We start from the raw sequence: 72,089 nt of genomic DNA on the forward strand, positions 1-72,089 counted from the left end.
GGGATGTGCCCCAGTCCGGGAGGATCCCGGGTGCCGCGGAGCGGCTGGGCCTGTGAGCCATGGCCGCAGGGCCTGCAAGTCCGGAGCCTGTGCTCTGCAACGGGAGGGGCCGCAAAAGTGAGAGGTCCGCGTACCGCAAAAAAAAAAAAAAAAAAAAAAAAGCTTTTGAGGGGCTTCCCTGGTGGCGCAGTGGTTGAGAGTCCCCCTGCCGATGCAGGGGAGACGGGTTCGTGCCCCCGTCCGGGAGGATCCCACATGCCGTGGAGCAGCTGGGCCTGTGAGCCATGGCCGCTGAGCCTGCGCGTCCGGAGCCTGTGCTCCACAACGGGAGAGGCCACAGCAGCGAGAGGCCCGCGTACCGCAAAAAAAAAAAAAAAAATATATATATATATATATATATATATATATGCACTTTTGAGTATATTACTCAGCCATAAAAATGAATGAAATATTGCCATTTGCAGCAACATGGATGGACCCAGAGGATATCATGCTAAGTGAAGTAAGTCAAAGACAAATATCATATGATATTGCTTATATGTGAAATCTAAAAAAATGATACAACTGAGTCTATTTGCAAAACAGAAAGACTCAGGCATAGTAAACAAACACGGTTACCAAAGGTGAGAGGGAGTGGAGGGGATAAATTAGGAGTTTAGGATTAACAGATACACACTATATATAAAATAGATAAGCAACAAGGATTTACTGTATAACACAGGGAACAATATTCCATATCTTGTAATAACTTATAATGGAAAATAATCTGAAAAATATATACATATTATAACTGAATCACTTTGCTGTGCACCTGAAATACAATACTGTAAATCAACTATACTTCAATTTTTAAAAAAAGGAGTGGTTTTGAAAAGTAAGTATCCACATGGAAATGTTAATTGCATAATGTTACAGAAAAAAATAACATTCATAATTGCAACTACTCAAACATATAAAGTAAACACATTAGTGGTTTTAGAGAAAAATGTTGTGTTGGTATATTACAATCTTATACATATTACATGTCACTAACATCACCTAATACTGTAACATATTATATGATTCTAAAATATGGGACTGAAAAAGAAAAGGAAACAGGAAAAAAAATTAGGAAGACTAAGAGTAACTAAGAAGTCATTTCTTCAACATATATATTAAATGCCTACTAAACACCAGGGAATGTACTAGATACTAGTAATACGAAAATCAAGTAAAAATCTACTGTGAAATAACTTACCTTCCAGTGAAAGGGGCAAACAAGTAAGCCAAGGTTCCTTTTCCTTGTGATAAGAGCTAGCTTGCAGGAAACCTTTTTGTTTGCTCTGGAAGCCCAGAGGAGTGGTCAAAAAGCTACGTTAGGAGTTAAGCAGTACGTCACAACTGTTAATGTGCATCAGAATCACCTGCGTATCTTGTTAAAGGCTCTTAATCATCCTGATTCAGTACACGTGGGTGTGTGCTCTGAGTCTGCAGTTCCGTCAAACTCACAGGTGATACCATTCTGTCATCTATGAGGAGCATTAGGGTAAAGGTAAGCAGTTCTAGAGAATATACCACTTCTGATGAGATTTGAAGAACTAAATAGAATGAGCCAAATAAAAAAGGGGGCTCAAATAATCTTTCACCATCCTCATTTCTGAATTTAAAGTTTTTTTAATAAATAAACTGGTAAAATCTGGGCATAATGAAATGACCTCTGTCTTCACAGTAGAAACATCTAGAAGATGTCAATAAATATGTGAAGAGTTTAGAAAACCCCCAATCTACAATCAAGATAACCTAGAAATAGCCCAGGAGGCAGAAATGGCAGGCAATTCTAATTTGGTAGATGAGAATCTGATTGATTTTATTTCACATGTTTGGAGAAGCATTGTGTGAAAGGAAAAAGTTTTACACTCTGGTAAAGGACTTCTCAGTCTTACCAATTACTATAATCTGGGGCAATTTTTAACAAGAACAATACCCCAGCCTCACCTCGGATCAATTGAGTTTAACTCTATGGTTGGGCCCAGTCATCATTATGCTTAAATACTTCTCAGAAGATTCAAATGTATAACGAGGGCTGAGCAGCACTGATGAGAGGTGAAAATAATAAAGAGTCAGAGGCTGGCAGTATTGAATAAAAATACTAACCAAGGGAAGGAGGGCCTCAACATGTGAAGTTGCATAAATCAAACTCTCAGCTCTGTAAAAGAAAAATTGCACTTGGATGAGTTAAATAAGCAAGGAAGACTTTATTCAAAACTACTGCAATACAGAAGAGATTCTTTTTTGTTTCAACTCTGCTGAAACAAAATGTGAGAGTGGTTTTAAGTGCTGGGATGAGTTAGTGGAAAAGTACTGAAAGACATTAGTGGGGAGATTGGTCAATGTGATTAGGTCACCTGTGTTTGCTAAAGGGCACTTGTTAGGCTCCTACCCTTCCACGGTGGCTAAGAGATAAGGGCCCCATCTCTATTGATGATTATATTTCATAGAAGTGGCTCCCAGGTTTTTGAAAAAGATATTCCTAGGTTGCAGGAGATTTACATCTCAACTGAGCAGAGAAGGATTTTACTCTTGCAAGTTTTCAAAAATAAATGTTCCAAGAAAAGGGAGGTCAGGGGCCTATTGCCAGGAAGAAATCTGTCAAAAGTTCAGACAAGCTGATGTGTTGCAGCCATCCAGGTCAGCCCTCGTGCATTGGAATCAGGCAATGCCTACCCTTCCATGGTCACTACATTTTGGCTTGAAATTTGGCTGCTTGTGGACCCCTGCTTAGAAGGAAAGCACTATCAGTTCAACTGGTCCATTCTAGAATTCCATGCCATAGGACAGTGTTATTTTCTCAATGAAAATTGTAAATTCCTGAAAAAAATTGTCTGATCTGATTGTCTAAAATCAGGAAGTTTATACGTTTATCACTGTCCAGCACTCTACTTATCAATGTTTCAGCCTTTCCATTTGAGCATTTCACATTAATAACCTTTCTAAGATGCAAGAACAACAACATACTATTATAGTGCAACTTACCAATCAACGTGTTGTAAACTAGTACAAGTTAAATAACCTACAACCTAGCAACACTCACACATACATCATGGTAAGGGGATAGACTTCCAGTAGTCAACACTGGCTAGTCTTTTCCTACATGCATTGTAAGACATAATTCAGTTAACAATTAAAAAAGCCATTTGAGATTAGTCAGTCATTAGTATCATCTTTATTTAATAAATGAGGAAAATGAGACACACGTGTGTTAAACTTACCCAAGTCACAAGGACTAGGTAAAAGTTGCTCATCTTAATCGCTAGTATTCTACAGTGTTTGCTTATTTTGTTTCAAGGGGTCATTCTATTTTCCCATCTTCTTTCCCCTTCAGGCAGGCTTAGAAGCATTTCTTTCTGTCCTACAGAACCAGTGAAGCATGTACCTCCAGTCTTTCAACTACTGTTTTGTTCCTTCCCATTATTTATATCATGTTCCCGAGGCACAGTCCATCCTTATTGTTTTTTTGCCTCATAATTTTGTTACTGTTAATTCTAACCCTACATTTCTCTATCTAACCCCTTTAGTCCATATCTGCTATGCTTTGTAGAATTATTTTATCTCATTATCATTTATTTTGAAGCCCAGATTTCTACATGTAATGTACCTTTCAGATGTAGGTAGGCCACTTCTCTCCTGATGTAATGGAAGTAAAAAGAAGGCTGCAAATAGCAACCATAGGTCACTCCCTGAATATTGACTTTTAATTCTCACAAAAGTCTCCTCTTTTGTACATAGCATGGAATTTTTGTCTTCACTTTTGTTGTGTACATATGACCAATAAAATTTACCTTCCAGATGGACTTGACCAACTGGCTCAGTTTTCTTCTCAGATTCTCACTTTCACACTTCCCATTCTAAAATAGGTTTTTGGTTGGACTAGGGAAAGATTTTCATTGCAAGAGGTGACTGGGTTTTTCAGTGCATTTTCTTCCTTGCTCCCTGAAATTTTGGACTGTGGACTCTTGGGAAGAGAAGTGAAGTGGCTTAGCTATTGGAACTGAAGACATTTAAACAAACATGCTGTAATGTTTTGACCTCCTGGTCCCTGTTTTGAAGTGGGTATTATGAACAAGGGACTATATTTACCATTTCTCTAAGAGTAAGCTCTTCTTCCTGTTGACATTAGGATAGGATGCAGTGGTTATACTTCAAGAGAATTATGTTCCCAGTTGCAAAGCCTAAGGGAAACTGAACATTGAGAGACTTTTTGTTGGTGGTGGGATGGATTTATAGGAAAACTGCTCAAATCAATATCTAGGAGAGTTTAGGATATTGTAAAAAATATATATATATATATATATATATATATTAGCTCTTCATTAAAGCAAATGAATCAAGTCATCTAGAAATCCATATGACATTCTTTATTTACACATTAAAATATGTTATCATTTTTATACCACAGTTATATGACTGATCTGCCCTCAGCAAACCATGACATTTGAGTTTCCTAGGAGTGAGAATGAGCTGATGAAACTATTCAGTCTTACCCAGACCCTCTTTTAACCCGCATGAAACTGTAAGCAGACAGGGCTGGCTTGGGCTATTGTCACTGGGAGTGATGTTGGTAGGAAATATATGTAAAGTTAAAAGAGAAATAAAACTGTGAATTATACCCTTAGAAGGAATTAAAATGAAAAGTTATCCTTTACTTGTTGAAACCAATAATTAGGCCAATAGAGAGCAAAAAGAAGTAAAAGTAGTCTTCCCCGTATATCTAGTGCAACCACTTTGTAAGTTAACTGTTTTAAAGCATTATTTAGGATTCCACTGAGAAGAAAGCAGGATTACTATCAGTGGATGACACACAGTGATTTTTGGCTTCTTCACAAAACATGGGAGGTTTGTTCAACACTACTGCAAATTTACAGTGTTAAGTATATATGCCCTTTTTTTTAGCATTAAATAGAATGTAGGTTGGCCTTTAAAATCAGATACAACCAGGTTTAAGTGCTGGCTTTCCTTAATTATTATTAGGCATCATGTTTATTAAATGTACTAAAAGTATTAGACTGTATCGGATGATAAGCCATTCCTGTGACATGTGGCAGATAAACCCTGAAATTATGAGAAAGGGGAGTATATTACCAAGAGCAGTATGACTAAGCTACTGACAAGAGACACATGAGGGGGAAGGATCTGGTTTGGGAGTGAAATAATTGAGACTTCTTGATCCAAATCAGATTGAACACTGAATCTTGCTCTCAAAGTAACTCGTTGTACCTGAGTTTAAATATGAGCAAGTCGATTTCATTCATGGATAGTCCATGGGCTCTAAGTAGATACATAGTGTTCAAAAGATGTACACATGTAGGTGTCACTGTGTTTGCACAACGTCAATATGACAAGGTTGTTAAGAAAATATTTAGTAAAATAAATGAAATAACGTGTATTTCATTTCAATCACTTTTCACATTTCAATCACATTTCAAGCACTTCTGGATGGAAGAACAAGGGAGTAAATTTAAATTTCAAACTGGAAATAACTGGAAGAAGCAAAAAGTTCTAAGACCCCGAGCCAAGGGGGGATTAAAATCAGAGACAGCTGAGAGGATCACAGTGGCCACGTGAAGTGCTCCAGGGAAGAGCAAAAGACTGGGATTGCCAGAGGGCCAGACGGCTGGTGACTGGGAAAACATGGCAGGAGGTCCATGTGGATAATCAAAGGGGCTTCCTCCCAAAGTCCTTGGCTTCAGCTACAAATCTGGATGCACCAAAGTCTCTGGGGAGTGGATGTACGTGCATCTAGGCTTGTGTTTGTGTGTGAGAAAGTGTGTATGTACCAAAAGCAGGAAAATAGGCTACTTATTGGGTCATTTCCATTTGCTTTCCTGTCACACTTTAAGTTACAAAATAAGTATAGGTTTTCCACAGATAGAAGTAAAGTGCTTGAAAATGATTCATCAACAAACAAGTATTTTTCAGTGGAGACAAACAAAAATTAAGGTTCAAGGTGACATGATCTTTAATCTGTTGGGACATAGAGAGATTGAGTTGGTTGAGGATGGTAGTCTGAGGCACTTTAGACTGCATTATAATGAAGTCTTCTATGTAAACCTAGCTCACATCAGAAGAAAGGTGGCTTCCAGAGCATGGAGGTGAGTTATAGGAAGAAGAGTGCATGTAGCTGGGAATAGGGTAGGAGAGGGGGAAAGGGGATAGAGTGTAACTGTACCTATCTTTGTCTGAATTTGTTTTTTTGCTTAACATAGATATGGAGAGGAGAAGGAGAAAATGACCCCAGCTTCAATTTTAGCAAAAGTTTTTCACTGTAGCTCAAAATTTAATGTGGAGAAAAGATAAAATTGGAAGTAACTGACTGTTAAAAATTGGAAAGGTGAGATATGGTGAGAGGACAGGCAATATTATTGGGTCAGGTGGATTAAATTCAATGTGATTTCCCTTTTCTCTGTAGTTTCCCTTATGCCATTTTGAAGGTGCATGCCCTTCAGTGCCAAAGAACTGCACAGTAATGATTTTGAATTAGTATTTTATAATACAAAAAGTGCTCTACAGTGTTTTATAAGAGTCAAGCTTTTGTTTCAAAAATAACAAGCAGTGTTATGGTATGACACTTGTAGAATATACCTCTATTTCTTCATCTATAAAATAATGATGATACAGATTTTAAAGAGTTAACATGAGAATTAGATGAAAATATATATACATACACACATAATTTTGAACAAAGTCTGCCTGACCCATATTAAGACTCAGAAGTAAATATCCTGCTAAACTATAAGTCCATGAAGGGGATGGTACCACTATTGCTGACTACTTTGTTGCAAGGGCCAAAGGTTAGTGCTTACTAATTATTGATTAAATATAAATATTAAATTAAGGACAGGTCTAGAATTTATGTGACTGCGGTTTCCAAATGTCTTATTCTACTAATTACTGTAGTGAGTTTTTAATTTGAGAAATAAGAATAATACCAACTGTACAACTTCTTATATAATTAAAAATATTTCAGTGATCATTTGAAGAATTTTTCATATCAAATCTTAGCAGGACACAATACTAAAATAATGCAAAAGCATTGTTTATAATAGATATCTATTTTATCAAGTACTCAAATTAAATTTGTCTCTGCACAAAAATAACAAAGAATTAACACTTCTTTTATAATTAGTAAAGAGCAAACTACAAACTTGTTTACAATCTCCCCTTTTGATTACAATGCTGGACACTATATAGTGGAGAATTGCTATAGACATATATAGTGAAACAATTTTAATTATTTAATTTTGTCAGTATTTACATGATTTTTTTGTTATCACTTATAATTTCAAATAATTCTGGGTAACATCTATAGCATTTTCTATAAATAAAATTGGTAGAAGTGAGTAAATTCTCTAGTAGAATATTTCAAGTCAAAATGAAATAAATTATTTTATGTTTAAAAGTGAATATTTAACCAACTATTAAAAAGTTATGCTTCTTTTATAGATGTATATATAACTTGAGTATTACATGATTGTTTATTAGTTTACTGTCTATTAGTCTTTTAGTGCTATACAATGAAAACATTAATAATTTTGAGAAATTAACATGTTTAATGGAAGCTTCATCTACCAAACAGTGTAGGATAACAGGTATGAAATTAGCCATTCTGTCAATCAATCAATAAGGCAATTGTTTTCAGGCATTGAATAATAGGCAACTTGAGACTGGAATTTCTGAAAAAGGGGAAACACAAGCTGAGGCACAAAATCCTTGCATCTTTGTACCTTAGCACAATTTTCCAATTTTTTGCAGAGAACTTGAGCCCAAGAAAAGCACCATGATCCCTCTGAGCTGAGAAAGCAGAGATTAAAACTTGTAGTATTTGAAGCAGCTGAATTATAAGATATGTGAAGTCAGGGCACCAGATAGAGGGAGTTGAGAGGGTTAGACTGTGAAGAATTTATCTTTGAGTTCTTAAGTGAAAGGTAGGCTGCACATGTACTGAGAGAGACTCAGCTATTATAGAGATGAGAACAGAAGAGAGACGCTAAAATTTCATCATGCTGAAAGATATCGGAGTTCTGTTCCAGAAAGAGAGAGAATGAATACCCCAGTATGCTAAGGCAATAGAAAGATCATCATTAGGACTAAAGACTACTCCTTAGAGTAAGTTCTAATCTAGATCTGCCATTAAAAAAAAAAAAAAAAAAAACCTAAAAGTTAACCTAACAAGATCCATAGGAAAGACGGATTTGAGGATGTGTCCTATAAAGTTAGAGAAGCTTGATAAACACCTGGTATTTTCTACAGGTCTACCCAAACAATGTGTTAAAAGTAAGCCTACACAAGTGTAAGATGATCAACCAATAATAGAGACACCTACATGGGGGAAAAAGGCAATACTCTTTAAAGATAGATAGCAAACCATGGTCTATATAACATATTATTGACAATGTCAAGTTTGCAGCATCTCCCACAAATTACTAGATGTTGAAAAAAAGAACAAAGGAAAGAAAAAAGTGTGAGTGTGACCCATGAACAAGCAAAGAGCAGAAATTGACTTTAAAGTAATCTCAACTCAGATTTAGCAAACAAAACTCTAAAATATATTGAGGGGAAAATATGTTGGAAAACTCAAAGGAAAATATGGACTTGATGAGTAAACAGAGAAATTCAGCAAAGAAATGGGATCTGTAGAAAAGGGCAAAGTGGAAATTTGAGAAGCAAAATGTACAATAACTGAAATGAAAATTTCATGGATGAGCTTAACAATAGCATAACAATGGAAGAAGGAAAGGTCAATAAATTTAAAGATAATCTCATAGAAACCAATGAATTTGAAAAACACAGAGAAACAAAAATAAAATAAAAATTTAAGGAGTCTGAGGGACCTGTGGAACAAGATTAAAAATTTGACCTTATGTGTAATTACTCTCTTCTCAGAAGGAAAAGAGAATAAAGATGGTGCAGAAAAATATTTGAAGAAATAATGGCCAAATTTGATGAAAAACATGAACTTACACATTCAAAATGCTCAATAAATGTTGGGCAGAATAAATACAAAGAAACTTGCATCTAGACCCATCATAATCAACTGCTAAAATCAGAAGTTAGAAGAAATTACTGAAAACAGCTACAAAGGAAAACTATTACATTAAAAGAAAAAATGTAATACTTCATCGTATATCAAATTCAATAGAAGACAAATGGATATGGGAGGATATCATTAAAGAACTGAAAAAAAAACCCCTGTCAATACAGATATATGTTCAGTAGAAATAAGGGTAAAATAGGAACTTTTTCAGATAAATGAATAAGGAAATGTTTCACTACTATTAGGTCTCCCCTACTTCAAATTACAAAGGATTTTCTTTGTAATAAAGTGATATTAAAGAAATTTTAAAAATAAATGGAAACAGATTTATAGGACTGGAAATGGCAAATAAGTTTGTAAATATAAAAGTCTATGATTCTATTATCAAAAAGACAAGAAATAACAAGCGTTGGAGAGGATGTGAAGAAAAAGGAACACTTGTGCAATGTTGGTGGGAATGTGAACTGGTGCAGCCACTATGAAAAACAGTAGAGAGGTTCCTTCTATACTTCAATAGAAAACAAAATAAAAAATAAATAAATGTAAAATCTAAAACATAGAGAAAAATACAAAATTTTACAACCTTAAGGTATGCCGAGATTTGTAGATAATAATCAAAACACAAGGACTATAAAAGAAAAATTGATAAATTGGATTTCATGAATATTTAAATATTTTGTTTTTTAAAGGAAGTCTCAAAATTTGAAAGGTAAAACACAGGCTTGCAAAAGTATTCTCAATATGTTTGTCTGATAAGATTTCGGGTTTAAAATATTTTTAGAAATCGTATAGTCCCATAATTAAAAGAAAAACCACCAAAATAAGAAAAAAGATATAATACTTGAATAATACCTTCCAAAAAGAAGATATATTATGACAAATAATTACACGGAAAGATTAGCCATTACGGATATACATACTTAAACCACAATATGACATAAAACAGCATGTCACACACATTAGAATGGTCAGTTAAATAGATTAACAATACCAAGTGTTTCTGAGGATCTAGGGAAACTGCAATTCTCATATATGGCTCATGGAGGTACAAAAATGTTAAGACTACTTTGGAAAACAGTTTGGCAGTTTCTTATAAAATTTAGTACCCACCTACATTCGCTCAGCAATTCCATAAATAAAAAATATATGTCTACAAAGATACTCATGTTCTTAGCAGCTTTATTCATAATAACCAAAAGGGGAAGACAATCCAAATGTCCATCATGAAATGACAATATATTGTGGTACACTCCACACAATGAAATACTACTCATCAATAAAAAGGAACAAAATACTGTTACAGGCATCACCAAGTATTAATCACGCACTGAAAAAAAAGCATTTTTATGAGTAAAAAAAGATCAGCTTTCAGAGAGTACAGTACGTATGGTATGATTGTATTTATATGAAATTTTAGAAGAGTCAAAATAATCTAAATTGATAGAATAAGATCAGTGTTAACTAACTAGGTCAGGGAATGGCGAGTGTTAATTGCAAAAGGTGCATAACAAAACTTTTTAGGCTGAGAGAAGTCTTGCATCTTAGACGCGGTGGTGATCTTACGGTTGAAAAGATGTGTCAAAAGCCCATCAAATTTTGCACATACCATGAGTACATTTTCTTATATGTAAATAAATCTTGTTTGTAAATCAGGAAATATACATTTGTTTACATTTGTGCGATACACATCCTACACCCCCCACACACACACACTTTGATTTTGCTTCTAACATCAATGGTAGTTCAATTTTACAATTTTATCCTCATTCCAGAAAGCCAACATTCATTTAACATTTTTTTAAATTAAGGACCTGCTAGGCACTCGGCTCTCTTCCAACTGTTCTACTCTTGGCAATGTGTCAAGCAGGAAAAGGTCCGTTCCCTACACTTACCAGTGATCTGTACAATAAACAAAAGACATGATATAATGTCAGGCAATGATGAATTTTGACCAAAAAAGAAACTCATGTTACAGGGATAGAGTGATGGGTGTGCAATTTTCGACAGTGTACTCAGGCAAGCACTCTCTGAGGAGGTGATGTCAGCTCAGAGACCTGATTGTGAGAGGCAGAGCAAGGCGATATCTGGGGCAAGAGTATTCCAGGTAAAGGGAAGGGTTTGTACTAAAGTCCTCACAGTGCCAAGGCTTTTAGAGTATGTGATGTTACAAATATGGTAAAACAAATAACACATATCCGTTTTCAGGATATTTGTCAGTTTCTATACTCACACTTTACTTATAACAAGACTTTGTGTGTGTGTGTATACACACATATATATATACGTACATATGTACACATAAATAAATATATACACACATATACACATACATATCCACACATGCATATATTTTGTATAAAATGTTATATGCATCTATATTTAAATATTTATACACATATATACATTTTACATATATACATATATTTGATACATGTATATGTACTGCATAAACATTTGATATATATAAAATATGTGTCTATACATGTATATCAAACTTGGTATGTATTTGTCAAATATATGTGTGTATATATGCATCACATACATACATCCTTGTATATACACATACCATATATATTTTATAAATAAGAAAACAGAAACTCAGAGATGTTAAATAATTTACCTAAGGCCAAGGAAAAGTTGGTTGCAAGGTCTACCTCCAAAATTTAGAATCATTGTATGCCAATGACATAGATTCTCCTTGTGTACTGAAGATTTATACAAAAATAGGTAAAATATAAGTTAGTGTCTGAATAGTGAGACCACCTGACCACTTACTTCAGGCCTACCCTTTACATGATTAGTTGTAAGTACTATGCCAAGTGCCTGGAGAAAATTTTGAAGAGATTATGTTTTATATGACATTATTTGGTTTATACACATAAAAGAACATATGTAGCCTTTGGCATGGAGGGATACATTTAAGTGAATGGGAATATCAAAGGAAGACCTTAGGTATCATTTTAGAAAAACTCAAGCTAGAAAGTCTCTGTGAATTGTACTTGGCCAAAACTCAAACTCTGTAAATCTCAAACTGATAAATCTTCCAAACATAGCCCAACATATAAGCAATTTGCTTTATCTGTGCTTCTGATAAATATATTAGAAATATATATAGGTCTTACATAACTGAACTCCTAAAAATAAGCCAGAGTATTATGCATTTCAGTAAGCCATTATACAGAATGAAAATATTTTGTTGGTAAGAAATTTAATGTTTTGAAAACTTGACAGAGGGAGTATCTCTCGATTTTCTTTAAGTTAGAGCTAGTATATTACCCAGAGCTATGAAATTTCTAATGGTGGGAATGGAGGGGATTTTGGAGGACTGGAGAGTTTATGAAGCATAAAGATTAAATTCAATTAGAAAGATAATACCAGTAATAAGAGAATCAATATGTATTGGGTAATCATTATGGTCTGGGACATGTGTTAAATTCTTTACATCAGTTGACATGACTCTCCTGATTAATGAATTTCCACAGATGTGGAACCTAAATTCAGAGAGGCCAGTTGACTTAAGTTCATAGTAATGGTAGGACTGACTTCAGAGCTTGGGCTTCTAATCAATGTGCTATAGATCATGACTCAAAATTTTACATATAGGGTAGGATGAAGCTTGTCCTTTCTGAGAACATTGTACATAATGTCCAAACTCCCAAGCTATTCATAAACCAATGCAATAGAAGCATTGTGATAAACCATTATAATAATTTTGCTGAATAGTATGTGATATTGATATAGCTGGTAATAATTTAAAAGATAATAATTTGTATAACTTGCAAAAACAAATCTTGGATTCTTTCCAGGGACATTCACTAGAGGGAAAATAGAAGCAGGGATGTGAGGGACCATATAGCCCCCAAGTGACAGAGAAAAATGGGGTGCAAAGAAATCACTGATGTACACAGAGAGTAATTGTTTGTTCCAAATTTCCAAAGTCCCCATGTGACCCAGGCTATTATATCAGACCCAAGAACGTCTGTGAACTTGCCTGCTGTTCATGTAGGTTTGTACCTATTTACAATAAACTTTCACTTTACTTGAAAAACAAAACAAACAATATATCGTGTTCAGTCCTGCCTTTACCAATAGATGGCTGAAGACCTGAGATGTTATTTAATCGATATTGGCTTCAGTTTCATTATTTATATCAATACCTGCTTTACTGGTATCATGGAATTGTTTGACTAACAGATAACATGTTGTCACTAACACTTTGAAATTTTGTGCTCCTTATAGAATGATGAGGAAAGTTTGCTGACATGTTTCTTCAGTTTTGAATACAGGCAGGAACAAAAGGCTTGTAAAACTAGCCTTGTGACTGATGCCTAATTGTTTTTTACAAAATCTAAAAACAAACCAAAACATGTGTGCAATCAGAGAGGCTGACAGGAAGAAAATGAAGGCTTACACACAAGTAAGCCTTGAAAAGAATGGGGGCATTTAGGGTGTATGTAGTTTGACTGAGGACATCTTTTGACAAATAAAGCAATAAGCACAGTCACTTTCAAAGCTTTTGTTGAAACTTTGAAAAGCCTCTCTAGGCTATAAATTACTAAAGATATTAATTAAAAAGGGAGTGTTATTTACATTGTTAAAAGTATGTATGAGTTTATAGCATTGGTTTCTTCTTAGTTATAATTTAAAATATTTATTCATGTGTTATATTAATACAGCCTTTATATCAAAGTATCTGTACTTAATTGCATCTTTTTTCCTGAAACAATGTTTCACATATTTGAAAAGATTGTAAGAAACAATGCTGAAAAATTATGGGAAAATTATATTTAGTAATTATATGAATTTCAAAACTATTTCTTTCTTCTCTATGAGTAATCAGGAGACCCCTGTATCTTTTGCCAGTGTCTCTTCTTATGTCATCTACTGGGTTACCTTGTCGTAACTTTCATGCTCATTGTGTAACTCACCCTCATCCTTTGTACACCTCATTTACCATTTAAGGTGCTGTATTACAAACGCTTTAAGTTAGTCCAAGCAACAAAGGCTATTCATATTTTTAACACAACTGTCTGATTTTGGTTTTCCCAGCAAAGTTATCAGAACTCTTTATAATATAGACCTGTAATTTCATAGACTTGTAATTTCACTTTAATTTCATAACTCTTTATAATATAGACTTGTAATTTCATTGTAATTTCATAGTATTTCATATCACAGGAGCAAAGTGATATCTGCTGAGTCAAGTAAATTTTGGGAGCAGATTATTGCTTTGGGGGAAAAGTATGGATTTATTGCACATATTGTATTTATTACATATGTAAGTTAGTTGCACTGTGAAATTATTGTAGCATAATCATCACAGGTAGCACATCATCATCACAGGTAGCACATCTTCTCAGCCACCCTAAATAATCTGTGATTGTGAAAGCTGGATATGCCTAACACACTATTTTGTGTTCTACTTGGATACAAGGCTTTGCAGGTGATGAAAAGGAAAATACTTTAACAACGGAGCCACTACTATCCTCTACTTATGGGTGGAAGTAAAACATTTCTTTCAAATCTCCAACTGTCTCTTTCACATATAGCTATTTCTTTCTTTTTGTTTTTTTTCCAATTTAATTCTACAAGGTTTCATTGAAATGGCATGTTTCTGTATATTGTGTTGCTTCCCCCTGATGTATCTTGAATGACTCTGCTTAAGTGTGAAATATTAAAAAAAAAAAAGTCTATCGATTTGCAAGTTTTTGTTTGCTTATTTGTTTACTGTAATAGGTGGTTATGAGTCTTCTTTTATGGATTATGAAACTCCACGTTTGAGTCTCTTCTCCCTTCTTTAATCACATTCTGTTGTGTCAGTATCTTGTTTTTGTTCAGTGACACACTTCTTAAAAGTAAGGTCATTGTCATATTAAAGGAGATAGGAAAATCATTTTTTCTAATATGCTGGTGATTAAAATGATTACAAAACATTTTTCAAATTTGTACATTACTGTATTCAATGGGAATACAACACATTTCCTGTTATACTAAGCAGGAAATGCTATACAAACCTCCTAGAGCAGTATTTTCTTTCAAGGGAAGCACTTTAAATCCTCAAGTCCAGGGAGAATGTTTGATCAGTGGAAACAAAAAAATAATAATAATAAAGGAAAGTGTGGTTACATAAATTTGGGGAACAACTGCCAGGCACCACTCAGACTAAAGTATAAATGGTATAAGTCATACAGTAGTCACTCAATATAATAATAAGTTAGGAAGTTTATAAAACTTTTTATCATACAGAACAAAGCATATATAGTCAAAAAGCATTTTGTAAAAACTATTTTGAAGAAGGCCCTAGGAGAACTTATTTGCATTAAAAAACAGGGACTTCCCTGTTAGTCTAGTGGTTAAGAATCCGTGCTCCCAATGCAGGGGGCCTGGGTTCGATCCCTGGTTGGGGAACTAGATCCTGCATTCATGCCATAACTAAGGTTTCACATGCCACAACTAAGGAGCTCGCGAGCAGCAACTAAGGAGCCCGTGAGCCGCAACTAAGGAGCCCGCCTGCCACAACTAAGGACCGGTGCAACCAAATAAATAACTATTAAAAAAAATAAGCAAGATTCTGATTTTCCAGCATTTGCACAGATTTGTACAATAGCAATGAGGCAGAGAACTAACTAGAACAGTGGTAATAAGAGTCAGGAATAGTGTATGTTTGAAGCAGCAAATGTTTGTAATTTAAAGACTGAATTCTGAATGAGTTCAAACTGATTGTAAAGACACTGTGATTTGAAGATGAGGCTGGGGCAAGAAAATGCTTGGTGTGATGTGGCCATTTTAGGTGCAGCATGGGAAATGGACTTGTAGAATTAGAAGAAAGGACATTGCCTACCCAGGCGAAGTAGTATCCTGGTCACACCTGGGTTTCTTATGCCGAGGACAATAATATCTAACAATTACACCACACTTGACTCAGGGGTAACATGAATAAGTTTCCTCTACACGGAACTCCTCCAAGTAACTACTAGCAAATCAGCATTGCCTGTGAGTTGAAACCAATTACACATCTCTGACCTACCTATTCAATAACGAAAATGGATTCAAAGTTAACAATAAAACACATTTGTAGTTATTCCTGTATTTTTGTGATGAGCTGAAGGCTCCTGTGAATGTGCTTCCCTCAACTTCCTGTGATATAAGGTTCCCAGAGTTCTCACGGACTTAATGAGGGTTGAGAAGGTGGCCTGGGGACTGCTGAGGGGCCCCTCAGAGTAACAATCCCAAGAGAACTGATACAAAAGTGAGGATTATATTGATACTGAGATCCAATAGGGCTGATCTCAGGAGGACCCAGACAGCAAGACAGAAACTGGCCAGTGTTCCCTAGGAGTAGTTTTTTTGAACTTTAAGAAAGTAATTTTAGTTGTTCAATTATCTATTAGTTCAGTCATATACTTTATGTGTCATATTATCCAGATATCTTTCTTAAAATAAATTTTAATACCAAAATAGCATACTTAATAGCTGAGATATAACTTCAGTGTACAAACAGAAAGAAGAAAAGTCCATGTGCAAAAATGGAGAAGCACCAGTGTGGTGAAGTGTGACAGAATATGAGTCTTAGCAAGTAAAAGAGCAAATTTGAATGAAATAGTTAGGGACTGTTACATGTGAGAAACTAGCTCACCACCAATTCTGAATAAATATAGCACAAGGAAGTTGATTTTAAAGTTTAAGAAGAACTTATTGAAAATGAATCTAATAAACATTGGGTGAGACATCCTGAAATGTCCTTTTTTGATGGTCTGTAGAATATGATTTAGGCTTTAGCATAGCTAAAGATATGGGGAAAAGCTACAGATATTGTCAAGTAAATTCTTGCATGATTTTTAAAATGTTAAAATACATTTCCTTATAGATACTTATTGGATTCCTTGTTTCACATTCATTCCTTCAAAGTTACATGCATACACAAGTCTACTGAACATGGCTAATGATTTTGGTAAAAATTCTCATGCTTAACTTCCTGAATATGGGCTTCTGTAAATTTTATCTCACACATATTTAGCCTAGATATTGTCATTGCTTAGTTGCTTTTTATACAGAAGGCAATGCTTGATATGAATTTGTGAATATACTGATTTTTTCTCACATTATGGCATTATATAAAATTTGATATTAATTCTTGATATATGCTTGTATTAAAATATAACATCACTATTTGTCTCCACATGTCTGAGCAGGACAAAAAAATCACATCCATTTTATAAATGTACAAGTTTTTGTTACATCAAATGGGTAGTGATTTTTGATAAGATTTTTAAATAATTGATACAGCCTCTTGGCTGAACAACTTGTGCCTTCAACTGCTGTTATTTTTTTCAAGAACAGCAAAGCAATATACAGTCTTTTTTAAGCAAACATTTGAAACAATATAACTCCTTTGTGAAATGCAAAGGTAATAAAACAAGTCTTCATTTCATAAAGGGAGGGAACAAGGCATAGAAAGGTTATATAATTTATTCATAGCTCACAACTAGGCATTGGTAGAGTCAAGAAGTGAGATTATCTGCTTCTTTCAGCATAAAACCATGCTTCCTTATCAAGCAAACTCCACATGGAATAAAGGGGAGCAACAGACTTTCCAGTTTAAAGATTGTGATTTGGTATAAAAAATGCCCCACAGTAAAGCATAATTAAATCTTCAAAGTCTTTAATGCATTTCAATATCAGAATTTAAGATGAGTTTAACTTTTTAGATAAAAAAATGGACATCTGAATTCACTTTGATGTGCAAAAATTATGGAGGAACTCTCTTCCAGGAAGACTTCAAGACACTGCTGTTTTTGAAACAATACTTCTCACTCTTACTCTTCCTTGCAATGAGGCTGTTTTGACAGCCTGAGTGGGTGGAGTGGGAAAACAATGTTTCATGTAGCCATGTGATACTTCAGGTAGAGATAGGACTTATGAAAAATATCCTGTTCGAGAGAAAAGCAGATAAACACAAAGGCACTGCCATTTTTCAGATATATTTTTCAAATCGTCTTTGTTCTCCTACCTACCCTCCTTTTCTGAAGCACTGTCTGAGCTTTTCTTTGCCAAAGGCTAAACTGGAGTGAGAGAAATTGGAGAGAGCGATCCCCTTCTCGGGAGGTCTTGAACTTGAGCCAGTTTGCTTGCATGACTATGCATGAGAGATGGCAAAGGTATGACAGCGCTGCTGTCAGAAAGGCAGTGTTCAGTGTCATGATCTAAGTCTGGTCGCTTTCCTTTTCCTTTGGTGTAGGTTGGGGTAACTAAACACGACGTGAGAGGCAAGGGTGGGGATTAACTTTTAAATGCACACACCTAGATTTTTTTTTTTGAATGTTGTGACTAGTGTAGTTCCTTTAAAAACAATAAAGTCTGTGCTAACTCATATAAAATCATGTTGAGGCCCTTGGAATGGACTCTCACTAAAATATAGGAGAAAGGATTTAGAAGGATAAAATTTGCATTTTAAAAGGTGAATTTTTATCTTTATGAAACAATGCTACTTTCATAATATAATAATTTATTTCCCTGCTCCACTTTCACACTCATAAATGATCTGCTTTTTCCTTTATAAAAGATGAAACAAATCTAAAACATTAATTTTCTTAGAAAAGATATGTGCTGTTACAATCCCTGTTTTACAGATGAGGAAAATAAGGGTCAGAAAAGTTAAGTGTCTTCCCAGGGTCACACAGCTAATAAATATTGGAGTCAGATTTCAAACCCAGGCTGTCTCCCTGAAGAATCTACACAATTAACCACTTCACTGTACAAGTTCAATACTTGAGAAGTCTGGGAGGGACATGAAGCAAAAAGGAAACTGATACACAGACAGACAGATAACGTTTTTACATGGTTAAAGATCATGGGGTTGGGAAGGAAGAATGAGCTTGGAAAGTTATAGCAAAAGAATGGCTACTAGAGTTTATAGTTTTCAAGCCAGGGAAGCCCCAGGTCTTGGCAATTTCAAGGGTAAAACCATGGACAGGGTTCCTGTAGAGAAGAGTGTTGGAAATTAAGTCTGAGGTTGTTTGATGAATCTCTCATGTGAATTGTGAATTTACACTAAAACAAATACTGGATTTGAAGGTAGTCCAAAATGAGGGGACGCGGGCATAGCACGGGGTTAATCATAGGGTTTGGCCCAAAACAGAGGTGATATTCTACAAAAGTGAATTAATAATTTGGAAGTGACTAAGGGAGACTTGTTTTATGGCAAGTGAATTGCAGCCATCAGAAGTAGCTTTCAATTGAAGGACAGGATATGCAAACAAACTAAAAAAATACTGTTAATTTAGAAACCGTCCAGGACTGTGACGTAAACCTGAACAGATCTTTCTTTGGGGAGAAAACTCATGAAAATGGATATGTAAATTAAAAACTCCCCCTCCTATTAACCTCATCCTCTAACATATGTCCTTAGTGGCTAGCACTAGAGACATGATGGAATGATACCAACTAGATATTAACTTACTATACTAACTACAAACTCACAGGCCCATGCTTAAATTAATGCTATTTTCCACAGCTCTCCACCTCTATAATCAAGATACACTTATGGGATTGATTGAAATAAACAGTCATGTTCTGAAATGTGTCCCCAACTTATCATAAATGGTAAATGTAACAACAAAGTAGTAAGGAAAGCACCTTGTTCAAGAACTCTGTGGTGTTTACCGATAAATCTCTGAAATGCAAGAGATATCCTGAGTTCCGATGAGGTTCTCTTCCTTTTTAACATTGTATTTTAAAAAAGAGAAAATGCACATGATTTTTTTTTTTTTAATCTGCTCCAGGGAACTCTCATAGTTTTTACTGTCTATATTTTTAGTGGTGCTTCCTGACTGCTCACATTACTGGAGTGCCTGGCGCTGGGGACGGAAAAGCAATGTACCGTGGTCAAGAGTAACTATCATAGCAGTTTCACTTTGAGCAGGCTCTTTGCCCAAAGTCCTAATTCAAGTGATGCTAAAGAGCTCTCCAGAGGTTGTAAAGAAAGGCAATTGCTAATGTGTAGCCCACAAAATAACTTTTATTTGCTTTGAAGTATACTTATGGAAGGTTTTTCATTCTCTTATTCTTTATTGTTAGGTACCCAGTCTCTGCAAAGTGGGCAACGCAAGCACCCTGCTGTATTTGGCCAAGAAGCCAATTGCAAGAATGATAGGTCATTTTATAACTTTTTTGAAAAATGTTCTCCAAGTGCAAGAAATCACAGTATACTCCAAAAAAAAAAAAATCTTGTTTTCTCATCTAACAGATGGATTATAATTTATACATGGTCCATGATAAATGGAGAATATTGCACCGGTATTCCTTGCACAGTGCTTGCACAGTGAAGGTGATGTCAGTTTTGTTCATACTTTAATTTGCATCTAATTTAATGTTTATTTTTTTAGAGGTACTTGCATTTGAGCTTTCTTTCTTTTAATTGACTATTTTTTAATTAATTTTTATTGGAGTAGAGTTGGCTAAAAATGTTGTGTTAGTTTCTGCTGTACAGCAAAGTGAATCCGTTACACACATACATATATCACATCTCTTTTAGATTCTTTTCCCATATAGGTCATTGCAGAGTACTGAATAGAGTTCCCTGTGCTATACAGTGGGTTTTTATTAGTCATCTATTTTACATGCAGTACTGTGTATATATCAATCCTAAATTGGGAGATTGGGATAAGCTTTTTTGGTTTTACTTCATAATATCATTTTCTTGCAAAAATAAAATAATTAGAGGGATTCAAAGAGATTCGAGGCAAATTTTTCCATGTTCCCATCATCATTCTCCATAATACATTCTATTTCTTGATGACCCTGGTGTGCACATCTTTTCACATAAGTGTAGTAATATTATGGATAGGGTTTACATTTTACCAGGTTTTTCCCCAGTTGCTTATCACCCCACATTACAGATATCCACTTATGCCAGTATCACTAAGTAAGCCATTCTTTTTGCACTGCTTTAATATATCACTTTGTTGTCTATTAAATCTCCCTATATATTTAGATTTATTAATGGACGTTCAGTTCTGTTTTGCTTACTGGTCTGACTCTTTAATTTATTTTAAAATATATTTAACACTGGTGACACCAGGATAACTCTTAATATCTCTTTATGTTCTTTACATTTCTTTACTATGAAATATCTCTAACAGACACAAAAATAGAGTCTAGTAAAGCAAAGCCCATGAATGCTTTGCCATCTTTGTTTTATAGTCTCCATGCTTGTTCTTTGCATATTTTTCTCTCATCCTACTGTCTAGTTGATTAATCATATTTTCTCTATTGCATTTTTCAGGTCATTTGCAAGTTATTAACTCATTTATATTAGTTTAACCAGAATTCGGTGTTTACAATTTCATTTATACACTTGACTTGAAATCTGAAGTTCATCAAAATCACCATACCCTCCTGAACAGTTATGGTCATTAGAAGTCTTCAACTCTGATCTCACTCTTCCATGTTTCATGGGGTTTTATTACAGTACTTTTATTCCATCTTGTTTTAAATTCTGTACCCTAAGTTAATCTTTTATTAAAATTGTTATAAATCAAAGTGCTCATTAGAGTTTATCCATGTTTTCCAAGTTTATCAAAATGTTTTCCTCCCTCCTGGGCTTCATTTCCTTCCCGTTGAAATATACTTTAGACGTTCTGAGGGTAATGACCCAGAAATGGTAAAATCCCTAAAACTTCATCTGAAAACATATTTGTTTTGTCATTAATCTTGAATGCTAGTACGAGTAAGTATGGAGTTTCTTATTCACCATCATTTTCCCTTGGCTCGGACGTATTCTTTTTTATTTATTTATTTTTTTATTTTTGCGATACGTGGGCCTCTCACTGTTGTGGCCTCTCCCGTTGCGGAGCACAGGCTCCGGACACGCAGGCTCAGCAGCCATCGCTCACGGGCCCAGCAACTCCGTGGCATGTGGGATCTTCCCGGACCGGGGCACGAACCCGTGTCCCCTGCATCGGCAGGCGGACTCTCAACCACTGCGCCACCAGGGAAGCCCCTCGGACGTATTCTTGATGCAAGACGTTGTGTTTTCTCCTCTTCTCTGCCCCCATTCCTCCTTCCACATGGGTGATCCTGATTTGTCCCCTCAGTTTATTTCTGTCTTGCTCGGTTTTCTCCTCAGAGAGGAATTCTTTGGGGCCACCACCTCCACCTTCTTTTTCTTGACCATGGTGTATTATCATTTATTGCGAATATTGCCTGCCTCTCTCACTGGAAAGTAAATGTCATGAGAACAAGCATTTTCTTTCCTTTGTTGCTATATTGCCAGTACCTGGAACAGTACCTGGCATATGATAAGTCCTCAAAGTATGACTGTGGAGAGAATGTGTAAAATTTATGTACTTATAGTAGATTGTATACTAAAAGAGTAGTTATCAATTCTGCTTGCTCATGAAGATCACTGGGGGATCTTTAAAAACATACCTATGGCCCACAACTGACCCTTAGGTTTTGGATTCATTTGATCTGGTGTGGTGACAGAGCATCAGTATTTTAAAGTGCTACCCAGCAACTTCTAATATGAAGTTAGAGAGGAGGACCACAGAGGATGCCTCTCCATTTCTCTTTCAATTTGCTTCTCTCAACAGGGTACAACACATTAATTAGATTCCAACTGATCAAATTTAAAACACATTTCATTACTGCTCTTCCAGTTTGTACCAGGTCATATAGACTATAGCTTCAGAATAAAATAATAATCATTTCCAACATCAGGGCACTTTGTGTATTTGCCTTCACCTTTCCTTCACACTAACAAATAAAATTCTTTAGAATTCTCATTTTCCTCTCCCACACACAAATAGACACACTTGAGACTTTTATATGCTGTTACTTTTTTACTCTTCACATCCTTTAAAAATGCTTTACTTTTGGGGTGCTTTTTGAAAATTGCTAATTCTATATTATATATAATAGTGTGTATAATATTATAAACATATATACATATGTACATGTATAATAGGGCAAACAATGTCCCATGTATAATGGGACAATTTTTTTTTCCTTTTTTAATTGAAGTATAGTTGATTTACAATGTTGTGTTATTTTCTGGTGTATAGCAAAGTGATTCTGTTATACATATATATACATATTCTTTTCCATTATTGTTTATTACAGGATACTGAATATAATTCCCTGTGTTATAGAGTTGTACCTTGTTGTTTACTTATTTTATATACAGTAGTGTGTATCTGCTAATCCCAAAATCCTATTTTATCCCTCCCTGACTCCCGTTCCCCTTTGATAACCATAATTTTTTTTCTATGTCTGTGGGTCTGTTTCTGTTTCATAAATACATTTGTGCCATATTTTAGATTTCACATATGTGATAACATGTGGTATTGGACAAATAATTCTGATGGTTTACTTAATAGCCACTTAGTAGTTCTTCCTTGCTCATAGAATTTTATGATCTTTTTGAGGAGTGAAGCATTCCACTTTAGTGGATAAATCCTTGTTAGCCTAAGACAATCATTATCATATCCCTCTTTGCCATTGTCTTATGAATGTCCATATCAATCTGTTTTGGTCAATGAGTAATTAGGGGAAGGCTGTTTTTTATGCTTATGAGAATGATATTTTTCTCTTATAAAAGATAAATATGCATTAGGAAAATGACCATTTGGACTCTTTTTCTGCTTCCTCCTTGTTTTATGAGAATATGATACTTGGTTTTACAGCAGCCATCTTGTGACCATGAGATGATAATATGCCAATAATGATAAATGGTAGATTAGAAAGAACCAGCAAAGACAAAATGGCAACATCAATAGTAATAACAATCACAGCAAAAGAACAATGGCACCTTAACTTCTGGAGTTCCTATAAAGTAAAAAATAAATGCTCTATGTTTATTCTACTGTTATTTAGAATTTCTGTCATTTGCACTGTAAAACAATCAAACTGGACACAAGTTTCACTTCAGTTTCAAAAACTTTTATTTAACACATTTTTTCCCAAGCTGTCCATTATACTTATAATCAATTTATATTTAACTATATGTTACAAGACGCACCACCACTGATGATAGTTTTTTCCTCTTCCCTCATGTTGAGATTAGAGCATTTTTTTCTGGGCACGTTGTGGAAATGTTCCTTACATATATGTGCATATAACTTCCCTTTGCTTACCAGTATAATATTCTTGTGTCCTAGTCTTTTTGCTTAAGAATCTATACATTAATTACACTGCTTTATGGTTTTCAGTGTTGCAGATTTAATGGCCCATGTTAGGTTGCTTTTCTTTTCCTTGCCTTGTCTTATGTTGGGAAGTGTTTGAAATTTCCTTTATCTTTCAGAAGTTTTAAAGGCACATCCAGAGGCTTTTGTCTTTTTGCTAATCCTGAGTGGATACTTTCAACTATCATCAGATCAGCAAATATTTCCCCTCTAGAAGCTTGTCTCCATTTGTTTCTTTATCTTCTTTTAGATTGTAAAATATTTTTATGATCTCCTCAATCCATCCTCCAATACTTTCAATTTTCTCTTATCTCTGGATTTTTGCTCACTGTCATGAGATAAATTTTTGATCTTCTAGGCCATTGTTTCAGTTCTCAACAGTGTTCATCTTCTCATTAAATTTTTTGATAAAAGCATCCTGAAAGTCATTTTTAAGTTAATATTTTAGTGATCTACTTGAAAACTTCATTACTGTTTTGGTTGGTAGTTTTTACCTTCTTCCTAAAACACTAATGTTTCTCAGGTGATGCTGATTCTGCTAGTGCAGGGAACCACACTTGGAACCACTGCTTTAGATGAAGGAATTTTTGATTCACCTTGAAGACGCATTTAAATCCTTGAGAAAGCAATGGCACATTCAATACATTCAATTGTTCACATTTTATTTACTACTCTTTTGTCCTTTTGCTTGTTTTTACCCTTTTTAAGGGAAAAGAAATGACATTATTTCTCTATTCTGCTTCCTTCTAGAGGTTTTAAACATGAAATGCCCACTGGTGGATTCTTCCATTAGTTATAGGGTGAATGACCAGCCCCGAAGACCTGAAGCAGTGTGATTCCCTGCCAAAGATGCACCATAAAACAATGTCACCCTTACTCCATGATGGTCTGTGATGAGTGATCTGCAGAACTGATAAAAGCAAAGTAGCTGCTGTGTGGCATTTGCTTTCATTACTGTAAATGATATCATTTGTTTGCATTTACTTTAAAGTTGATCAAATGTAACAGGAGACAGTGTTGACAGATGCTGAAAAAGTGTTAACCTTTCCTTTCATCTTTTTGCTTATGTGTATCTTGTACCATAGGCTTCTCAGATAGTTTTATTAGCTGATATATGAAATGTTGTACAAAATACCCACACAAGGAATGTCATTGTTGGAAGGAATTGTCTGTAATTCTCTAAATGATATAGTCAAACTGTGTGGTTCATGTATAGTAACACCAGACTCTTTAACTAAATAAAATGATTTTGTATAAAAGTGCATTGTTAAAAGAAAATTAATTTGTTTTGAATGCAAATTGAATTTATACTAACTAATTGAGTCCAGGCATGTAGACAACTGGTTTATGCTATATGTGATTTTCAGTAAATCTAATTCAGCTGATTTATGTGAATTTAGATGAAGTTATTTCTTAAAACTTGGCATTAAAATTATTATCAAAGATTATATTATCATTTTGTTTCCTATATATTTATTAATCTAAATGGAAATCACAGAGAGCAGGTATTTGTAGACCTTCCTTCAAGCAGATGGAAAGATTCTGTTTTGTCCTATGAAGTTAGGGTAGGATCACATTGAAAGTGTAAAGACACTCTGTCTATAACACTGTACATACACCAAGGTATAAACTTTATTTTGTACTGAATGAAATGGGAAAACATTTTACAATTATAAACTGGTGCATTTTAATTTTCATCTTTGTTGCCTTGCAATTCCACTTCCAAAACCAGAAATACGTAAGATAGAAAAAGTTGGTTACTTAGCCTTTTTAACAAGACAAAATCAAAGAAAGTTCCTAATTGTCCTGATATTATTTTATTTTTACATTGATCTTTCACCTCTTTAGTGTCAGGTTAAGCTGATTGGTCAGCCTTGGGATCCATTGTTGAAGAAGAGAAGCTAATCTCTAACAGGAACTGAGGATAATCACCTGAAGAAATGGAGAGACAGAAAATGGGACAGGTAGTAGAGAGATATATAGCAACATCAAGAGCTAAAGGGAGGTCAGATCAGCCAGTAAGGGCTCCTTGCATGGTGAAACCAAACAAAAAAGCAAATAAGAACACAATGAACAAAACCACATCAAGGATTAAACCTACCACCAAATTTATCATAAAGAGCCAAAAGGATTCCATACCAGAGGGGACAGAATGTATCCAGGACTCTACCATCTCAAGGTCATTTCAGACTCCCTGCTCCAAATCCCCATAACTATTTTTGAGCAAAGAAGAAAAAGGCAGGATGAGCAATCATCCCAAAAGATTGTTTAAATTATCCAAATGGACTAAATTTTAAACCAGATTAAACCTAAAGAACAATAGAAAAGATCAATGAAACTAAGAACTGGTTTTTCAAAAAGATAAACAAAATTGATAAACCTTTAGCCAGATTCATCAAAGAAAAAAGAGAGAGGACCCAAATCCATAAAACCAGAAATGGAAAAGTGAAAGTTACAATGGCCACCACAGAAATACAAAGGACCATAAGAGATTACTATGAATAATTATATGCCAATAAAATGGACAACCTAGAAGAAATGGACAAATTCCTAGAAAGGTACAATCTCCCAAGACTGAACCATGAAGAAATAGAAAATATGAACAGAATATTTACCAGCCATCAAACTGAATAAGCAATAAAAACATTTCCCAACAGACAAAAGTCCAGGATCAGATGGTTTCACAGGTGAATTCTCTCAAACATTTAGAGAAGAGTTAACACTTATCTTTCTCAAACTATTCCAAAATGTTGCAGAGGAATACTTCTGAACTTATCCTATGAGGCTAGCATCACCCTGAAACCAACACTAGACAAAAAAAGCAAGTTTAGGCAAATATTACTGATGAACAAACATAGAAGCAAAAACCCTCAGCAAAATATTAGCAAACAGAATTCAACAACACATTACTAACATCATACACCATGTTCAAGTGGGATTTATCCCAGGGATGCAAAGGTGACATAACAACTGCAAATCAATCAACATCATACACCACATCAACAAATTGAGAATAAAAATTATATGATCATCTCAATAGATGCAGAAAAAGCTTTTGAAATAATTCAGTACCCATTTATGATAAAAACACTCAACAAAGTACGTATAGAGGGAACATACCTCAATATAATTAAGGCCACATATGATAAGGCCACAACTAACATTATACTCAATGGTGAAAAGCTGAAAGCATTTCCTCTAAGATAAGAGACAAGACAAGGATGCCCAGTTGCCACTTTTATTCAACAAAGTATTGGTAGTCCTAGCCGCAGCAAGCACATAAGAAATAGAAATAAAAGGAACCAAATTGTAAAGGAAAAAGTAAAAATCTCACTGTTTGCTGATGACATGATACAATACATAGAAAATCCTAAAAATACTACCATAAACCTACTAGAACTCACCAAAAAATTTGGTAAAGTTTCAGGTTACAAAATTAATATACAGAAATCTGTTGCATTTCTATATACTAAAAAAGAAATTATCATAAAGAGAAATTAAGAAAACAATCCCACTTACAATTGCATCAAAAAGGATAAAATGCCTAGGAATAACTCTAACTAAGGAGGTAAAAGACCACTACTAGGAAAACTATAAGACAGTGATGAAAAAAATGAAGATGACATACAGAAATGGGAAGATATACACTGTTCATGGATTGGAAGAATTAAAATTGTTAAAATGACCATATTACCCAAGGCAATCTACAGATTCAATCCAATCCCTATCAAAATACCAATGGCTTAGTTCACAAAACTAGAATAAATAATTTTAAAATTTGTACGGAAACATAAAAGACCCCAACTAGAAAGATCAATCTTGGGAAAGAAGACTAGAGCCTGTGATATCATGCTCCTTGATGCTAAACTATACTACAAAGCTACAGTAATCAAAACAGTATAGTACTAGCACACACACACACACACACACACACACACACACACACACACACGACACATAAATCAATGATACAGAATAGAGAGACCAGAAATGAACCTACATTTATATGGGTAACTAATCTATGCCAAAGGAGGAAAGAATATACAGTGGGGAAAAGATAGGCTGTTTAATAAATGGTGTTGGGAAAACTAGACAGCTAAATGCAAAAGAATCAAACTGGACTACTCTCTCACACCATGCCCGAAAATAAATTCAAAATGGATTAAAGACTTAAGTGTAAGACCTGAAACCATAAAATGTCTACTAGAAAACATAGGCAGCATGTTCTTTAATGTCGGTCTTAATAATACTTTTTTGTGTATGTCTCCTCAGGCAAGGGAAACAAAAGCAAAAATAAACAAGTAGGACTATATCAAACTGAAAAGCTTTTGCACAGTGAAGGAAACTGTCAACAAAACAAAAATGCCATCTACTAAATGTGAGAAGGTATTTGGAGACAATATATTTGATGATGAATGATTTGCAAATTGTATGAGTAACTCGTGAAATTCAATATCAAAAACACAAAGAACCTAAGTTTTAAGATGGGGAGACTTTTGTGGTGATAATGTGGATTAAAAATTTAGTGGCTCACAGCATCATAGAGAAACATTGTACTTACTAAATTAAAAACATTTAAGGAACATGGTTGTAAATGCACTTGGTTGTGGTGCACATGTAACTTGTAATTGCATGAAAACTGATACAATATTATACAAATTAAAATAAAATTTTTAATTATTAAAAGTTATACATTTCTTGTCAAACTAATGCCAATTAGAAAAAGAAAATCTTTTAACTTGGCAACATGCACTTTTTTGTCCCTTTGCCTTTCACCAGTTAAATTTTAGGTTTCTAGTTGCTAGACAAGTTATTTTGAAAGCAAATTATTTTGCAACAGGATTTTTCCTTATGAAGAAATAATCACCAAAAATAACAAGATAGCTGAAGGAAGAAAGAGGGGTAAAGGAAAATTCTGTATAATGCCTCTTCTGGAGTTCTGAATTTTGAAATTCTCATTCAAGACATAGGTGTAATATCTTGGAACATAACTGCAAGAAACTGGGTTTTGTGTAAGCCCAGCCAGAAAGAGAGCTTAGAGCCAGTCCTGGGGAAGTCAAAGCCAGCTTAGTTCATTCCTGGAACCTAGAGATGGAGTCATTCTGGTCTCCCGAACTTGAACTTAATAACCCAAAGTACAACCACACATGTTTATGTTATCATAACCATATACCAAAAAAAAAAAAAAAAAAGAGGGGGGCTTCTCTCTTTCCCAGGCTTTAGTGTCCTGGTGTAAAGGCAAAAGTTCTTAGATAATCATAGCTAGAAAACAGCTTCCTTCTTATCTTAGACTTTTGGAAGGATGGTGAATCCACCACATCACATAATTTCTAAAGCACATGACTTGCAAAAATGAATGGAGAGCAGAGTAGTTTGAGAGATTTTATAGGTCAACTTTGGGGGAGAAATAATTTTACAAACTACAGAATTTGGGTAGTAACTTTGTTTTATGGGTGTCATAAACATAGTTCTAATACCTTTCTATATGTTCATTATGGGTGTTGATGAATAGGTTTTTGGTTTTCTTTGTCAATAGATTAGATGAGTAATAAACTGAATGTAGCTGTCAGCCAAGTTTTTATTATACATAATATTATTGACTTTTCAATTTTCTAACCACAGAGGATTTGACTCATAAGACACAAAGGAGGGTAAAAGACTCTGAAGATCCTAGGAGGCCTAAGTATGACCATCTTGAGTAAATATGAAAACAAAGAGTACAGAAAGTTAAAAGTAATTTGAAATCTTTAAAAAAAAATTTTGAGGCCCAGATTCCTTCTATTTTTTCACCTAAACCTTTTTATCTGAAACTACTTTATATGTAGAACTTCAGAATTTCAGATGTGAAAGGAAACCTCAGATCAAATAATCATATCTGTACCAGTGTATAGGGAAAGAAAAGGCACAGGATAATTATTTATTTTATATAAGATTATATATTTCTTAGTAATGACAATTCTAGAATCTGGCTCTTCTGGATCCCTATCTACTATTATTTTTCATATTATTTAATATTTATTTCCACAATTACTTTTAGTGACAGGGTTGAGGGATAGCAGCTCTATTGTTTATAAGGGTAGTCCATGAAAAGGAGAAGTAAACAATGCTTATACACTAGTCCTTAATCAGTGACATCCAGACCACTTATTTTCTTGTTTTCTTTTTCTACTGTTTAACTTCTAGATAACCATAGCTAGAAAATAGCTTCTTTCTCATCTTAGAGTTTTGGAAGAATGATGGACAACTGCATCATGTAATTTCAAAATCACATTACACACAAAAATGATTGGATAGGAAGACAGTTTAACAAATTTTATAAATCATGTTTTGGGGAAAAATAATTTAAAGATGAAATTATATGATACAGAACAATATTAATTCTACCATATGATAAAGAATGGTATTAATTTTCCTCTTCTTTGAACTGCCCCATGTATTACTATAACCAACTGACCCCATACTCCATAATCTTATCTTAAAGCATACCAAATGACATCTATATGCTTGTTTTTTACATTTTACTCTAAGTCCCTCATAATATGATGTTTATTCAACAGTTTTCTTCCAATACCTTGTTCCTTTCCCTAGTAAAATTGGTCCTTTTTGCTTTATCGAGATATTCTCATTACTAGTCCCCTCTTAGACTTCTAGAAAGCATTCTGTTTTTTTTTGTGGCTGTAAGTAACTATGAAATCTAAGTGCTACACAGATGATTCAGGGTTGGCAAAACTGTCATTTAGTAACAAAGATGCTCAGGATTTTAGTGATTTAACGCAGCAAACGTTTGTCACCCACTCTGCATTTCCAATGCCAGTTGGAAGACTTCATGCATAATCACTCATGAGGGAAGCTGACCGACTAAGTGAGGGAGGCTAAGACTGAGGCTGGGAGTCCTCATCTCAACATAAGCTTTCACAATCACTGAGGCAGGAGAAAGGAATGTGGTGAACTGTGTGCTGGTTTTTAAAGCCTTATTGTAGAAGTGACACATGCATTTTGACTCTCATTTCATTGCCAAGATTAAACAATAGCTGTCTCTAACTTCAAAGAAGGATCTGCTGGGAAATGGAAACATACGCTTTGCCTGGAGGAAAAACCAGAACATTTATGATAGCGGGTCATGTTCTGTGTAATCAAACCTTAAATTCTAGTCTCACATTTTTGTGGCAGGATTCTGAGTGACTTCAAGATTGTCTGGAGTATAGTCAGTACTATCTTCCTTTTTTATTTTTTTAATTTGGGCAGAATCTGTAAATATGATATTACTCTCGTGATCAGGCTGAATTAGATGGAAAAGCTGAAAGAATTTTTCAGATGTAATTAAAGTCCCAAACAAGTTGATTTTGAGTCAGCCAAAAGGGATATTATGTTAGGCCTGTCTTAATCAAGTGATAACTCTTAAAATAAGGACTGGACACTTCCTGAAGAGAGAAACTTTCTTTCCAGCTTTGAAGAAGTAAGACTGCCATGTTGTGAGGTGGTCTGAGAGGATTTTGGAGAGGGCCACATGGCAAGGAGCTGAGAGAGGCCTCTAGCTAACAGCTAGCCTAAACTGCAGCCTAGGAAGACACTGAGCTGAGAACCCAGCTAGATATGCCCAGACTCTGGAACCACAGACCCTGTGAGTAGTAAATACATGCTGTCTTAAGCCTTTGTATTTGTGGTAATTTGTTATACAGTAATAAAAATAATAATAAATGTTTCCATGCCCATTAAGAATCATCTAATTTATATATTTTTTGTAATTTAATAGATTATATATTTGAGTGTAGTTTTAGTATTTTTTAACATCTTTTTTTGGAGTATAATTGCTTTACAATGGTGTGTTTGTCTCTGCTTTATAACAAGTGAATAAGTTATGCATATACATATGTACCCATATCTCTTTCCTCTTGCGTCTCCCTCCCTCCCACCCTCCCTATCCTACCCTTCTAGGTGGTCACAAACCACCGAGCTAATCTCCCTGTGCTATGCAGCTGCTTCCCACTAGCTATCTATTTTACGTTTGGTAGTGTATATATGTCCATGACACTCTCTCACTTTATCACAGATTACCCTTCTCCCTCCCCATATCCTCAAGTTCATTCTCTAGTAGGTCTGTGTCTTTATTCCCGTCTTGCCCCTAGGTTCTGCATGACCTTTTTTTTTTTCTTAGATTCCATATATATGTGTTAGCATATGGTATTTGTTTTTCTCTTTCTGACTTACTTCACTCTGTATGACAGACTCTAGGTCCATCCACCTCACTACAAATAACTCAATTTCATTTCTTTTTATGGTGGACTAATATTCCATTGTATATATGTGCCACATTTTCTTTATCCATTCATCTGTTGATGGACAACTTAGGTTGCTTCGATATCCTGGTATTGTAAAGAGCTGCAATGAACATTGTGGTACATGTCTCTTTTTGAATTATGGTTTTCTCAGGGTATATGCCCAGTAGTGGGATTGCTGGGTCATATGGTAGTTCTATTTTTAGTTTTTTAAGGAACCTCCATACTGTTCTCCATAGTGGTGTGCCAATTTACATTCCCACCAACAGTGCAAGAAGGTTCCTTTTTCTCCACACCCTCTCCAGCATTTATTGTTTGTAGATTTTTTGTTAATGGCCATTCTGACCACTGTGAGGTGATACCTCACTATAGTTTTGATTTGCATTTCTCTAATGATTAGTGACGTTGAGCATCCTTTCTTGTGTTTGTTGGCAATCTGCATATGTTCTTTGGAGAAATGTCTATTAAGGTCTTCTGCCCATTTTTGGATTGGGTTGTTTGTTTTTTTGATATTGAGCTGCATGAGTTGCTTGTATATTTTGGAGATTAATCCTTTGTCAGTTGCTTCATTTGTAAATATTTTCTCCAATTCTGAGGGTTGGCTTTTGGTCTTGTTTATGGTTTCCTTTGTTGTGCAAAAGATTTTAAGTATCATTAGGTCCCATTTGTTTATTTTTGTTTTTATTTCCATTTCTCTGGGAGGTTGGTCAAAAAAGAATCTTGCTGTGATTTATGTCATAGAGTGTTATGTCTATGTTTTCCTCTAAGAGTTTGAGAGTGTTTGGCCTTACATTTAGGTCTTTAATCAACTTTGAGTTTATTTTTGTTTATGGTATTATGGAGTCATTCTTTTACATGTAGCTGTCTAGTTTTTCCAGAACCACTTATTGAAGAGGCTGTCTTTTCTCCACTGTATATTCTTACCTCCTTTATCAAAGATAAGGTGACCATATGTGCATGGGTTTATCTCTGGGCTTTCTATCCTGTTCCATTTATCTATATTTCTGTTTTTGTGCCAATACCATACTGTCTTGATTACTGTAGCTTTGTAGTATAGTCTGAAGTTAGGGAGCCTGATGCCTCCAGCTCTGTTTTTCTCTGTCAAGATTGCTTTGGCTATTCAGGGTCTTTTGTGTTTCCATACAAATTGTGAAATTTTTTGTTCTACTTCTGTGAAAAATGCCAATGGTAGTTTGATAGGGATTGCATTGAATCTGTAGATTGCTTTGGGTAGTAGCGTCATTTTCACAATCTTGATTCTTCTAATCCAAGAACATGGTATATCTCTCCATCTATTTGTATCATCTTTAATTTCTTTCATCAGTGTCTTATAATTTTCTGCATACAGGTCTTTTGTCTCCTTAGGTAGGTTTACTCCTAGATATGTTATTCTTTTTGTTGCAATGGTAAATGGGGGTGTTTTCTTAATTTCACTTTCAGATTTTTCATCATTAGTGTATAGGAATGACAGAGATTTCTGTGCATTAATTTTGTATCCTGCTACTCTACCAAATTCATTGATTAGCTCTAGTAGTTTTCTGGTAGCATCTTTAGGATTCTCTATGTATAGTATCATGTCATCTGCAAACAGTGACAGCTTTACTTCTTCTTTTCCAATTTGGATTCCTTTTATTTCCTTTTCTTCTCTGATTGCTGTGGCTAAAACTTCCAAAACTAGGTTGAATAAGAGTGGTGAGAGTGGGCAACCTTGTCTTGCTCCTGATCTTAGTGGAAATGGTTTCAGTTTTTCACCATTGAGGACGATGCTGGCTGTGGGTTTGTCATATATGGCGTTTATTATGTTGAGGAAAGTTCCCTCTATGCCTACTTTCTGCAGGGTTTTTATCATAAATGGGTGTTGAATTTTGTTGAAAGCTTTCTCTGCATCTATTGAGATGATCATATGGTTTTTCTCCTTCAATTTGTTAATATGGTGTATCACGTTGATTGATTTGCGTATATTGAAGAATCCTTGCATTCCTGGAATAAACCCCACTTGATCATGGTGTATGATCCTTTTAATGTGCTGTTGGATTCTGTTTGCTAGTAGTTTGTTGAGGATTTTTGCATCTATGTTCATCAGTGATATTGGCTTGTAGTTTTCTTTCTTTGTGACATCCTTGTCTGGTTTTGGTATCAAGGTGATGGTGGCCTTGTAGAATGAGTTTGGGAGTGTTCCTCCCTCTGCTATATTTTGGAAGAGTTTGAGAAGGATAGGTGTTAGCTCTTCTCTAAATGCTTGATAGAATTCACCTGTGAAGCCATCTGGTCCTGGGCTTTTGTTTGTTGGAAGATTTTTTATCACAGTTTCAATTTCAGTGCTTGTGATTGGTCTGTTCATATTTTCTATTTCTTCCTGATTCAGTCTTGGCAGGTTGTGCATTTCTAAGAATTTGTCCATTTCTTCCAGGTTGTCCATTTTATTGGCATAGAGTTGCTTGTAGTAATCTCTCATGATCCTTTGTATTTCTGCAGTGTCAGTTGTTACTTCTCCTTTTTCATTTCTAATTCTATTGATTTGAGTCTTCTCCCTTTTTTTCTTGATGAGTCTGGCTAATGGTTAATCAATTTTGTTTATCTTCTCAAAAAACTAGCTTTTAGTTTTATTGATTTTTGCTCTTGTTTCCTTCATTTGTTTTTCATTTATTTCTGATCTGATCTTTATGATTTCTTTCCTTCTGCTAACTTTGGGGTCTTTTTGTTCTTCTTTCTCTAATTGCTTTAGGTGCAAGGTTAGGTTGTTTGTTCAAGATGTTTCCTGTTTCTTAAGGTAGGATTGTATTGGTATAATCTTCCCTCTTAGAACTGCTTTTGCTGCATCCCATAGGTTTTGTATCGTTGTGTTTTCATTGTCATTTTTTTCTAGGTATTTTTTGATTTCCTCTTTGATTTCTTCAGTGATCACTTGGTTATTAAGTAGTATATTGTTTAGCCTCCATGTGTTTGTATATTTTACAGATCTTTTCCTGTACTTGATATCTAGTCTCCTAGCATTGTGGTTGTAAAAGATACTTGATACAATTTCAATTTTCTTAAATTTACCAAGGCTTGATTTGTGACCCAAGATATGATCTATCCTGGAGAATGTTCCATGAGCACTTGAGAAGAATGTGTATTAGTTTTAGTATTGATCGCCTATTCCTTCATTTCCCAAACATTAATGTGTGTATTATGAGCCAGAAATAGTGACATTGGTAACATTCCAGTAAATGTATCAAGGTTTTAAAGTTATTTTTAATAGAGATTATAAATAAATACATGATTAGTAAAAAAAAAACACTGCATTTTTTAAATGCAGTTTTTATAAAATAGTCATTCATTCATTCATTCCACTAATAGTTCTGAGTGTCTACCATGTTCCAGCACATGGGGAGTAGATAAGGTTTTACAAAAAAGGTTACATATGATATAATCTTTAAAAGGGATTTATGTCTGCCCTGTATTAAATAAAAAGATGAAAAGAACATGTCTTGACATGTACACAAATAATGAAAGCCCTTTTTGAGGTGAAGGGCAAAGTAACTTCTCTTTGTCCTGAGGATGGAAAATGCTAAAATCTAAGCAGCAAGAGGAATACTGGTCTTGGAGGAGGGGTCCTTTAAATCTCAATCCATCGGTGAGTTTGATGTTATTCTACCTGGATCTGAGGACAGCAAAGGTTAGTTGAAGGAACTTTTAAAACATCCCTTTGCAGGATTTGGTCATTATTCATTCTTCAGAGGATTTTCAATGTAAGAAGGTCTCATTTAGGATGGCCTAGGTCTACAGGCAGCAATGTGGTCTGAAATTTCCCAGTGAATTTCATTCTTGATACTGTGAGGCTCAAAGTAAGGCAGATAAAGAGCATCTGAACAGAAAAATATCAGAGGACAGTATGAATCTTAATTTTCTTGGAATTGTTTCTGGATTTATCATAAGTTTTTAGGAATGTTGCATGGAAGTCAGTGACAGGAATAAGGACAAGAACTAACCACCCCTTTTTCTTTTTCAGCTTCGGTCAATCAAAAGAAAGCATGCTGTCAACAGCCTTCACCACAGATATCTAGTCAAGCAGGCTCAGCCAGAGATTGATTCACAATTGAACTATGTTTTCACATGATTAACCTACTGATTCACACCTGAGCCACATTATAAGGCTGGCATGGGGAAGCTTTAACTTTTGCAGCTCATGCTCCATCAGTCCTGTGAACAGAGGCCTCGTGATGACATTGCTCCCAATCTTGTGCTATTTACTAACAGAAAATTAAGTTTACAGGGGGGAAAAAGAGGTCAACTGCTAATTTTATTGTTTAGCATTTAGTTTTGTGAAATGAATTTCATCTTTAAACATAAACTCCAAATTCGATTTTTGATTTGTAACACCTGAAAAATAAATGTATTGTCTCAAATTTAACAAAACCAGTTTAAAATTTGCAAGTGAGGAAGTGATTTGAAATAAATTGAATCTAGGGTTTCTCTTTCTTATTTCTATTTTTGGCATTTTTGTAGGGAACGTGCAATATGTGGCATTCCATAGGAAGAGGGGAGAACAGACAATGATTCTTTCTAATTTGTTAAAATATCAACTTCATGGAAAAATCATCCTAAAATGTAACATAAAATTTTAAATTTGATTAATTTTTCTCATCTATTACTCAAAGTTTTAAAAGCTGGAAATAAGGTTTTTTTCTCATTTAGAGTCTTCACAATGCTTTTGAGCTAAGTTAAAATTGACTGAATTAAAGACATTATACTTTAATTAAAATTGCACCCATATTGTAAGTCAGCTGAAGCATTAGCTGCATCTCATAATCATTTCCTTTAGTTTTATTATATTTAAAAATGCAATAGATGTCATATAATTTCTGTTAAAAAGTAGTATGAATTGAAAGTCATTTGTGGGTGTAATATTATTCTTTTTTTAATTTTTAAAAGATATCCTAATCTCTAATCATAGTTTGAAAACTGCAGTCATTAAGTTTGACAACATAAGCTTTAGTTCCATTACAAAGGAAAGAAAAAATAATCCCCCAAAGGCATGCCATTTAATCCCCAGTGACTGTACAAATCATGATGTCTCACAAAACAAACAAACAAAATGTCTACTTTGCTATTAGATATTGTACCCTGGCAGCCTTTGTGCTAGCACTTCTGTAAAAGTAGCCAATTCCATCCATTTGACCAAATAAATAGATTTTCTTCTTGAGGAGTGAATCTCAGTATTACAGAAATTTTGACTTATCACTATACCTCTAAAATGTGAAAAGATCACAGTTAGCAGTGTCAAAACGAGTAGAAGAGGGAGGCTATGTGATATTCAGTGATTTCCCAAATACATTGTTCAGTATGTAGCTACTATCTTCCATTTTATAAAAGTTATGCCATTGAGACAGCAACAAGACATTGAATGCAAAGTTTAGAGATGGGGAAATGGTACTAACATGCTTTAGTGGGTATCATTTAACATAATTTTACATTGAACCATTGTCATGTTGGAGAATATTTTGACCAGCAATTAATATGATTCAGTGCATAACTAGCCAGGTTGTAATAGGAGTATACTTCAGTTCTATTTCATATTATTTTTGCTTCTACTTTGTTCCAGGTTCTTTATGTACATTTTTTTCTTTCTCTAATAATGACACTTCATGTTAGAGATCATATCCCCGTGTTTACATCGAGGAAAGTAAAGCTTAGAAAGATTAGGTATATTCATATTCATTCATTCATTCATTTATTCATGTATATATAAATAAATTATCTAGTCGTGAAATTTTTGATACTTTGATTACCCAGCTATGTGTAGGGTACTGTCCCAGGTGCTAAAGAATCCTAACAGAATTCTTAATCTAGAAAACAGCAGTCCCAGGATTGTGAATAGACAACTTCTGTCTAAAGCTTGTGATTTCAAAACACCTTAATATATTATGAAAAAGAGGCTAAGTTGAAGTTTCACTTTAGAATTAATGTGTTGAAACTGCAGTAGTCTTTGGAACCTAAGAAGAATCTCAGTAGCCAGCACATCACTTTGCTGACTAACTTGAACCTGTTGTGTACTGTCCAGCGGAGTGCAGTAATTCCTTCTCTGCTCTTGGACTTTTTTTTTTTTTTTTTTTTTTTGCAGTACGCAGGCCTCTCACTATTGTGGCCTCTCCCGTTGTGGAGCACAGGCTCCAGACACGCAGGCTCAGCGGCCACGGCTCACGGGCCCAAGCCGCTCCACGGCATGTGGGATCTTCCCGGACCAGGGCATGAACCCGTGTCCCCTGCATCGGAAGGCAACTTGTTGTTAGAGATTGTGGTGTTTTGGGACTGAGTTGAGCCCAAGGCAGAGTTGCTTCAATAAAACGCAAATGTAGAGGATTACTTGCCGCCTTATGACACATTGTTACTCCCCAAACTTCAGCGTGATTACTGGGATACAGTAATGAACCTGAAAAATTCACTGAAAGGCAGGAATTCTCTGGACAGAACAGCATCTCCTTTGAATCCACGTCTTTGGCACCATGTAAATGGAGTGCTCCAATGTGGAATTACAGGCCTATTGGGAAATTCACTAAGGATTTTAAATTAAAATCAAATAAATCTTGCATTAAAAAAGGCAATTTCTGTGAATATGATAGTTAAATTAACTCTTATTTCCCATGTTGAGGAGTTCTGACAAACAACTGCCATGCTATGATAATGCCTTTGACAGTAAACAATACTGTGAAATGAAGCAAGTCATATTTTCTAAGTATCATAATAACGCTTTAGTGTAGCACAGATTTTAATGCATCATAAAAAGAAATGATGCGTCAATATATTTTATTAAAGAGTTTAGCAGTGGGAGTAAAACTCAATTAAGGGCAAACTCATTAACACAATTTTATTTGGGCCTTTATTGCTTGTAATTGTACAGTTTCTTAACTTTATCCCTCACTCTCACTCATAATTCTAGTAAGCCTTACATCTATCACGGAAGACAGTACTTCTCTGTGAAAAGCCCGTGGACAAATTTTTCATTTGTGAAAAGACATGCAATTTCTTTTACTGTTGACATTCCCCTGATTTAAGAGAGCTGGTAGGGAATCAGATCCTTGTAATTGTGAAGATGCTTCCAACTGATCCGAGACAATAGAAGGAAAATGCAATTGTGACACATATCAGTAGCTTCATGTACATGGCATAAATAATGCCTGCAGTTTTGGAATAGGCAGGTATCCCTGGATTTAAGCCAAATCTAGGATTTTTAGACATGTGTAAGTAGTCTGACATTCCTTTGGAACTAGTCATTTCAAAGTTGGAAATTGTACTATTTATTTGAAAATAAAATATTATGATAGTTGTGTTGGTTTTCTCAGAAGACATGTATTACTCTATTACATCAGTACTTTTATGAAGAAATGTTAGTGTTACCGTATTTCATGTATAAGTAAAATTATTATTTCAGAATTATAATTTGTTATTATTATTATATATCTAAGAACAAAGAAAAGTACAAAGCTTAACATTACAAACACCCATGTAACAACTGCCAAAAATCTAATAAACATTAAAATCTTACCTTGATAACCTCAAAATTATTTATAAATAAACAGTTGTTACAGATAAAGTTGAGGAGATGATGTTCCCTTTGTACCTGTCCTCAATCTTATTCCTCCCCTTTCTTCACAAAAGCAACCATTATCTTGAGATTGATGTGCCTCTGTGTTGCAAAATTTTACTGGTGTTACTTGTATCCATAAGTAATATATTGGATTGTTGTGTGTGTATATTTTGAATGGCAAGGACTCTCTAGATAGAAAAAGGTCTTTTGAAGTCTTTTATGATACTATGCCATGACATGCTTATCATTCAATAGCTTGTTTCTTCATCTTGGTGTTTTAGAGATCTACCAGTTTTGATATATGAAGATAAAAAAAGAAGATACATAGTTCTATACATATTCTTCTACTTGCTTGCTTTTCCAAATAAATTGTTTTTGTGATTTAGCATTTTATATCAATGTAAATCAAATATATTATTATTATTATTATTTAGAGTTTTTATTATGCTTTTCTTTATTTCCTCCCATCTTCTCCTCCTCTGGAATAGATTTTTTAGTCTCCCTTTTGTCTGATTTCTTAGAATAGAAAAACATTCCAACTCTATTATTTTAATGGTTACACTTAAACATTTTAATATAAATACTTAAGTTTGCTGAATAGTCTAAAGTGTCTTTTATAAGCACCCAACACAACAGACTGCTCTTAATTTCCTCTTCTTATTTTTCAAGTTATTACTGTTGATTTCATTATTGTTGTTTAAAACCCCTTAAAGTTACTGGTAGATTGCTTTTTGGAAGTAAATAATAAGATTTTCCAAAATCTTTAACTGTTTATTTGCTTATCATTGTTTATTCCATCTATATCTTTCTTTTTCTTTAGTTTGTTTTCCTTGCTGAAGTATTCCTTTGTTCCTTTGTTCAGTGAAAGTATGTGAGATGTAAACTTTTGGCTTTTATGTCTGAAAAATATTCATTCAGCCTTCACATGTGAATAGTATTTATCTAATTTAGTATTAATATTGTTAACCTAGTATGGATTCCTAGACTGACAACTATTTTCTCTAAATAATTTTAGGATATTATTACTTTGTATATTAACTTCAAAAATTTTGCTGAGCACTCTGAAATAAAGTTTATTATCATTTCTTTGAAAATAATCATCTTTTTTTTCTTATTTTTTCCTTTGGTACCTCTCCAAGATTTTTTCCTTTTATCTTATACTCTGTATTTTCACTGTAATATAAAGAGATATGGGCTTATTATTTATACATGTTGATTGGTTTTCTGTATGCTTTTCATTCTGAGGACTCATGTATATATTTTTTTTCTTTATAAATTCTGGAATTTTTCATTTATTATGGCTTTGAAAATATCCTCTCACCTTTTAACTCTATTCTTTACTTCTGGAACTCTTTATTAGTTATATGCTGAAACTTCTTAACTTTTCTTTAATGTCTCTTTACAGCTCCTTTATATTTTCCAAGGTCTTATTTATGTTGTATTTTTTCTATTTCTTTAAATCTAACTTCCCATTATATAATTCTTTCTTCAGTTTTGTCTATTCTACCCATAGAAACTATTAACAACTTTTTTTAAAAAAATCAGTGCCTTTAATTTTCATCCTATAAATTTTGTTTGTTCATCCCATAGTTCCCAAAATGAACTATTTTTTTCCTGTATGGATTATAGTTCTTCTCATCCTTTCTTTGAACATTTTCAAAGTGCTAAAATTCCCCTGGGTGGTTCTATTCTCTGTCATTCTTAAAGTATGAGTTTTTTCTTTTGTTCTCTTTGATTATGCTCTTTTTCTTTATCTCATAGCTGTTTACTGTCTGTTCTGGGCAATTTGCTTCTTGTTATCTCATCCCCAGTGTAAGTCACTTGTTTGCTCTGGTGATTTTCACTTGCTTTAAATTGCAGTGGTATTCCAGTGGGGCTTCTCCATGTTCATCATGAGTTTTTGAACACCATCCATCCTGTACCAGTTTTTAGATCAATTTTGGGGCTGACTTTTTTGTATGTCTAATTAGATAACATGATTTTAGACTCCATATTTAATGGTAACAGCTTGGAGTCTCATCTTTCACTGGATGCTTCTTTTATTTCTTCCCATAAAATTAACAGTAGGAAAAGTATTTTTAAAATGTTTTTACAACCAGGCACCTGTGAGAATCCATGTAACCTTCTAGGTGATAACAGTTTCCAGTAACTTATATGATCTATTCTGTTTAGTACCTGATGAAATTTCCAGCCTTGAATTCTTTCCTTATCATTGAGATTGTAGAGATTGTCTTTTCCTCTTTTTAAACTCTACTGTATATTTGAATTATTTTGGCATTCGACAAGAGACTACTTTTATTAGCTTGGTGGACCATAGTGACCAGAAGAAGTCTCTCTGAAACTTAAAACCCCTTATTGGAACTTTGTGTGCTCAACCATCTACTTTTAATACCCCAGTTTTACACATAATTCAAAATACTTCCTCAAAAACTTGTCCTGATCTTTCTAACATCTAATTTATATATTTTCTGTAGAAATAATTAACAGAATATAGTCATAGGGCAATGAAAATCTCAAAAATAACATAAATAAATGTGCACTGGGGATTGTTATAGTTATGATGATATTAGAAAATATTAAAAATGACACCTGGTGTTTCCCTATTCAATTATCATTTTTAAAGCATATTCACAGACATACCTTTTAAAAACTTGATATCCAAATAACATTGTGAGATATTACAGGCAAAAATAAAGTCAGGGCTTTGGCATTTAAATATCTGGCCAAGTTCATAATGTTATCAGATTCAGGGCTGGTCTTAGAGTCCTTTCCAACATATGATTTGAAATTTAGTATTTTTATAAATTTTTAAATGCTGCTTAAGTAAAATATCTGATTTTAAACATTGAAAGCCAAAATTTTAATTTTATCTTCAAATATAATACTGATCACTCTCAGGAGACAAACTGAACATTTATTCACTAAAAGTCAAATTTTGATACCATAGCCAAGCCTAATTTATGTTCAGGCTCATTTTCTACTTGTCGATTGTAATGCAGATAATCTTGTCTCTTATTGTCATCCTGATTAATTGCTTGCTTATCTGGCAGTTCCTTCTGTTAGCTTGCACCCTTTCCTTTTTCAACTTTCAAGTATAACTGTTCACACTTTTTCTGCTTAAAGCTCACTGGACAAGGGGAAACAAAAGACTAGCCTTCTGTTTTGTATCAGTTGGAAAGCAAAATTGATTCTCAGGGACAAGGTGAATATGAGTCATGTATTGAAACTAGGTAGTTTCTAAGTTCATGTCTTGATGTTTCAAATGTTTGAAAAGGGTCTGAGATTAAGTATAACTATAAGTAAACAACACATTCAAGTTTTTCATATTTTTTTAAGTCCTTTTTTGTGAATGCCAGTTTGCGTTAGTTTTTTGTTTTTTTGGTCACGCCGCTTTTTTTTTTTTTTTTTTTTTTTTGGCCACACCTGGTGGGGGATCTTAGTTCCCCCACCAGGGATAGAAGCCACAACCCCTGTAGTGGAAGTGTGGAGTCTTAACCACTGGACCACCAGGGAAGTGCTTGTATTTTAAATAAATAAAATGGCCTCATCACCATTTTGTTACAGATCACAATAATTAACTGGAATATAACCGTCCACTCTCACAAGTCAGAATAAAAAATTAAAAATTTTACTTGCAACTCTGAATAGCAATAATTACTAAAATGGTAACAGTATCAGTCAGTTTGGTTTTGATATGCTAATTATTTATCATATTATTTCATCATTATTTATTGAACACTTAGTGCATATTAGGCACAGAGTCAGACACTGAGTGTGAAGAGATGAACAAAGCTTAGCATCTGTCCTTTGCTCAGATTCATGTAGTGTGTCTCAGGGTGTGGCTGGAGAATTACTTGCCTCAGAATCTACTTGGTGTATTCATTTAAAATGCAGATTCCAAACCATAATTCGAAAAGATACATACACCCCAATGTTCACTGCACCACTATTTACAATAGACAGGACATGGAAGCAACTAAATGTCCATCAACAGGTTAATGGATAAAGAAGATGCAGTACATATATACAATGGAATACTTCTCTGCCATAAAAAAGAACAAAATAATGCCATTTACAGAAACATGGATGGACCTAGAGATTGTTATACCGAGTAAGTCAGACACAGAAAGACAGATATCATATGATATCACTTACATGTGGAATCTAAAAAAAGGGTACAAATGAGCTTATTTACAAAACAGAAATAGAGTCAGAGATGTAGAAAACAAACTTATGGTTACCAAGGGATAAGGGATAAATTGAGAGACTGGGATTGGCATGTACATCTACTATATATAAAATAGATTAATAATAAGGACCTACTGCGTAGCACAGGGAACTCTACTCAATACTCTGTAATGGCCTATATGGGAAAAGAATCTAAAAAAGAGTGGTATATATATATATGTATAACTGATTCATTTTGCTGTACACCTGAAACTGACACAAAACTGTAAATCAGCTATACTCCAATAAGAAATATAAGAAATAAAATGCAGGTACCTACACATCAGTTCAAGATTATGACTGAGAATTTGGGGAGGTTTGGCCGTGGAATATTTCTGGTTTGAGATACATTGTTCCACTGGATTCAGAGTAAAAATATTCAGGTTTAGTTAGTTCATTTTTATTAAACTGTCCTCCAAAATTAAATATTTGAATTTTTCTGACCCACCTGTGCTATTTGTTTCTTTCAAATTGAGCAATTTGAAATAAATTAAAATTTTTAACTAACATGATTGTAATAATTATATTACCATAGTGCGTTTTAGTGTAAAGGAATAATGTCCATTCATACAAGTATCATAGTAATAGCAAGTATGTGTTTTAGGATATAGTATGCATCTGTGTGTATATTGCCTCATAAAATTATCAATAATTCTATAAAAAAGAATTTATTACCTCAATTTATATTTGATGACTCTAAGCCTTGGAAATAAAGTAAATGTTTGATTCTTGATCTTTATAACTCCAAAGCTTTTCTCTTCCCTGCTGAGCTGTATTATGCATTATACATGTTCCCAGGTACTGATTGGATAGAAAATTTGCCTAAATCCATCTTGAGCATTAGCAGAGCCACCCAGTGTAAGTTTGCTGCACTCAGATAAGGTGTATCCATTACAAAATGAAGGAAGATTTATTCATTTAAAAATAACACTGAAAATCTAATAGACAATGAAATTGAACAAATAACTTGAATGTCATTTCATTTAATCAATCATTACATGTGGTCATAGGCTTATTATTTGAAATACTTTACTGTTTTCTATTCATTCCTAAATCATTTTATCTAAAATAATGAAATGTATTTTGATCATTTTGTAAATTCTGGTTCCCCAAGAAAAATAGAAGTTCAAGGGGATAAAAATACTAATTAGAAATGTAACATAAATTATAATTCTAAACTCTAATGATTGTACGTAAGGTTTTGTTAATTATAGAGGTTCCCCCAGACGTTTAGTGAAGTTGATTAGAATCACTTGTAGACATGAGAATGCTCATACAATCAAATGAAAGTAAGTGTGGTATTTTAATTATCCACACCTGCAAACATTTGAAGAAAAACAGCCAGGGATTCTTTTTTTCAAGTGTAGAAAATAAACATCAAACTTGTATTCAGTCTGAAATTTCAAATAAGTCTTCCAAGCTTTATTCTTTATGAGGCATAAAAACAAGTATTTCTCAAAAATTCCATGTAAAATATTTTCCTATTTGATTTATTTTTCTCTGTCACTTCTCCATCCCGTCCACTTGCCACTTTGCTGTTAGTGTTATCTTTCTACAACTATGTTTTGATTTTTTTTAAGCCACTAGTACTATACCATTTCCTGTAGAATAATCTGTAATATTTTGGCATAGTATATGCAATCATTCAGAAATTGGGTCCAAACTTAATTTTAAAACTCTTTGGTAGCCTTTTATACTCACTGTGCTACAAATTCAATTCTAGATCCCTCTAGAGAGGTGTCCATAAACCAGCATCACTGGCATCCCCGGGAGCTTGATAAACATTCAGAAAATCAGCACCACTCCAAACCTCCTGCACTTTAACAGCTCCCCCAGGTGATTTACTCGAAAAATACTGATAGACAAGTCTCAAAATGTTATGGAGGGAGTCCGCCTGCCGGTGCAGGGGATGCGGGTTCGTGCCCCGATCCAGGAGGATCCCGCATGCTGTGGAGTGGCTGGGCCCGTGGGCCATGGCCGCTGGGCCTGCGGGTCCAGAGCCTGTGCTCCGCGATGGGAGGGGCCGCGGCGGTGAGAGGCCCGCGTACCACACACAAAAAAAAAATGTTATGGAGGATGTTCTTTCCACTTCCGTGGGGTGGGGGTGGGGGCTGTCTTAAGGACCATTTTAAGGAAAAGAAACTCATTTAAACTAGCTAGGAAATTATAAAAAAGATACAGAATTGTCATAAAGTCCAAGCCAAAGATACAGCTGGATCTGACCAGGGACTTGAATTACCTGTCTGCTTTTCTGAACCCCAGAAGTTCAGGCTGATTTATTTCCCATTTACTTCTCTTTGCAGCTTTTTCCTTCTTTTCTGCAGTCTAGATTTTCTACTTTTGTTTTCAGAAAATAGCCTTTCAATTTATAGATATATGCTTCCCCCCATTCTCTATTCCTCAAATCTTAAGTGCTCTGACTCATGCTGTCCTAAATCCTAATTCTTAGGAGAAAGAATCAATCAGATCCATTTGAGGGCCAGTATCCACCCTTGTCTAATCAACAATGGCAGGCTGGTAGGAGGGGTCATGGTCACTTCAAACTAACATGAGAGGTAAACCCAGAATGCTATAAAGAACTGTAGGTAATAATTAGTTTGCACTGAAGGTAGTGTGACCTGGACACAGTTCCCTCCTCCAGTGCCCAGCCCCAATCCATAGGAGCATTTTCAAAACACCATCATTTTCCCCCAAACATAGCCAGGCCCACATGTGAAACGTCTCTGCCGAGGGAAGCCAGCGTCAGCCTCCAGGTTCAGGGCTATTATGTTGAGCTGGTCACATGATATGGTAATGGGAACTCAAGACTCCAACAATAAAGCCAGGTGTATCACCAATCTGGATGTTCGCACAAAACAATCTTGATAAGTCCTGACAAGCTGGTGAAACATGTCCCATTGCTCTGAATACCCACAACAACATTATTAATCAACAACAGAGAACATTCTCTGGGTCACAGTCCTGGGTGTTGAGCAAGAATCAACCCTGTTTGCAGATACCCCTGGAGCCATTCAAAGATGGACCAATAAGACTTGCTGTGTTAACTCTTTCCTCACAATAACGTTGTCAATAAGGCCTTCTAGTATATATGTAGTACTCCCTACAAATATTTTTTTCTCCATGACACTTGTCATCATCTGAAATTTCTTGTGTTTCTTGATAGTCTTCTCTCAAGTAAAGACCTAAGAGGGCAGGGATTTTTTTCTCTCTCTCTCCTATCTTTTGTGTCCCCAGGACCCTAGAAGTACATAGATGTTCAATAAATATTTGTTGAATGAGTTAATGAACATAGCATTTTTTATGTCCTTTAAACTATTTTCCCCTTTCTTTTCTTTACTGAGATAAAATTGACAAATTTTATCAGTTTACAAATACTTTCTCTATTTACTAAGTTGTCTTTTCATTCTTTAGATTGTTTTCCTTGCTGTGAAAAAGCATTTAATTTAATGTATTCTTACTTTTTAATTTTTATTTTTCTTGTCTATGATTTTGCTGTCATACCCAAGAAATTATTTTCAAGACCAATGTCAAGGTTTTCCCTTGTGTTTTCTTCTAGTCATTTTACAATTTCAGGTCTTAGGTTTAAGTCTTTAATCCATTTGAGTTAATTTTTGTGTATGGTAGAAGATGAGGTACAGTTTCATTTTTTGCATGTGGATATCCAGCTTTCCCAACAACATTTGTTAAAGAGACTATCCTTTCCCCATTGTGTCACCATTGTCAAATTTCAGTTCACTGTATATGTGTGGATTTAATTCTGGGGTATCTATTCTGGTATATATGTCTGTCTTTATGCCAGTACCATACTATTTTAAATACTCTAGCTTTGCAATATGTTTTGAAATTAGAAATGTGATGCCTCCAGTTTTGTTCTCAAGAAAACACTGGCTATTCTGGGTCTTTTGTGGTTCCATATGACTTTAAGGATTTTTTAAAATATTTCCATAAAACATTTATTTGGGATTTTGATGGGGAGAGCATTGAATCTGTAGATTGCTTTAGGTAGTATAGACATTTTAACAAAATTCATTCTTCAAATCCATGAACAAAGAATGCCTTGTGATTAATTTTTAGTACCTTCAGAAACTTCCCCTGTAATGCATAACTGATCCCTAAAATTTCGTACTGCTAATGTATTCAGAATATATTTATGTCCACACGTTCAGTGGGATTAAAAAAAGTCATACTATTCTATTCTTTTAACGAGCTAAAATAAAAATCTGACCCTAGATCTGAGTTCCTTCCCTGAAAGTCCAATATTTGTCAATATTAGTTCTCTTCTCCCAGCATTAATCAAGGTCACTGAAATTTCAGTAGGCTTGGGCAGTACAGCATAAGCTTTCAGGCTAGAAACCTGTCTGTTTGGGTTCAGATCATTTCTCTGCCACTTGGTTACTTGTGTGATCTTGAGTAAAGAATGTAGTATTTCTTTGTCTTAGTTTCTCGGGTTGTGAAATGGGGTTAATGCTAATCTAATAGTATTTGGTTGTGAGAATTAGGTATGTTTATGTGTACAATGCATAGTAAATGTCAGTGTGTGTTAGGCTTTTTTGTCAGTCCACAGGTTGCCGACAAGAAAACAATTTCTCCGCTTGTGTGGCCGTTTATAACCTGGCAGCTTGGCTACTACTGCACCAATTGTGTTGCATGGATACCATTGGAAACCTCAGTGCCTAAATACTTTGTTTTCCTTAATGAATCATCAATGCTTGCTCGCAAGCTCTGTGGGCTGCTGCCACTAAGTGGTATATAGATCTTACTATTCTGAACCCCTCAACTTCTGTCTCCTTCCTCAATTTGGAAAAAGTCTTCCTTTCTCTCACCTTGCTCCCCAAAGCGCTTCTCTTTCTCCTACACAGACACATGGCATCACTTCTTCGGAGTCCCCAAGTTTTTATAGTCTTCTGACACTCTCCGCAATTCCTCCTACAAAACATCCTGAGGCATGACATTTCAAAGGGCCTGCTTAGAATACACATACTTTGAACAGGAATGAAGGGGAAATAAGGAGGAAAACACAAGTTGATATCTCAAAAATGATTCTGCCATGTTGAAATTGTCACTCTATATTTTTCCCCTCTTTTTAGTGTAATTTCAGCAATCAGTAGCTGAGTTACAGCCACACTTTAATATATGCTTTAATTTACCTCATACTATTAGGAGATAATTTCCTGCATCCAATCCTATTAATTTTAAAAATAAACTAAGCATAGTAAAAGAGGATCTTTAAGATCATTAATGAACTAATGGGGAAGATTACACTATAGACACATAAGAGCATAAAGTAGATAGAAGTAAGAGTCACAGAGTCAGACAGATGTGGAATTGAATGTCGGTTGTTCCAATTAACTAGGCACTTACTAACTCCTGACCTTTGGAAAATGAGCTGCTTTACTTTTAAAATGGGATAAGGCAAATCGATAAAGATAGACTGCAGATTAGTGTTTGCAGGGAACTGTGGGTAGGAGGAGAAACTGACCCTGAAGCAGAACAAGAGAATTTTAGGGGGTGGTGAAAATATTCTGTAACTTGATTGGGGTGATTGGACAAAACTAATTAAACCGGATGCCTGAAACGAGTGAATGTTACTATATGCAAATTATACCAAAATAAACCTCATTTAAAAGAAATGGGATGATGACATATTTTTAGGGAAGTATCTGACTCCAAGTGATCACTTAATGAATATTAGCTTGTGCTATTATTACTTAGGATTCTCATAAGAAATGATATTCACCTTAGATATTTTTTAAGTTTTGTTATAACACGCCAAGTACATAACTATAGGAAATCAGGTGGCAATAGCATTGTCTCTCAAATCTATACATATGGAGAACTGAATAGAAGGACATGGTGTTGAGAGTGGAGCAAAGAAGGTGGAAGTAAAAAACAAGAAAAACGTAGAACAATTAGATCATTACTTGCTTTCTCTCTGTAGCTATATGAATGATTTGTGGTTTCTCTATCACTGGATGTCTGGGAAGTGGACCTCTCTGCCACATTTTTTATACAATGGTTTCTTTTGATTGTCCGATTTAAGCTGCCTTCTAGCTCAGAGCCAGAAATCCAGGGCTTCCTTTTAAAGTGATTATAAAAGGAAAAAAGGAATGAGATACTAATATTATACTACGCTACTTATTCAGAACTTAACTGAAGTGTGTAATTGCAGTATTCTGGAATATATAATATATTCAATGCTTCTGTAATTCTAGGGTTTTGATAACTTTCAGTAAAATTAGTGTGTTTATTTGGGGATTGGTTCAGTTTAATAGACACATTAAAAAATTTATAACCCCCTTCAGTGAGAATTCACATCATTTTTTAGATAGTTTGAGACCTTTTGCTGGCTAACAACCAATTACACAGTTGGTTTACGAGTAGGAGAACAAGCAAGCCAGATACTTTCTTAGGCTCATCCAAACACTTCCTAAATTGCCTCTACCTGGCCATTGGCTACCTGTTTATTCATCATTATTTGGAAACTGGAGTTCTCTTGGGAATATTTGAACAGGGGCATAAATACTTAAACTGAGGTGTGTTTAATTATAACTATCTTTGAATTTCAGCTCTGTTAAATCACTAGATATATGACCCTGGACAAATTACTTAACAATTCTGAACTTCAATTTCCTCTCTGCAATATTGGAGGAATTACTGTACCTCCTTCTAGTGTTGTGAGGATTAAATCTTATATATCAAGTAAAGTGCTCAACAAAATGCCTACAGGTAAGAACTCAGCCAGTATTACTGAAAGTATTATTTTTTTATTTAAATAATTTGATGATGTTAGGGAAAGAAGATCTAGCTCCAAAATTTGGAGGAAAAGCAAACTTGATATGTGAATACTACTTTCCAAATTACATTCGTTTTCTCTTTCTCTTCCTGTATACTTCTTTTCATCTCACAAGGGTGAGGAATTTATGCCATTAAAATGAGTGGGCTTGGGGGGAGACAATATATATACAAAGAATACCAATAAGTTACATTTATGGAGCACTTATTCACTCCAGCCCTACTTAAGCAATTTTTGTGTGCTTAATAAATTAATCCTCACAACTCTAAGAAGCTAAGTACTATCATTATGTCCCTTTCAAAGATGAGGAGACTGAAGTTTTACACAGGTAGTTTGTTCAGATTACACAAATATAATATGACTCAAAGAGTCTTTGATTTTAGAAATGGCTTCTGGAAATAGAAAGTTAAAATTATGGTGTGTGTGTGCATAATTATTTGTTATTATTAAAATAGCACCCTGACCTTCTTCCTTCCTCCGCTGTTTTTCTTTTTCTATTATTTATGATGTGCTTATTATATTCCATGGATAGTACCAGATAGCTCCCGTATATTACCTCATTTGATAGGCATGAGTAAATGAGGTCAGAATTACTCTATTTACAGATGAGAAAACTGACACACAGAACACTGAAACTTGCCCAGGCTTATTAAGGGACAACATCAGGATTCCCACATCAGCTTGCTCGCATAGTCCGATGTTACCTGGTGTATCACTAAAGGAAGTGATTGAATTACTGTCTGACCACTGTTCTTACATACATGACATTGGAGACACAACTGGGAAAACATATTGCCAATTTCATTCATTCACAGGAAACAAAATAGCATTGTAAGATGGTGGTTAAACTGGTAGCTATGTAATTATTATTATAAATCTTATGCTCAATAATTTCTAGGCCTCAAAACAATTACCTTTCTATCAAAATGCACCACTAGAGAAGTAGATTTAAGTGTCTGGTTCTATGTCTCTGCACAATGTCACCTGTTTCTAACTCTGACTTTACCTTCCTTCTCTATTAGACTGGATTCAAATATTGCTACAGGGAGATAGACTCTCAGAGGCTTATTATCTTCCTTTCTCCAATACCCTCAAGGGTGCTGTGGAAGAAGTCCTGACACCTGCTTATTACCTCCACAGGCCTCATGTGATTGGGAACTACTGCACATTCACATACCACCACAGACACACACATACACACATGCAGACACACACTTGTGTATACATTTGCTATTCTTTTTTTCAACTGGGCAAGATAACATAAAGAAACGTTACTTCTAAAAATGACTGCAGATTTCACTTTTATCATATAAAATGAAAGAAGAAATGTCTGATAAAATGCCTTCCTGTTCCCTTGAATTTTCTGTCATTTCCACCTTGACCTAAATTCTATAATCCTTTACCACGTGACTCATCCCTGTTGATATACTGTCGAGTAGATAATTCTCTCAAAAGTGTCAAAAATATCTAGTGCCTGGTGTTTTATTTCTTTGTTCTCGTCAAGAAAAACAAAGGTCACTCTTACTTAACACCAGACCTTAGAGCTCATATTTTATAGTCTGAAGCTTCAATCAAATTTAGGTTTCATTTTAGACTTTTTACTACTTAGCTTAATAACTTTATATTACACATTTAAAAAGATATTCCTTGTTTATAAACTTCATATAATATCAATATGCTTTCTGTTATGAAATATTGAAAAAAAATGAAATAATTTAATTCTTCATACTTCCTTACCTGATTCACTTTCCTAAGTTTTTGCCATTATATTATTTTTTTCTTATTATAATATTTTAATCCTTTAGATACAGTTGAATTGTATTTAACAATCAAATATGCTTCCACCACTTTCTATTGATTTATAAAATTTAGATAAAATCTATTAACTGTATACTAAGAAAGACATACACGATTCATAAAAACTCATCACATTAATATTTTCTCTTATCTCAAGTTCCACCTTTTTTTCTGTTTTTTTTTTTTTTTTTTGGCTAGCTATCCTAATTGTGGTCATTGCACTTTCCTGGCTAAGTGTATTTCATATGAAGAAAGAATATGTGATATGGCTTTTTCCTGCCACCTTGGCCCAGTTGTCCACAGGTCAAGTTTTCACTTAGAAAAATTTTACTCTTCTTTAACAATTCTCGTTCTGCTCTAAACTCCTTGAAATGGCTGCAGAAACTATTTCACACATATGTTTACTCTTCATGGAATTTCCCAGGGCTTATGTGAGCTCCATAAAAACTTTAAGTGGTTGACAATTATAATTTTTTATTACTAAAACTATCAGTGAAATTGTTGTGACCCTAGAATACTAAAGCAGTGTATCCTTTACCAGAGAGATACTAATTAATGTTATGTTTTTGGTAAAAACATCTTTAAATTATCCGTATGTTAATATGAGCAAACTACAAAATGGCAGCGCCTTTTCCTTATGTCTCTTAATTTGAGGCACTTAAACCAAAGAAACTAAAATGACAGGACTTTGAAATAGTTTATTGTTCTTGCAGTCTAACCCAAGAACATATTGGGTTAAAAATTTTGTTTCTATTTTAGGGATTGTCACATAGTAAATGCTCAAGAATCTCAGCTGTAATTTTTATCATGACAGAAGGAATAATGGTGCTTCAAAGTAAAATGTCGTGGTGGTAGACAACATACAGATCTTCCAAGCATTTTCCTGTACTAACTGAATTATAGTTTAGTATCTTTCTCTACCAACAGAAGGGCGCTGATTTGTCATAAAGAATAAAGAAAAAACTATGCACTTCACATGGAACTGTTGAATGGGTTATCTGGATAATCACCTCCCTCTCTTTGGATCAGAGGTAGAAGCTGATCTGCGTACTGCATTAGACCCATTGATCAAGTTCTTGTTTCCAAACCTTATCACTCTATCACGTATGTTTTAGAACTTCTGAAAAAGTGTCTGGCGAGAAATTGAGTTGGTATAGAACAATAGAGACAAGAAGTGTGTCAGTGGGAAGGTTATAGAGGTGTTTCATATTTTGAACATATGTGTAGGGGCTTTTCACTTTCAGTGTTTTCACTGAAGATTAGATGGGAGAGAAATGTGATTTATACCAAGAGTTGTACATGTTACTATAACTAAAGAAAGACTCTTCGTCCACTTCATGCAACTTGGTGGGACACATTTTATCTCGGGACGCTAGAAATGATCATGACTTTCTGAATTTGCCTTCTGTGTAAAATGCAGAATTAAGTTCATTTCCCTATCTACTAGATACTGATAGATATGATTTGCCTTCCTAAACTGGGAGCAAAGTAACAGGGATTCTCTTTTTAACATGTATTACACATTTAACCTAGGCTCTTATGTTGTATGATTTAGTGATTTTCTGTGGTGGGAAAAGCAATGGGTCAGCAAATATCTGTGTCTCTACTTACAAGCAAAAGTGTAAAAGCAAACTGCAAATAATTAGTCTTAAACTAATGTATTTTTTAGCCTGGATGTAGACAAAAGTAATATATTCTTCCATCAACATTTTTTTTTATCAGGATATACGTAATGTGAAACTTTGAAGCAGAATCTAAAATGTAGAAAAGCTAAAATATTTGAATAATTCTCTCTATAAATTTCTTCTTAAAATGAAAAAACAAGTTATTGAACATAGAACTCCAAAATTCTCTATTTCTATTAGCTACATGAATTTTGAAGGTAGTATTAAATAAAACAGATAATGTCAAGAAAATAGTCTGATATTGGGTTTTGTCAAGAGCTATAAATTAATGCTATAGAAGGATAGGCATTTTTGGGTTTTTTTTTCTTAAGTAAGAAAAGTAGGCCAGTGAGAAAATGTGGAAAACAAGAACAAGAAAAACAAAACTTAAATATTTGACATATTTGGGACAAGGTATTCTTGATGGATCATTGTCTTGGCTTGTTTGCTGACCCACATAGTACCTAAGAGCAGTCAGAGAGAAAGTCTTCTGACTACAACCCCGTTTCTGAGTACTTCTCCCCAGCACTCTGGCAATGGTTAGGAAAGATTTGATTTATTCACTCAGCATTATTGTCTATTCTATCATTTTTTTCCCTGTTCAAATCATGTATTCAGTATTTCCACAAATGCAAATTTAAAATTGCAAATAGGGACTTGAAAGCACTGGCCTGGATATGGGTATATATTCTACGTAGATCCAATCTACTGGTAAGAATTACTGTTTCCACAGAAATTCAGCATAAAAATACCATAAATATAGACCTATGTTAAGAAATTCTGATACAAGACACATCTCTGTTCATAGTAAACCTGATACCAACGAATCCTGTGAAATTATGAAATTGCTGATCCAACAGAGCATTTCAATATATTTGAACATTTAGTTTTACCCAAATAATTGGAAAAATGTTCTTATTCAGGTGGGTATTTTGATGTCATTTGGATACAATCTATATTATAATATCAATTCTAAACTTTGTCAAGGCTGTGTGAAATAATAGGGTTCAGATAAAAATTATAAAATACCAGTAAATTACTAGATGCTTTGTCTAAATAAATCTGAGTGCATATATTTACAAGAATTCAGTCAATAATTCTATTTTTAAATTTTCATCTAGATAGTTAACATTAATTACTGAAACTTTAATTCAACATATTGTGTACTAGGTTTTTTGAGAGAGAGAAAATGGATGAAACAATAGTGATTTAGAACTATTTTCATTAAATTACTTTGTATATCATTTGAAATGCTATAAATAAATAAATATTTTACCTTTAAATACATGCCTTCCTGTAGACAAGTTTTTGTGTATTAATATCACTAGCAAAGATAATCCTGAAGGATGAATCTTTGGTACCTTGTGTCATAGTTTTCCTTTAATTTCAATGTGAAAAGCCAAACTTGCACTGTAATACAGGACCTGACAAGAAAAGAAAAACATGTGCAATGATTTTATTTGTGATTCTATTTCCTAAATTGCATTAGCTGCAACATAAAACCTTTTACACAAAACATCAAAAGAACTTTATTTTAACAATTAAAATTTTAATGAAATAAAGCACTCCCAGAATGAAAACTGATCATGTTTCCAACAAGCAGTCTGTGTTTATTTTATCTACCTGAAACATTTGCATCTCTAGGTTAAGTAGTTTTGCTAATCAGTTTACACCTCCAAGTAGGCTGTAGTTCCTTAAATATTTATACAGTCTTAACGTACACCATGCTGGTTTTATTAATTTTAACCCCAAAGCCTCTTCTATCAGTTACCACTTAATGACTGTATTGCTTTTCCTTTTGATCGCCTTTGTTCTTTGGTAAGATATTAAAAAAGGGGGGTGGGACATAAGGCTGAAATAGAACAGAAAGATAAAATGTCACTCTGAATGATTCACCATGCAGGACCTCACTTTTCTGACTCACCTGTCTGTTGCAGGCTAACTTCCCTGTTTTGGTTTTGTTTTATTTTTCTTAATCCAAAGTCATATGCTTTCTTTTTATCCTAAGAAAACAAAATTTTAAAAAATCTTTCTGTTTGATGGAGTTGATTTTAGGCTTGATGTAGCTTGATAAAAGCACATCAAAGTCCTTGAATCATCCTATATCTCTTGACTGATCAGTAAAAGAAAATGGTTACGCCTTTCAGGAGCTTAGTAAGATCATTCAGCCAAAAAATGTAAGATATTATCCTGGTGAAACTTACCGAATATTTTATTTTATAAAATATGCTTGTCGATAAAAATTCTATACTATTATATTTTACAAACTGGAAACTGAAAACTTCAGTTCTTCTTTCCAAAGGATATGGTTTAAAATTATATTTTGCTCATGTTATATATTTATATATATATTAGTGAGATTTCATATACCTATATGAATATATCAATTTTATTTTTCTCTTTATATTTATCTTTTATTCATCTGTCTATGCATTGTGATATGTGACATATATATGACCATTTATACAAAGTTTATATATAAGGGCTATTTAAAAATATTTCTTATATTTCTTATTTATCTATGGCAGTGGAATAACAGTCTGAAATGCAAAAAGTTACAAATGGATCAATTTGTACTGTATTTTTTTTGTACTGTATTTTTTTTTAAAGCTTGATTTATTATTCATCTTAGCTGTGCTGTTAGGAGTCACTGGTTGACATAGTTATCCAAGTTGTGAGACAATCTGGTTGCTTTCAAAATGATTTATACTCATTGTTCCTTCTGTTATCTCAGGTCCTTATAATTGTTCTAGGTTTCTTTGTTTTGGGTGGTGGTTCTATTTAGCAGGCAACCTACTGAAAATAGTGTGAAAAAAGAATTTTATAAATTATATATAAGAAACCTACATTAGGTTTAGTACTCAGTCCTAAAACTACTAAAATACTTATTTAAGTATTTACATTGCCTTTTAGAAATGAGAAAAAAAATTTCATGTTGCCATTAATATAGTTTCCAACATAAATCTTTTTAATAAATAGCGCTTAGATATAAACCTTACAGAAATATTCATATCAGTGCCTGACACATAGTAGATGCAAAAAAATATCTGATGCATATATGAATAGATCAATAAGTAAATTCCCTAATATAAGTTTTCAGTTAATCTTCATCAACTAACCACGGGGACAACTTTCACGGTTTTAATATGAGTAAACATGTTGCTAATATTTTCTCTTTAATATGTCATCCTGCAAGGATTCATGTATTGCATTTTTCTCCTATTTAAGTTGTACACCAGCCTCAATCTATTCAGCTTTCTGGTGTCACAAGGCATTCAGGACCCTTTCTAGCCTGTCCCAGATGACTTTTCTAACCCTTTCTCCCACTGTTCCTGGGCATGGGGCATGAATTCTCTTCATTCTTAAGAGAATAATCTACCAGCGCTTCCTCAAACATATCTAATTCACTTTAAACTTTACAGCTTTGTTGCTATTGAAGCCATTATGCTCTGGCTTCTTACACAAATCATACTCATTCTTTAAGTCCCAGATCAAATCCTTCCACTCCCAGGAAGCTTTCTCGACCGCTGTGGTCCCTTACTTTTCTCTGAATTCCTACCCTGTGTTATGACTCAACCATTCCTTTGTTTGGAGTTGTGATACATGCTTCTCTTCTCTCTCTGGAGGCACAGACACTGGATTTTTGTAGAAAAACGAATTCAGTATTTGTATATAAATGCTCAACACGTTTTAGTGAGTCAAAATAAGCCGATCAGTTCTGCTGGGTAATTAGCTCATAATCAGTCACATCTCTATACTTACTAAAGCAGAGTGAGGGGATATCCTGTAGAAATTGCATAGATACTACAAAGATTTGAACTTGTCATTTGAAATAGAGCAATCTTTCCCCACTGTGTCAATCCTTTCCGGCCCCACTTCCATGCCAAAGAAGATGCCTGAATTGTCTTTTTGTGTCTTCAGAATTGCAGGTAGCTGAACTCTACTTGGTCCCAACTAACCTAACATGTGTGAACAGACATCATTAAATCAGCACCAAGCCACAAGCTGCTAGGTTAGTGTAAGATTGTTTTTTTTAAACACATAAAAAATGAAAGGCAATTTGCTTTCTCTTTTTGGCTTTTACTTCTTTTTTGTTTTTGGAAAGGTAGATATCACCAATACAAGAAATGCTATTCTAGTCTGTATTTTGGTACAAAAAAATCAAGATTACATTATAAAAATTTTAGAGTACTTCTTATTTTGAAATCTGACAGTCAATTTTTTTTTTACAAGGACTTCAAGAGATGAATCATCTATTTTTATATTCTGGAATTCTGCTGTACACGGAGGACCGCATTGCTTGAAATTTCCTTCCCTCTATACATAGATATTTTTATAAAATATTCATAAGAAATTGTTGACTATAGAACTATGGCAATTCTCTTGAGTAATCCTGGGAGTTTTTCAGTCAATGAGCTCCATGCGGCTCTGGCAGCATGAGCCATGCTCCATAAATCAGACGAAAACCATTTTATGCTGCTTTTAAAATTACTGCTATCAACAAAGCCCATGAGCCTGAATTACTTAATCTATGCAGATGTTGTTAACTGCATTAATTATTTAATTCTGACAATAAAACAGCAGTTGCACTTGCCTTAATACAGACCATTCACGCTGCGAATTTTTGAAAGGACATTTAACCGTATGACCACTAGATGGGAGTAGACAACTTTTTAAGCTGCATAAAGCACAGTATGAAAATGGCAGTTGCTAAACTTAGATGTAAGGTAATTCTAGGTTACAGTATTGCATTTCTAACCAAAGCCCATGAAATACCTTTTGTTAACTAGTATAGGTTACATTAAAATTGAATTACTTTCCTGGAGAACCGAATTGATTCAAAGGAACTTTCTTCTTCATTGCTAGCGGATTCATCTTTATGATTTCATGAGGAATAAATAATATAGAAACTTTTTTCTATCCTTTTATTGACATGAAAACCAATTTTACATACCGGTTAGATAGCTACTAGTTTGATGAATTAAGTGGTCCCGTTTGAAATACGATTGTATTTTTTAATAATCATATTAACTAGAAATTAACAAAAAGGAATTGCATGGATTATTGTCACCTTTAGACTGCTGTTTAATTGATTACTTCTTGCACATGTGTTGAATATTAAGCTTTCCCAATCAGACATGTGCATAAAGCAAAATGATCTTTTTTTTTCACCAGGACATAGTGAGCCATGGTAGGTCAATGAAATTATAATTGGTTCTAATTAGCACTCTTCAAGCTGTTGATTTTTTTCTTTTTAACCTGCATCTAAATCACACAGGAAGAAAGGTAAAAACTGTCTTAGGAAATAAAAAAGATTCCCCAATACATGGCTCTTTCAACTTGAGTGAACATCTCCAAAGATTAAATTCTTGATTTTTTTTTTTTTGATAAGTCTTTTGGGTGATTTCTGAAAAAAAAAAAAATTCACTTTCAATTGAATTATTTTTTCCAAGAAAAAGCACATAAGGATGTCATTGTAATAGTCATGCTCTTTTTGTTATTGTTGTTATTATTTATAGCTACACAGGGAGTGAGGTCATTAACTTGAGGCAAATGTCACATTTTCTGCATAAGCTTTGAGCTTTCTTACTTTGCTTTGTTTCAAGAAATGCTGGAAATCTCTTATTCTAGCTCCAGTTGTCTTCACTGAGGCCTGCCACACATGTGAGATGAACACGAAACTGATTGTTCTTTGTGCAATGCAACCTGACATAAAAAATTTAGGTATCTACTTCTCTTACACATGTCAAATATTAAAAAAAACTTGCAGATGCATGGTCAGACTGTCTAATAAATTGAAATCTCTATGAATTTTTTCTATGCAGTGAGGTTCACCTCTGTTTTTAAATGTGAATGTTTCAATGTCAAAACTTTGCAAAATGTCTAAATAGATGAGAGAATTGGAGCTGTTCTTTCAGGTTTATTTTCTCTATAATGCCAATAGGCTTTTTAGCAATCACTTTTGAATCAGCATTTATTTTTTATGTAATGCATTTTACTTTATTTCAGATTTTTTCACACAGATTTCATCACAAATTTAGTTTCTAATAATGTCTTCTATGATTAAGAAATGATTCATAAATTTAATCTCTTCCTCTAGGTTTCTTCCATTTGATTCTTTAACCACAATTTTCCTATTTCAATTTTACATCACAGTTATAATTTTAATAAATTCACACCAAATCTGCAAAATAACTGTATTTGAAACAAATGGTAAGTTTTACTCCAATGTTAATATGTTTTTCTAATATTAAATATTACATGTTTTAATCGATAGAAAAGTGCTTAGGTAATATGTAAAAACCTGCTTTTATGGCAATTGTGGAAACAAATAATACTTGTAGTAACTTAAATATGTCTGTTATCCCCTTAACTTATAATAATATGTCTGCCAAAGGATGAGCAAGACAAAGGAGTCTTTGTCGTATAAAATTAAAAATGACATTTCAGAAGAAAGTTCTAATGAGATTTCAATGCCTCCAGTATTCCACCTAAGAAAGTTGAAATATGTGGCAACATTTTTTTAACAGTAAAATTAACACTATGTGTCTTCAATATATTTTTAAAGTAAACGTTTTCAGTCATACACATGATATAAAAATACATAAGCTTAGACTATCAAATATATGAGTCCATTTTTACATGGCTTTAAAAGTTTGATAAATTTATTTCAGAAAAACAAATATAACATCATGAGACAAGCTAAAAAGAACTTGTCAATTCCAAAACAGATCTGATTTAATTTGCTTGTTTAAGTGATCTTGACGACATAGTGGCTAGAGAAAGTCATAACTTACAATTTATAAACCTCAACAGAATAACCAGAAAGTGAAAGATTGCTGTTAAATGATGATTTCTCCTTCTTAGTCTTTATTTACTAAAATTAAAACAATTCTGTTTTCTTGTGAAATTCTGTTTGTGTAAATTTCCAATTTTGACATTTAAATTAACAATTTAAATTGATGAATTATTAGAGTATTAGTAAGAACTGGATTTTTTTACATTTTCCTAATCATTTTGTTGAAAGAAATTTTGTCAAAGGTCTGTATAATTGGACAGGAGGAACTATATTCTAGATTACTATTTATTTTATTATCATGTTTAGGATCTTACATGGTATTAAAATCTTTGTTGATAGAAGCATGTTTTTGGCACATATACAGCATTCTGTATTTTCCAATTAACTGATTTTTATTATTGTTCCTTAGTTGCAAATATTAATGAGGCAAATAAATATACTTTAAAACAGATGAACATTTATAGAATATATATTTTAATTTCTATACAGTCTTTCTGCATTTACATAAAAATTGAGATGTCTTAATAGAAACCCTCTATCTCTCCCCATGTGTTCTAATTCATAGCCCTGTAGTCAATCATCAATACAGCAGAAAACACCAAGTTGACCCTGCTGGGGACAATTGAGCCAGGCTACACAGAATTTGGCTCTAGGTTTTGTTATTTTCAAAAATGTCCAAAATGTTTAGAAAAATGTACAAATCCTGGAGACAGCAAGCCATCTTCAGTTTAAGTATGTAAGTTGCAAATGCAGCCAAGTAATACATGTATGTACAAAATATAAGGAAAAAAGAAACCAGATATGAGAGCTTGCTAAATTTTTGCTTATAATTTATTTACATTTTGTTTTCTTGAAATAAAGCTAAATATGTTATTGCCTGGGAACAGACCAAATACTTACTCCACAGGCAGGAGATTTCGCTCCACCCTTTACCTGCTGTGAATCCATCTGCCATCTCCTTAATCTTCTGAATACCTCAGTTTCTCCATTTATCAAGTGACAAGAGAACACCACCTGCCCTCTATGTCACTTTTATTTTAAATTACAGAAATGTTAAAATTAATGAAATCAGTTTTGCAAAAACACACTGAGACCTGAGGACAAGGAGAGGGTAATGACCTGAGGAAATCTGACATGATGATAGCAAAGAAAATGCCTTTTAACAAAGATACTACAAATATTTGCAAGAGGTTAACAGAACAACCAATGTGTGTTCAAAGAAAGCAGTATTTTAGAGTATCTGACTTTTCTTCATGTAAACCTAGAGCTTTGGGTTTGACAGTTAATGCTGTCTGAGGATTATACAACATCAATAACTAAATAGCTTAATTGCTATAAATATTTTTGGCTAAAGCTTAAAATGAATCGGTTTACTTTCATTTAAATTATTAGCAAAATTGTATGTTATGAAGAGGTAGAATAAACATTGTCTTTTGCTTTTGCTGTTGGTGGTGGCGGTAGCAGATGTTATATTCTATTTTGCCATTTGTGTTTAATGATAGTTACAATATATATATTTAGGAAATTGCATATAGCTAAAAGCTGATCTACTAGTAGGAATCTAGGATTCCTATTGGGCATTTTAAAAATTAGGAAATTTATTTATACTTAGATTTTTCTAAATGGAGTATATGAACAAAAACGTAGTGCAGCTGTAACTATTGAAATTGACAACTTCAATTAATGTAAAACATCAAATATACATAGACACAAATAATATCACATAAGGAAAAGATATATATATACATTGGTCTCACCAACCATTTCAGTTTATCCAGTTAAGATATAATCTCAAGTCCTATTCTATTAAACAAACAATAAGTAGGAAAAGAGATTGTCCCTTGTTTCAAAAAATGAAATATACATGTAATTTTCATAGCTCAATAATTTAAATATATAAATGCATATTATGTAGTATATTATATTGTATAGTCACAATAAATATATCTCACAGAAAAATCGTATTCAGATTACGTAGTTGAGTGTGAATGAGAGCATGGAAAACATTACAAAAGTCAAAGAGGACCAAGGGAGAATAAAGCTGTGGCTTCAACATTTGCAAAGAAAGTAGAACAAACCTCTCTAAACAAGCTTATTTGATTTGGGAATTTTCCAAGCTTTCTTAATATAAACTACACTTTAATTCCAGAATAATCAGTCAGAGGGAATGGTTTTATAGTCGACACATAAGGTTTGAGATCCTTGGACTTCCTGAGACTACAGGTTCAAATCCCAGTAGGGCTCCATTCTTCAGTGGTGGCTGAGTTAAGTAACATGCACGTGTGCATACATGTGTGAGGGGTTTTTTTTTTTACAGATGAAACGTCCTAAACGGGACCATTGCTTGCACTGTGTGAAGATCCCAATGCAGTTTTCCTAAGAACAGAGTGTGTGGCTCATGAATGACTGCAGCTTCTGGGAATCTTGCCAAAAACCTAGGGTAACCGAGAGTGTGGCTTTGCTCTAAAGGAGATTAAACTCCCTATTTAAAAGCTCCCTATACTCCACCATTGTGAGGGTTACACTCATTATTTTTTCCATGTTAGATGGTGAGTTAATACACATGCCTAAAATGCAATATCTTAATTCTCCTCTCCCTCCCTGTCTGACAGAGTTGGTAGACTTGCCACACACAGCATTCAAGGTTATTGATTTTCAAGAGCACTCACAAAATGCTATTACAAAGGAAATACTATATACACCGGATGGATAACCACGTAAAAGGCGAAAAGTGACCCACAGCAGTTAGCTTAGTAACAATATAAAAACAAATATGTTTTAAAAGCTAAGGTAATGAGGTCAAACTCCCCGTGAATCATTCAGTTGCACGTTTTCTAACTGTGGTCCGTGGTCCCTAAATATCACTATTTGTTGCAGGTAAGGAAATATGAATGAATTAACACTGGATGTCTTTTAGAGTTTATTTCCTACTGTGCATTGGTCAATATAGTTGTAGTTATATATTTATGAGGATTTAGATCAACAGTAAATACCTCTCGTCAACTTACCTCCTACTTAGTATTGGTCAATAGAGTCCATATTTATTTAGGAGAGAAGTTTGTTTTAAAGGAACATCTAATACTTCTGAAATTATTCAGTCATAGAGAATGTGAGATGGGGCATGAGGAAGAAAAAAATGTTTTTGCTGCTGTTCCTTTCCATTAGGAAAACATCTTTATTCTTTAAAAATATCACTGTTATAATTTAACAGTGTAATATTGGAATAAATATGATATAGGCCTCCAACAACATTTTTTTCTATTTTTTAATAAAATTCACTAAATTGTTCCCCTGTAAAATAATCCAGTAATATCTCAATTTGTAGAATCCATGTGATCAATTGACATAATGGATTTAAATGTTCTCTGAAAAATGTAAAGTACCAAGATAGTATATGATATTATTATTTTCTAATCTTAGGACTTGTGTTAAAATTAGCAGTTTTTGAAGGGACTAAAAGAAAGAAGAACATAACACACAAAATATTTATTGTACAAGTATTCCAAATGTATCATTAAATTGTAAAACAAATTATGGTAAATACAATTAGACTATGTTTAGCATTGGAGGTTTTAGAATTAGTGATGCAATTGGTTTACCAGCATGCTCAAGGTTTTTTTGTTTGTTTGTTTTAAATCCATTCTTGGGCATAGAATATTAGAAGTTAGGGTGTTTTATTTTATCATTAAGAAAAAAACTAATTTGCTGTAGTTGCAAGGTTAATAGCGCTGAATGTGACAGAGAGGGGGTCAGTTTTTGTTTTGCCCTTTCATTTATAGGCAAAAGGTTGAAGTATAATTATTCACAGATGGCATAATTATCTACATAGTAAAAAACAAAAATATACAAATGAGCCATGATTTCTAACAAAAGATTCTACTGAGTTTGTTGTATTAAAATCTTAATATAAAACTTAGTTGAATTTCTATACACTGGCAACAACAATCAAAAAACGCATTAGACAAAGTAATTTTAAAAGTATGCCACTTGTGGTACATAAGAAATAAAGTGCCTAGAAGAATATTAACATGCTATTTATGAAAAAGTTTAAATGTTTCATCAGAAGACACTAAAGAAGACTAATAAATTAAGACATATACTAGATTCATAGATGGAAAAATTCTATTACATGTAAATGTCAATGCTCCCCGAAATGATTTATAGATTTGACACATTTTACATCAAAATCCCTACAGTTTATTTTGTGGATCTTATGCAGATTACTCTAAAGTATATATGTGAGAGAAAATGCCAAAATTTCCTGCGAAGAATAAGGAAAGAGAAATTGCCTCATGAGATATTATAAATTATTATAGACCTATAGTAAATGGACAGTGGTATTGGTGTATGAACTAAGAAAACATCAAGAAGTAGATTAGAAAACCCAGAAACAATCCACAAATACATGGATTTTTGATTTATCACAAAGCTGGCTTTTGTTCTTTGTGAACTGATAAACTTTTAAATAAATGATGCTGGTATGATTGGTTATGTTCACTTAAATGGATATAAGTAAAGCTGGAGTTTTATCTTATACTATACACAAAAATAATTTCCATTACTATAAAAGGAAAAACAATTAAACTTTTAGAAGACAATATAGTTGAAGATTTTGTGACCTCAGTAGAAACTAACTTATTAAAAATCAAATAGTAGAAGTAAAATAGGGATTAATTTGACAATAGTAATATTTAAAATACCAAATAGAAAATAGAATGACAAGGTAGAAGCAGCAAGAATATTTGCAACACATGTAGCAGCTCTCCCCACAACTTATGATGAATAAAAGAAAATGAGTATTCAAAATATAGTCAACAGTCCTGAATAATCATATGAAAAGTGACCCAGGGACATGCAGATATTCTAGAACTATTTAAAAATCAGGGAAATACTATTTAATACCAATGAAATACGATTTCTCACTCGGGACTTTCGAAGAAAATTTTTTTAAAGTTTTGACAATAGGAAGTAAAGATAAAGCTATGGAAAAACTGGAATGTTGTTATATTGTTGGTGAGTTTAAATTAGTAAAACCACTTTAGAAAAAAGTATTGTCATGATCTCATAAAGCTGAGGATGTCAATGATGCAGCAAATACTTTCCTTGGTATTCACCCTAGAGAAAGATGTGTGCCTAGAGACATGTAGCAGAATGTCCCTGGAGACATGTAGCAGAATGTCCCTGGAGACATGTAGCAGAATGTCCACGGCAGCACTCTTTGTCTTAGCCAAAAATAGGAAACAATTGTCCATCAGCAGTAACATCCATAAATAAATGATGATGTATGAAGGAATTCCATACATCAGTAAAAATGAATAAATGAGAACTAAAATAAATAACATGGTTGAAGCTCAGGAATGAAATATAAGGCACCAAAAACAAATTGCAGAGAAATGTATAGATTTGTTTCAATTTATATAAATTTAGAAAACAAGAAAAACTGAAAAATAATTTATTAAGGGTAAAAATAACTTTAGTAGAATAATAAATAAAAGCAGGGAGATGATAAACATGAAGTTCAGGAAATAATTTACCTCCTTAAAGAAAATAAGATGGGATGGGAAAAAGTCACATAAGGTATTTCAAAGTAATGAAAATATGTATTTTATTTCTTATATACCTTGGCTAATAATGGATATTAGACTATATGATTAAATATGTTTTATATATATATATATAAATATATGAATGTAAATAATCTTTTGCATCTTTCATTACTTAACAATTGTCTTTCATGCTCCATGATAAAAAGAAAAACTATATCAAATAGTCATAAAATTATTTTTCACTAAAGACATTTTAATTAGGCTGTCATAACTCTAATCAGAGGAGATCATTTGTACTTGCACAACATTTTAACTACATTCTGTATTTGGGCAACATTTTGAGTACATTCTAGGCTTCTTTTCCTGACATGTGAACTGAAACTGTGACATTGGACTTTACTGTTACATGATAAGAGGAAACTATTATGATATATTCATGGTATTCTTAGTTCAAACTTTCTTAATACAGCATTCACTACATCATACATTATTCTCTCATCAGGACTAATGAAAAAAATTGTCTCAGCACTAAGCTTAAAAACATTTATTTCCTTAATAAATGATGCCTAAATTAACGGTGTGGACCTGGGAAACTCTTTTGACAATGTTTAACTTAGCTCTGAATTTTTATTTCTGCCTTTAAGGCCTCACTGAACTTAGGTATGGCCAAACTTTGGTCACCAAATAAGAATTTTATAGTAAGATTTTTATATATTTACCGTATATTTTACATTATCTTCCAGCACTTATTTTCCTTTTAATTCCTGAAACTGGTATATCTTAACTTTGCTCCATACTTCATATATGCATGTATAAGCTGTTGCACATTCTTATCTGAATGAATCAGAGTATATATAATTGTCTCTAAATTCTTTTAAGTGTTTAAATCTTGTGACTCTATCTTTTATCACTGAAAAATCGGAGTCTGAATTTTTGAGGATGTTCTCCTACATAAGTGATCTTGACAAAAAACACACCAGTTTCAATATTGAATAATCCAGGATATGGACAAAATTTGTAAACCATTTATAAAAACCTTATGATTAAAAAAACCCTCTATAGAAACATATTATACATATTTGCTTTTCTTAAGAGACAAGTATCAAGAAGCCATATTTGAAATACAAGGAATACTAACGTAATACATGCAGCATGTACACTATGGAAAATAAGAAAAAAGAAATAAAAATATTTAGAACCCTTTAGATAAAAACAAAACAAAAGAAAAACCTATATCCCTTGATATCTAAAAAATGACTTGAGAGCTGTCTTTTCAAACTGGCTTAAATTTTTGACTGGAGCCTCAAATCACCTTTCTGAAAACTAGGCAAATTTCTGCTAAACATTTTTGAAACTGAGTCAGTGGCTTAAGCCATACAAATGCATCAACATGTTTGTACAGCAAAGCACAGCCAGCTTCATAGTGTTTGGCATCAGGTAGAGGGTGAATTTCAGCATAGGCCTTTCCTTTCTTCAACTGTCATCAGGAGAGTATACACATTCCTCCTGCCTCCATTATGAAAGGAGTTATCTAAAAAGGACTTCAGTATCCATTATTGTGGTAAAGAAAGTGAGCAACCAACGTTAAATATAATTAAGTACTGTGCTTCCCTTACCAAACCATCACCTTTTCACCAATACCATGCCAGGGCAAAGCTCCACCATAGCTCAGAAGGCCAGGAATGGACCTTAGTTTATGGTCTCCTGTGCATTTTTATAATGTTTTGGGGGTTTTTTGGTACTTTTTTCAGTATTTTCAGTAATATAGTTTTCTCTATTTTTCTTTCTGTCTCTCTCTTTTCTTTTTCATTATTTTTGTCTTTTTTTCTTAATATCATTTTTATTGGTGATACACACTGTTATAATTCATTGTGTTTATAATTATGTTCCACCCTAAATCAAAAGCTATTTTAAGCATATTTACCTGTACTAATGAGTGATGTCAATCAAGGATTGGTATGTTCTAGTTATCTTTTTCAGGTTTAGAGATTTTCTTAATTGATTCCAGTCACATCATTTTCATCCCAGATATTTCACAAAGCAAGTGAATCTTAATTAAATCATATAGAAATATGACAGATTCAAGTCTGACCCTCATCAAATGGCTCTATAAGTTTTAGAAGTATGTATAGTACTTCCAATCTGAAAATTTCTAGCCCAAACAACCTCAAGCTTCATCTGCTTATCTTTGTTTTCGTATTCCCTCTAGAGTTATTATATCAATCAAGGATAGTTAATTTAAAAATATATATATATATATATATAAATTTTATTTACAAATTGTCATAAGCCCACAAATAAATTTAAGATGCTTGTATCCTTTGGGTGCTATTCTTTTTTTCAGTAGTTCATTATTTACTTACTGAAAATGTATATATCTTAGACACTGTTCTAAGTTTCATGAATGCATGAGTGTGGAAAAATTGTGACTTCATTGAGCTTGCATTTTATTGGAGGGAAAAATTAATTGCTTTTAATGTGCTAGACACTGGGAATTTTACATGCAATAATGCATTTAATTCTCAACTCCAAACTGTGAGTTTGATATTATATCCCCATTTATTTAGCCAATAAGAATTGCTTGTCTTTTATATGTCATGCAGAGTTGCTGCCCTTATTTCACATACAGTGTAGTGGAAGATATACATATTAAACAAAAACCACAAGAACAAATATAGAATGTTTGTGGGATTTATCTTAGACAAGGAAGGCTTTCTTGAAGAAGTTATAATTGAGATGAAAACTGATTAAATAATAGGAGTTAAGCAGAGGTTATGCTAAGTATTCCAGGCAGAGGATACAGTGTGTGTGAAAGCTCTATTCCTCAGATATTGTTTCCATAACAAAGTATACCATTTCATTGTCAGGAGGTATTTCATCATTTTTTCAAAATGAAGTAGAATGGGGTTATCAAGTCTTGTTAACAAATGATGCAGAGTATGGATGGCTTGGAAGCATATTTATTATTACAAGAAAATATTTGGTTTGGGCACATGTGAACAAACCAAGCATTTGTTTCAGTTGAAAATATTTCTTTCAGAAGAAAATTTGGCTTTCATATTTGTATGTAAGTTTCCAAATTGGCTTCCAATTGTAGTGAAGTAAGCATTTGGTTGGTGGCAGTTAGGATAGCCAAATGTATCTGCACATGTTCATAGAGGCCTGGGGACACTCCTGAGGTCCAAGTCCTCTTATTACGTTTTTACTGGTTGTCTGATTAATGATTTATCACATAGCTGTGCAATTAGAATCACCCAAACTTTCATTTAAAGGGAAATTAAAATTTACAGAAACTCACTAGAAGTTAAGCTGGCCTCAACCATCTTAGCAAAGGACATTTATTCTTTCCTCAGATTATAAAACTTTAAAGAAACAGAAGGCATTGTGCAGACAATAACTATGCTATAGTATTTATGTATTTATTTACCACCCATGGAAGTATTTTTTAAAGATACCCTAAAAATTTTAAAGATTTTTGAAGATTACCTTAAAGAATCAAGTATGACAAAATGAGTTATTTGTTGAGATTAATAGTAGAATACTCCATGTTTCTCCTACTGTTTATTAAGATAAGATAGTCAAGTTTTCAGTTTATTGAAGAGAAACCTGGAGTAAAATTTTAAGATATTGTGGAAAGTTGCAGTTTGTTTCCCATATCTATTCTCAATTTTTCTTAGCCTATGAATGCCCAGTCAGTCGCTATATTCTCCAGGCTGACTTATGGCAAGGTCTGGCCATGCAATTAGGTGATTACCAAAATGATATGAAAGGAGTAAATAAAACTTCCATCTGACCAGCTTCCTAGAAAATTCCTTGTCCTGGACTTCCCGCCTCTCTTTTTCCCTACCCAGAAGCTGAAACATGGATGGGACAGCAATCTAGTATCACAAGCCAAGAACACTGCCATAGGTGGTCAGATCACAGTAGAGCAGACTGTTCCATGAGAGAGAAGTCACTTCTCTTAGCAAAGCTATCGTATTCTGGGGTCTCTTTATTGCAATAGTCCAACAATTATGTGAACTATTGTAATGAATATCTATTCAATCAGATTGCCAAGGTGGTAATTTTAGAATGATGAGAGTGTCTCTTATATAGTTATTAAAGATTATTAGTTAAGTTTAAATATAACTAATAGTATCTGAAAACATAAAAATGTTGCTTCTGTCAGTCTCTACTATTTAGGTAACTAAACCTCAGGGATACATATATATCTATATGGACTTTTACACAGGATCCCAACTGAATGTATATTTTTTAGTTTTTAATTTTAACTAAAATGAAAATAAAATTACCAAAGATGATGATCATATAGGAACCATTTTGGCCAGAATATTAAAATAAAATAAAATACTATATAGGAAATTTAATCAAGAAAACATATTAAAACAAAATCAATAGAGAAATCAAATTTTGTCTTAAACAGAACCTGGAATTTAGCAGATCATATATTCAAGGATAAATTATCTTCCACAAGCAAGAAGCATAAAATGAAAATTAAAATGCATCCAAAATGCAATCTGTTGTGTAGGAAATATCACAAATTACATGGAATGTCAACAAACAAGCAAACCAAGTCAACCTAATTATAAAGAAGCAATATATTCTGACAGCTAAAAAAAAAAATTAAAAAAATACTTGAACATATATTTGAAACCAGTTCTCTATCACAGGCTATATCAGAAAATAGTTATGATACATTTTAAGTTTTTCGCAGATATATGTAAAAGAGATAATATCAATTTTATATATCAATATAAAAATCACAAAATCTAGATGATACACTGTCTATATTAATGAATATACCTACAGTGAAGGCTGATGGATACTAGAAGTTAGTGTTTTATTTTATAAAATGTAAATATGTTTGTTTAATTCCATGGTGATACTAACAATATTAATACAAGTCCAATTGTTTTTCACCTTAATATTGGCTTTTACATTATCATATCGTTTGATCCTAGCAAGAGTAGACACTGTGTCCTGTTCATAATTGATCACCAAAAGAACGAGCTTGCAACAGTATTTTTTAAATGTTGAAAACAACCTGTGATTTCTGTTAGTAGGACAAAATGGCTTAGGTTCACTTGTCTCGGTTTATCTTCTCTAAATATGAATGCATACCCTGGAAATAATTCCACAAACATAAAAAAATTCCATAAGGTGAAAGG

This window comes from Mesoplodon densirostris, chromosome 12, assembly GCF_025265405.1.
Source record: "Mesoplodon densirostris isolate mMesDen1 chromosome 12, mMesDen1 primary haplotype, whole genome shotgun sequence".
NCBI lineage: Eukaryota > Metazoa > Chordata > Mammalia > Artiodactyla > Ziphiidae > Mesoplodon > Mesoplodon densirostris.